At 44.1% G+C, this 68,343-nt stretch overlaps 4 protein-coding genes across 5 annotated transcripts in view; 2 read left to right on the top strand and 2 right to left on the bottom strand.

Moving 5' to 3' along the window:
• socs5b (suppressor of cytokine signaling 5b) overlaps nucleotides 1-3,084 on the bottom strand; it is a 14,478-nt gene extending 11,394 nt beyond the window's left edge. Inside the window, exon 1 of the mRNA XM_037465435.2 lies at nucleotides 2,721-3,084. The gene's annotated coding sequence lies outside the window, so the exon portion shown is untranslated. The remainder of the gene's footprint in view (nucleotides 1-2,720) is intronic.
• Nucleotides 3,085-13,235: 10,151 nt separating this feature from the next.
• rhoq (ras homolog family member Q) lies at nucleotides 13,236-26,156 on the bottom strand. The gene is made up of 5 exons (XM_037465950.2): nucleotides 25,639-26,156; nucleotides 25,280-25,338; nucleotides 18,004-18,168; nucleotides 16,185-16,280; nucleotides 13,236-15,209 (listed from the first exon to the last, which is right to left on the bottom strand). The coding sequence occupies exons 1-5, from the start codon at nucleotides 25,778-25,780 to the stop codon at nucleotides 15,048-15,050; spliced, it is 624 nt and encodes a 207-aa protein (XP_037321847.1). The 5' UTR covers nucleotides 25,781-26,156; the 3' UTR covers nucleotides 13,236-15,047.
• A 10,045-nt stretch (nucleotides 26,157-36,201) lies between these two features.
• tmem254 (transmembrane protein 254) lies at nucleotides 36,202-39,654 on the top strand. The gene is made up of 4 exons (XM_037466472.2): nucleotides 36,202-36,354; nucleotides 37,973-38,076; nucleotides 38,522-38,581; nucleotides 38,951-39,654. The coding sequence occupies exons 1-4, from the start codon at nucleotides 36,268-36,270 to the stop codon at nucleotides 39,069-39,071; spliced, it is 372 nt and encodes a 123-aa protein (XP_037322369.1). The 5' UTR covers nucleotides 36,202-36,267; the 3' UTR covers nucleotides 39,072-39,654.
• Nucleotides 39,655-42,141: 2,487 nt separating this feature from the next.
• sertad2b (SERTA domain containing 2b) lies at nucleotides 42,142-67,198 on the top strand. Of its 2 annotated transcripts, none has more exons than XM_037465970.2 (2): nucleotides 42,142-42,305; nucleotides 65,229-67,198. In XM_037465970.2, the coding sequence occupies exon 2, from the start codon at nucleotides 65,233-65,235 to the stop codon at nucleotides 66,454-66,456; it is 1,224 nt and encodes a 407-aa protein (XP_037321867.1). In that variant the 5' UTR covers nucleotides 42,142-42,305; nucleotides 65,229-65,232; the 3' UTR covers nucleotides 66,457-67,198. The 2 variants fall into 2 exon arrangements, with proteins under 2 accessions (XP_037321867.1, XP_037321868.1); XM_037465971.2 differs by lacking the exon at nucleotides 42,142-42,305 and adding an exon at nucleotides 57,855-58,133.
• Nucleotides 67,199-68,343: the final 1,145 nt, after the last annotated feature.

Below are 68,343 nucleotides of genomic sequence, written 5' to 3'. Positions count from 1 at the left end.
ACTGGCTCTAAATAAAGCAAATTGAATTTACACATTGGCCACTGTAGTTCTCGTACACACTTGGCACATGGCCGAAGGTTCATTTGGTTGCAATGTGAAACTTCATTGCTAGTGCTGTCCACATTTTCTAAAAATGGCATTTAAATAATTTTAAAAAACATGTTTGAACCACCTGAATATCTGTTTTTGCCAAATATTTATATGACAGTGTGTTCCAGCCAGACCAGATACGTTATTAAGAATATGTACATGCTCATTCCTTGAAATAAATTCTTAAAAGTTCAATACACTTCTTAATCATTATTGTTATATAACTATGTATAAACCATCTAGGACACATCAACAAACCTAACAATATACTGTAGTCTTACCTAAGTTATTTATGCGCCAGTTCAGTATAGTAACTCAAATGTTAATAGGTTTGATCTGTCTTTATAAAAATCCTATGGGTGGAAACTGATGGAACCTGCGATTGTGTTATTGATTGATTAAAGTCAAAGGATCAACATGGAGAAACATGCAAACAACTGTCTCTCATTCGTCAAAGTTATTCTTTGTGTATAAATCCTAAATTTGCAGATTTGGATTCTTTATTTGTTCTGCTGATGTGAAAACTTAGATGTTAAATTGTTAATGTTAATTATGTTAATTAAAACAGCCAGTTCACACACAACTGTCTTTCCTCAAAAGATAAACTAAAAGTGTGAGGCTAACATTATATCAGCTCCATCTTGAGAGGCTGGATTTTCCACCTCAATATACAAACAATGGAAGTCACAGGGGCCAAGACACACAGCTCAAAGAGTCTGGGGTGTCTCAAAATTAGTTAAATATGGCCAAGTAAGTTTTACACAACTTTATTCTTATTGCAGTTTAATAATTATGCGTAATAACAATTGAGGTTCCCTAAACACACATTAGAAAAAATGAACTTGTTCTTGTCGGACGCCCACAGGAACACATCTAGATGGCTTCACTGTCAACGAATAATAAATGAACAGGATTCAAAAGTAAAGCATAAAGAAAATATGTATGTGAATTAGTGCAAATGTGAGGAAAAATCCCCCAGCATGTTAAGTTAGCTTCTCTGCTCGCTGGTCTTTGTTAGCTTGTTACATTCTCATCAGACGTCAAAGGAACTCCTTAAAACAGATGCCAGGGGTGCAATAGCAGTGATCATATTTCTTACTACGTGCTGGGATTTTGCCTTTTTTTGGTGCAAGTTATAATGATGATTAATTCTTGTGCAGATTATTTATAAAACATTACAAACTAGAAGCTCAAATTGATGTCCGCAGCAAGCCAGAAATCATCAGGTGATATCATATTGCATACATCCACCTAGAATGAACTCTATTCAGCTAAATTAAGATGGATTATTTTAAAATGATTGTCATCCTTTATAACTCTACTACTGCTGCCCTTTTTAACAATGGCCACACAAACAATCCAGTCCACAACCAGTAACATGCGCCCTTAAACAGAACTCGGCTACTTCTGCTCTCCGGCAGCCCAACACACCCCTTCTCCTGGGATCACGCTGATCTGAGAGAGGGCTGTAGAGGAGACAAGATCAAGGGAGGACGCCTTCTCTGCTCAGACAGAACCGGAGTTAATGAGATATTTGCGGCGTTTTGGATTCTGAAAGATAGGCGGGATGGTGGGAAGCCACTCAGTTTGTGAATGACTGGTAAATTACACTGATTGCTTCCTCATTAAATATTAAAAATGTTATAAGACAAATGGATATCTGTGTTTTTTCTCCATTGCAGATGGGATTTTATGAAGAGAAAAAACTTCTCAAACAAATGCAGAACATGCACAGTAGACTAACGTCATATTCCTGCATTGTTCTACAGCAGTGCATCAACCATACACGTGTTTGTATGATGATTATTCTGCTTATTTGTTAGTAGATTGCCCTTAGTAGTTAATCTACTAACATTCAAATCAGACGGAACGTGAAGTAAAAATAACTAGAAAAACATTCCTTAACTTGCATTTCAACACACTCTTCAGAAGTGCTGTTAACTAACGTTAGATTAAATCATCCCTATAATAACGTTACCATGGTTCCATGATACTAAGATTAACGATACTACCATGACATATTATGGCCAACACCAACGGAATGGCACTACGAGACACACAACGGACGAACTACACCGTTATTATAGCAAAGTTAGTAATGTTTAATAGAAACGGTTGGAAGGCCTTTGCGTGTCCGGAGGCCGCACTTTTCCCTGATCCCGGCCAAGTTAGCGGACCTGCTAGCACGTTAACCGTCCACAGCCATACCGCTGAACGGAGCTAAAGCCGCAAAAGATAACGTTAGCAAGGCTCAAATGTGCCAAGTTGGCATGGCGCTCTCAGTCAAACGTATAGTCATAGACCTATTTAAAAAATGTCCTCGATTGGTCGGCAACAAATTTGAGCCAACGTTAAATACAAACTGCTTCGCTAACTTGCGGTTTAGCCTTAACTGTTACGAGCTGTCAAAAAATGCTAACTGTTAGCATTTCTTAGAGTGAGAGTTTCAAGCCTTTAAGTTAGCTTCGGCTAAGCAGCCAGTTAGCGCTGTTAACCTGTTAGCTTAAGAAAAAGGCGACACTAAAATATATACAATTAAATCGAACGGTGCTGTGCTGCTTCAAGAGGTTTAGCGGACAGACTTTACATGAATGACAAGTTGTGGTATGTTTCTCGAATTCATAGCTTACCCGTGTGCCTTTGGAAAGCTCTATTCAACAGAGCTCTTTGTCTGCAGAAAATGGCTATTAAGAGAAGTCAGGCATACATCCCCCTTGCGGACCACGGTTTTGGATGAAAGCAGTGAACGTACGCGGGCACTTGATGGTATCATCCCGAATATTTTACCATTTTTAAACGAGTTAGTTAAAACACTGATAAAAATATTTAAAAGGCCAAATCATTCTTCGAGCGCCTCGCAAACCCGTTCTTCACCATGGCGGGGGTCTTACGGCCTTTTCTGCCGGGGTCGCTGCCGCTTGGAGCAGCCACTATGACGGCGGAGAGGCGGACAGAGAGCCGGAGAGGCGCACCGCGTCGAGCGTGAGGGAAGGTGAGGGAAGCCGAGTGACAGCGCCTCGGTCCAATGGAGGAGAGGGAAAAGACGGCCATTTCCGTCCCGACGCGCGGATAGGGAATGCCCCGGAGCTGGCTCCGCGTGACGGGCGTCCCCGGTCGCCAATGAACGAGAGGGGCGGAGGAGGAGGGGAGGGGGGGCGTCTGTCCGCTGGCAACCACTGAGAGGCGGCCTGATGCTGGTGGTGCTACGGACAGGCCTGGTCTGACGTCATCCAGGTAACGGAACCAGCAGCAGGGCGCAGTTTTTGGAGTGAGGAGTGTTGTGGAAGATTTTCTCGTGCAATCGGGAATCAGTTGAAAAGTCTCTTGTCAATCAAAGTTGCATTTTCCGTTTATTTCTTGCAAGGAAGAAGAGGCCTGCGACAGCTACACATGGACAGGCAGTGGCAAGCTCCTTCTTAATGTTTGAGAGGAACATGGCTATATTTATACATCCACAGGGTTAACACCTTGGTTTTGTTATGCTAAAGAGTTTGAGACAGGCAAGGAGGTCTCAGACTTGAAGGGAAACTCAAGATGCTTACAACAGATGTTTGATTAGATCTAGGACAATAGCCAAAGAAGTTCACACCTTCTCCTTCCTCCACGCAGCGGTGTTATGCAAAGACAAATGGGATCAAAGAGGAGAGGTGCTTTGAGATTATTCTGTTTAGATCGTTCCCACACAGCTGGGGTCTTGGGACTTCCTCAGAATTAAAGTCACGATTGGTTTTAGACATTAATCTAATAGGACATTATGGCATCATTATATTTTGCCATTACATTCCACTCTTTTGATTACATAAAAATCACACAATACACCATAATATAATAGGCCTAATCTAACACATTGCAATCATAATTTATATACCTAGACACCCTTTGTTAACTCGTACCTGGCACAGAACAAAAACTCCCTTAAAAAAAAATTGTTTGTTTTTTTAACAAAAAAAAAGGAAGAAATCTGTCGGAGAAGTTGTCAGAAAGACTTCTTCTCCCAGGATTGAATATTTCACCACGGATGTCATGTGTACAGTATAAAATGTTACAGGATACACAATATGTTTGATTCACTTGCTATCTGCAATCACGCATACCAAAATAAAACAAACAGAAACAAAACTAAATAACACGGACACATGTGGGTCTGTTGAGAGTGAACACTGGTTGATGATGTGTTGTCTTGTGTTGTTGCTAATCACACATCTTCTTTGGGAAGTTCTGATGGGTTGGTCCTTGATGATGACACGGCGACGTCTGCGATCACTTGCTGCACCTTCGATGCTGATCACTCCGTTGGCAACACAGAACAGGTCTGTCGGTCGCTTGGTGGTATACCAGCTGTGCTGGTTGAATCTTCTGGAGGTGTTGCGGTTGGATCCGCTGGAGCTGGGACGTGTTTGCAGTGGGTGGCGTGTATCCATGTTGCCCTCTCTGCCACCTTCACAGCCGTGTGGGTGACGAGTAGTGTTTGGAATGGCCCCTGCCACCGCTTTGCTTTCCAGCTCTTCCTCCTGAAGTCCTTCACCACCACGAAGTCACCTGGTTGAAGATGGTGTAGAGGACCTGTGGCTTCTGTCGGAAGTGCAGCTACAACCTGTTTTCTCACATCAGACAAACTAGAAGACAGTTGAATGCAATAGGTTAACATGTCATTTTCGCACAGTGTAGTGGAAGGGAGTGGTGTTCCTGGAGCTTCCACACCAATGTGGAGAGGAAGTGCAAAAAGGATTTCAAATGGGCTTAATTTACTGCGTGTTTTTTAAGTCAATACGTATGCATTTATCTAACATTCCCCCTTTTGACACATGGTTTAACCCATGAGTCAATTTTGCATACTGTGGAATAGTTCTGTTATTAGAGTTTGGTGTAACACTGGTTTACCTTCCCATTTAAAAAATATCAAAAACTGACTGACTGTCCGTGTCCATGGGGACACTGAAAAAAAAAAAAAAAAACATTGGAGAGGTCAACCACGGAAAACTATCGAGCATCAGGCGGAAACTGTGCCATAATGGTGTAGGAGTATGGAACATCTGGGGCTTGTGCGTAGACGACTGCATTAACAGCTTTGAGGTCCTGCACAAATCGCCACTCAGTTGGTTTGCCTGCGTCTCTGATTTTTTCAACAGGAAAAATAGGTGTTCTTACCAGAGAGTCAACAATGACTCTGGCCTTTAAGAGTGAGTTGAACACCGGTGTAATACCGTCAATGGCCTCTTGGCGCAATGAGTAATGATGTTTGTGAGGACGGAAGTCTGATCAATGAGTGATGACCACAGGTTGGCAGTTTTTGATGAGTCCCACGTCATATTTATGCGCTGCCCACAAGGTGTCTGGAAACAGAACTGAAGGCAGGAGAAATAGAGGAGAAATCAGTCTGAAAAGCATCAGTGTGTGTGTCAGAAAATGTGTTATTTTCATCCATGACATAAACAGATCTGAGAGCAGGTATGGAGAATACAAATGTCTGTTTAAAGAAGCCTGTCGACGGAGAGCACATAACAGTTGGATCTGGTGTAGCCTCCCAATCTATTAATGCCTCACACGCTTCGACAAAGGGTCCCAAATCTCTCCAGCGGTCTGTTGACGCTTTAGACAAGGAGATGTGTGGGAAAGAAGATGTCACTTTAAAGACGTGTTGTATCTGGTTGATGATTCTGCGTCTCACCACTTGCAAACCTGTAGCAGTGGAGATGAGGCTAATGCCAAAAGAACACGTGAGGTCTCTGCCCATCTGGTTAATGGGACAGAAAGCGGACAGCAAAACAAATGTTTCACTGTAATGTCTGGTTCAGGGTCAGTAGAGTCAGTGCGTGTGGTGGTCATAGGTGTCGTAAATCTCTCCTTCATTGTTAACCCTGAAGCCCCTTGTTAGAAAAACATGTCTGTCACTCAATTTGTGATTTTAAAAATACTTTTGCATTACAGAATATATAACCCCTCAATCAACCAAAAACCAAAATTAAATCGGTTTCCCTTAAAAAAAGAAAATCGCACCATATTGGTGGGCATATCTTAAACAAATAAAAGAAAAGATCTTTTAAAACAAAAAATTATCTTTGGGTGTGTGTGTGTGAAAGCTTTTGTTGTGCTTCCAAATGCTTTATGATTGTCAATGAGAGCTTTTGTTGCTCTATTGTGTGTGTGTGTGTGTGTGTGTGTGTGTGAGCATGCAGTTAGTACGGAAAGCGTTTCTTCATTGTGTGTGTGTGTGTGTTTTACCTCCCTTATAATGTGAGGTCTCAGCATGGATGCCGTCTCCCCCTCACATGCAGCCTCCTCCTTCCCAACCTCACGTCAATCAGGTTGTGTGTTCGTCACTTCTTTCTTGTCTTGCCCCCAACCTCCTCGCTGAGAAGCTTTCTGTGGACATTCTCTGTGCCAATGTCCTTGTTCGCCACAGCAGAAACATGTATCATTGTCAGTGGGTGGATGTCGCTGAGCTCCATGCTGGTTCCAGGATGAGCGTCCTCTCGTCATGCCACGACCACGTCCTCTGATTCGACCCCGTTGGTTGGGTGGTCGGCCTTTCATAGCAAATTGAGTAAAAGTCAGCTTTGCGCATGTGCAGTAAGTTTCTTCACCTTGGCGAGTCATGAATCTTGCTCTCGCTTGGTCTTTGATGAGTTGTTTGTGTGCTGCTTTCATTGCTGCTTCATCTCTTTCTCGCTGGTGGTTGTTGTGTAACATTGGACTTGCTTGTTGTGGTTCTTTCTGCGTATCGGCATGTGGGGCAGGGTACGGTTTTGGCAAACATGTGATGAGAAGAGGGCCTCCAGCATCTGTGAGACTCGGACACATGGTAGAGAAAAAAAAACATTGGTCATCTCGTTCAGAAACCTTTAAATCTGGTTTGTCAGAAACTGTGGTCAACATAATAATTCTTCATTCATTCGTTTTCTTTGCCTACATTCACATTCATTCTTCCCAAAACATTTTGATTTATCTACATATTTCTGTCTCATAACATCCACAATGGGTCCCTCGGGAGGACTCGTTTCCTTTTTATTTTTACCTTGTGTACCACCCATTACCTTAATGTGGTATAAGTATACTTAGTCCTTAAAATATAGTCGTCACTATAAGTCCTGAATTTCTTTTACCCTGGGAAAACGCAAGCTAAACCCTAACCGAGAGTATCGATTAATAAATATAGGTCAAAGGTCGTGAATACCGGTTTTCAGACTATTTATTATCTTATAACCACTTGTTTTATTATCTGAAATATGATAGCGTTCCTTGTCTTCCTGTTCACAATTATGATTACCCCAACCATATATTGCCCTTTTGGTTCAAGGCCACAATTATACGACTTCAGAGTGTTAAATCTAAATACAATCGTTCGCAAATCGATCCTCTCTTCCTCAGTAAAAATAAATTTGGATAATGATGAATCAGAAATAAACACTTTACAATTACTTTTATGAATTCATATACATTTTTCAATACCCGGAAAAGACAACCTATGATTGTCAAGAGACCACATAAATAAACAGAATTAGTTTATTCCTTTAGTTTTACTGCTACTATTACGAAGTTCTACATTTGCGTCTTCGTAATCTGTTACCACGTTTATAGAATTAAATTTAGACTATCAACTTCTCACCCGATATGAGGAAATTACTTCTTTCAGTTGGATCGTTGTGAAGTCAATCAGGTCTCTTTCGGTCGCCGGTCCCCTCTCTCTGAGTCTGATGAGGTTTGGGGCAGAATCACTTTTTGTGGATCCTGAAGAGGCCTCTTCCCGGACGTCCTTGGAGTCCCGACGGAGCTTCAAACGATCCCACTTCTGACACCAAATTGTTGTGGAAGATTTTCTCGTGCAATCGGGAATCAGTTGAAAAGTCTCTTGTCAATCAAAGTTGCATTTTCCGTTTATTTCTTGCAAGGAAGAAGAGGCCTGCGACAGCTACACATGGACAGGCAGTGGCAAGCTCCTTCTTAATGTTTGAGAGGAACATGGCTATATTTATACATCCACAGGGTTAACACCTTGGTTTTGTTATGCTAAAGAGTTTGAGACAGGCAAGGAGGTCTCAGACTTGAAGGGAAACTCAAGATGCTTACAACAGATGTTTGATTAGATCTAGGACAATAGCCAAAGAAGTTCACACCTTCTCCTTCCTCCACGCAGCGGTGTTATGCAAAGACAAATGGGATCAAAGAGGAGAGGTGCTTTGAGATTATTCTGTTTAGATCGTTCCCACACAGCTGGGGTCTTGGGACTTCCTCAGAATTAAAGTCACGATTGGTTTTAGACATTAATCTAATAGGACATTATGGCATCATTATATTTTGCCATTACAGGAGTACGAAGAAAACACTGGTAAAATGTCCAAGCATTTTATTTAATATTAGACTCCAGGCTAGGTTTCAATCCGTAGTTTGGCTAAATGTTTTATACACCGACAATTATTTATATTTATTTACATTCCCACACAGCCAATCTGGGACCAGGTTATAATCTAGCATCAACATGACATGACAATGTGTCACACCTACTACAAAAGTAAATCTCTGAAAAAGCTGCGTTTATACTTGCTTGCACCCACACATGAGGTCATCTCCTGGAGCCGGATCATTCACGAGCACATGACACGAGGCGTAATGGGAAGTGGAAGTGGTGTGAGTAATGCAAGTAGTTAGCTGGAGCCCAGGGTGAGTTCTTGGTGGAAATCACCAGCAGTCCAAACACATTAGCTTTTACATCTCCGACCTGCGGATCCAATTTGTGCTCATGAGAGGAAATGCAGGGAAATTGCATTAGCAGCAATTGATCAAGGCCCAGGATTCATTCACACTATTTTACTCAATGTGGACCTCTCCTGCAACGGTGCCCGCTGTGTTGTTTTACCAAATTGAATAACTCAACTCAGTCCAGGATGATGACATCCACTTGGATCCCTTAGAAAGACAATGCACTGATGATAAAAATTATCCCATCAGCTCTGTTCTAACTGAGAAACATGTCTTTAACCAAAAAAACGTCCTAGGCCTTTACACCTGACTAATAAAAATAAGGATAGTTTTATATAATTGAACTTTTTGGAATATTTTTAAGTGGTGGTATTTTAAAGTAATTTCAGCAATTGCAGAGAATAATATGCGTATTATAAACTCAAATCTATTTATAAGCTACCAGTTTGACATCCAAGAAAGTGCGACAGATCATTTAAGTGCTGACAGACAATATTTGGGGCATGGGCGGTCACAGAGGACACAAATAGATCTAAATACCTATCAGTTGGGATGTTGAGTAGATGGATGGATGCAAACGCTTGGATGGATGGGTAGGATTCTTTCCACTAGGTACAGATCACGTTTAATAGTCAAACTTACTATTCATCCTTAGTACTTGTACCAAAAAGGTGTACTTATAAAGTGCATTGAATGTGTAAGAAATTATTTTTTAAAAATCAACCCTTGACTTGGATGATGGTACAGTTTGTCCAGCTTCTCTCTTTGCGGCCCACTGAGACTGCACATTTATAAAGGCAAATGAGAAAAGGAAGTTTCAAATGTAACTTTCTATCTGACCTTATTCTGAGTTATTACGAATCTTGTTCTCATTTAGTTTGCCCGCAATGTTGTTGCATTGCTTTGACATTAGAATCAGATTTAGGCCTAGAAATATAAATTCAATCAAATTCAGGGCCGAGCCCAGTCCGTGCATTTTGTTGTAAGAATCTAGATGTACTATGATTTATTTTCTTTTGGCTCGACAAGGTTGCCATCTTGTGTCAGTGGTATGGAAACAAAGTTCCATCAACATCCAAAAATCAGATGTACCAATCACTGTTAGGGTCTCAAACCCCTTAAATTCCACAATGTCCATTGCCCAGTAGGTTATGTTTTTAGTTCAATTCGTTTGTTTGACAGTAAAAAAGAAACTAGCAGCCAGATGGCCATGACTCTGTGTGAGAGGCTGCAGCATGGGCCGAGGACAAACATGTGGCAGCAAACCACACTCACTAATGGATAAGACCTTCGATTCCCCTTGAATTAGTATCAAAAGTATTATAAGAGTATTATTACAATAATTATGAAACTGTGATATAAGAGGTATTATTTTAAATTCATGCCTCATCACGATGTGTTTTAAGTAAGGGCGAATTCAAAGAATAGCTTGAGTGAAACACAGAACACGTTCGTTACACAGTTACGGCTAACAACATACAACACCCTGTTAATGTGGACTATTTCTCAACAGGCCTGATTGTACTGTAAGTGAACCCAGACGTGATGTGACTGGTAGAGACAAGCTTCCCTTTAAGGCGCGAGACAGTCAGCAGGGTGAGGGCTGATCTTGTGCCGACGAGGAAGCACTTAAATTCGATGCACTGTTTTTTCATTGCCCAAGAGCAACAACTGGAAAAAGCCCAAGACACTAATAATGCAGTTTAACCAACGTTAAACCAGGAAAACATACGCGCACCATGCTGCATGTACAGCACGTCGATGTGTATCTGCTCTACGTCAAAGACACTAAAAAGTGTTTCTGTCACGAGGTGGAAGAAGCAGGATTTCGGGCACAACAATACTTTATTTACCAAAAAAATCAAAATGCCTATGTGCAAACCGCCTATCAGGACTCGCCGACATGGAACCCACATACAACGTGACAACCTTAAATGGAGCGACAAAGAGCAAAAGACACACAGGGCTTAAATACACCGGCAAGGTGCAGGTGATTGGACACAGGTGGAAACAATCAGGGACACGGCAGACGGTCACAGGGCAGGAAGTGGAGCTAAACCAGGGACACGAGAGGCAGGAAACTACAAAATAAGACAGAAAACGACTGTGACAGATTCACGCGCTCCAGTGTAACGGGTGCCACGAAGAGGTAGAGAAACAGTGAGTGAGTGCCTATGTTATCAAAATGCAATATTTACCAATGTTATTTCACATTAGCTATTCATTTGGTCTAAATTAATGGCATTTTATGTTGTTGTGGTTAAATATACTTTTTAATGGACACTTAACCTCCAAATGATAGGAATCAGAGTTCCTCGGAAGAGCCACTGTGGGCCTCCTGGCACTGACGACGCAGACTAATTCAACACGTTGGCATAGAGATGCGTCAGCGGAGGCGACGCAGGCCGGTTTGAACAAGCAGAGGAGACAGTGAGCGATCCACGAGTCCCTGTAATTGGCCACTCCTTGAAATTGTGTCGGACTTTTAAGCCCAAATATATTTCAAAACAGGTGAGTTGGTCGGTTTTGATTCACCCTGATACGGTTGTAAACATGTTAATGTCAGATGTGATTTTTGGTTATTTCTACACATCATTTCTATTGACCAGCAGGGGGAGACGCCTCTGGTTGCAAAAAGAAGTCTGATTCTATAAAAGTGAATGAGGAAATGACCCTTCTTCCCACTTGACTTATTACCTCAGTAAACATTGTAGATTATAAAGTGTGAGTTTATAGTTTAACACCATAGAGTGCAGTAGGGAGGGCTTACTGTGATTGACAGGCTCCTGCCTCTTGCAACGGGGACTTTGTCGTCTCTTCGTCCCTCCAATGCATTCCAAACATAATAATTTCTGTTAATCGATTGCAAAAAAAAACATGGCGATGGCCTATTAAAAATGCCGAGGGCAAAATGACCAAACTCAAAACTTCAAAACAGCAGTCCTCAAACTCAAGGATAACGTCACGGCAACACTGTCCACTTGTAGTATACAGTCTATGGTTGTAATCTCCCCCTGTTTTGATAAAATCTTGATACTGTTCTCATAGTGCTTTAGATTATGTGAAGATGTACAGTAAGGACCGGCCCACATGCTGTAACTAAAGAAAAGACACTACTCTTTCATCAATGACAGCAGTTCTACACACCGACTGTCCACTCTAAATCTGCCAGTTTAGTTTTTTCCTGTCTCCTTTTGGGGGGGATGTGTTTTTCTTGTTTAATACCTTTATTAAGTTCTTTAACTATTTATTTGCTTTCTTACTGTCTTCTATACATTTTACAACAAAATAATACTTTATTTTAACATGCATCTAATTAAGTAACATTCATAAGAATCATGTTGTTATTATTTTCTCTAGTACAAAGTCATAAAACAAAAGCAATGTTAAAGTGACCTCTTTAGAAGAAGAAAAAAGCACAATATGTAACTGCCGTGCTAAAAGTAGCCAGCAAGTGGCGCTCCTTCTCCAGAGAGCAACACAGCTCCTCCTCAACAGAAGTTGAGGAAATGTCACTAAGTTCAAGGGGTTGACAAGGAACCTTCATAAACAGAGCATACGTTGATGAACACAAAACATTGGTATGTATTCATTTGCCTCATAGTTGACCTTCTTATCAAGTCAACCCACTGATACCATGATGAGCATGAATGTACTTAGTTCCAGGAATAAACAATGCAGAAGTTAATTTCACAAAAGTTAAACCCTCCAAAGCCGGTTTGTTAACACAGTAAACACATTTATTTAGAAGAGAGGAGCGTTGATGGCTGCAGCACTTAGGTCCTGTATCCTGACACAACGTGAGCAAGCGAAAACTGTCCAAGTGAGAAGTACTCTGCTGCTCACAAAGACTGTAGTAACAAGGCAGGCAGGGACAGAGAGGAGGAGCACCTTTTACATTAAAGCTTTGATCAATCAGTATAATCCGACTCACGACAGAATGAACGGTCGTCTTTAAGCAAGAGTTCATTAATGTCTTTTTAAACAAACAAAGAAAAAGCCAATAGCAAATGTGCAATGATAAGACGAGCTGGCACGAAAAGTTTGATCACAACCGTCAGTTACGATAGACAATGTAGGCTTGAAATCTTTGTAGCATACTCTTGTTTTGTTTGTTATTTGTTCTTATGGGATTTACTGGTTCTACAGTGTTGCCTAAAAGATGCAATTGGCACTTTTGTTTGTATATAAAGCCTTTCATACGTTTATGTTTTACATAGGTTGCACAATAAAAGCATAAGAAATTTCTGAAATGGACAGAAAACTGAGTCAACTTTGTACGTACAGGTGAAACTCGAAAGATTTGAATATCACGCAAAAGCTCATTACTTTCAGTAATTCAACTTAAAAGGTGAAACTAATATATTAGTATATATATATATATTATATACATATATATATATATATATATATATATATATATATATATATATATATAATACTATATAATATATATATATTATATAGCCATAATCATCAGAATTATATCAAATAAAGGTTTGAAATATCTCACTTTGCATGTAATGAGTATATATAATATATTAGTTTCACCTTTTATTCTAATTTTTCGAGTTTCACCTGTACAAAAAGCTGCTGCAGCCCTCATCTTTTATAAACTGTTTCTTTTCAGTTTTTCCCTTTAAGTGTTGATTGTTCGTGGTAAGATGCTGCTCGTCCTTGTGCCTGATGGGACAGCGTGTATCTTGTGTGCTTCAATCAGCCTTCTCTGGGAACTATATTTAAAAGCAGAGGAATGTGCTTTTCTTGTGTCGTGACATAACGTGGCGCACACTGTGCTTCATGTTCACACTACCGGGTCACAGCCGGGTTTTGATGAAAGTGTGCGCTAGATTCTTTGGGCGTTGGATGTGATTCGGTCTCATTTCTAAAATGAGATCCCTCTTCTTCTAAACCTTCTTGAAGGTGATACAAGGATAAAGTATTATTACAGGACAGCAAAAAAAAAAAGAAAAAACAACTGATAAAATAATATTTGCACAAACTAGAACTAGACCACCTCTCTAGATCTACCTCTTTAGAGATGTAGAATGATTAGATCTAGATCATATTTTGAAATGGACAAAAAAGCTCTTCAGTTCCCGATAAAGACCACAGCCCTTAACTTACAAAATGTCGTGACATGCCACACTATAAATTAGGGTTTTCATAAGGCGAAAAGAGACTCTAAAACTTCCAAAATCAAAAGATGTGTGGTTTCATTTGCAGGTCCGCAGTTAGCAAATGGCTGGACAGACTTTGGAGGCCAACAGGCTCTCTGAGGCTGAGGAAACTGTGCCGTTTGGAGCGCTTCAGGAATTAGTCCTAAAACCCCAAAATGAAAGAGTGCATTTTCAATCCTCCGGTTCCCTCGTCTCAATGTTTTTTTTAAAATGGGTTGGATGCCTGGAATAAGTGGAGAATGTTTTGTTCTGCAATCTACAAGACTTCAGTCAATATCTCACTGAATCTTATATCTTTCTTATAAAAGTTCATTGGTTACTTTTTTATTTGTTATGCCACTGCAGAATAATTTGTTTATATTCTAAAATTAGCTCTCTACTTCGATGGATTGCTTTCACAATGGACAAATCCCAAAAGTGGTGTTAATTTGCGAACAAAACAAGCCAGTGTTCTAAACATTATTTTTTCCAACACCCCCGAAATCCAAAGGAAAGTTCTTGCTGTCTTTTTAATTGCTAACAAAGACGTTTTCCTTGCAGCGCTCCGTGTCCAGAAATGTAACGTGTCTATTGTCACAGTGTCACTTAAATAAGCCTCTCATTATTTATCAACTGCAGACTTTCTCCGATCTGCTCTCATGAAGACAAATGCACAAATCAGTAATCTACCTTTCAAAACCAAAGACATAACATGAACTTAAAATATAGTATTTTTCTTAAAGCTAAAATGTCATTTTGTGTTATTTCTTTCCCATGACACCGTACAACAATTTTGTACCAGAAAACAAATGAATAAAAATGGTTATAAAAGAAGGTACTTTGGAGGCAAAAGTCTTTCAAAAGAAGAAGCTGACTTGGGTTTTGTGCTCCTTTGGTTGTAAACTGCATCATCAACCTGTGCTGGACAGAGGACGAGAGTTACGGCCTTTCAAGAGCCTCGCAGCTGAAAAGCAGCTCCTGTTAGTCCTTTTCAGGCTTTTTGTCTCACTCTGCCGTCTGTGCATTTTGCTCTTGTCGTTTTTTCGCCTCTTGCCGAGGTTTGGTTACATGCTCGGTTTCCGCATGTTCTCCTGGTACGTATCACGTGATCAGGCAGCAGTTGATGCAGCGGGGTCCCAGTCTTCTCTTTAAAGCTCCCTTCTTTTTCTTAGGGGTCAGGATTGCGATGATCGCCTCGTCGAACACCGTCTTCAGGCCCTTCTGGGTCAAAGCTGAACATTCCACGTAGCAACATGCACCGATCTGATGACAAGAAAAGGAAGGATGGACCATCAGTCCATACAATCCAGTGCAAAACTCTGGTAAACTAGCAGCAGTTATAATTAAATGTAAAGGAATCCACTCTCTCCGTAGCAGGCTACAGCTATAGCTAGCAGCTTGTTAGCTTATCTTAGCTTAGCATAAAGACTGGGTATGGAGGGAAAACAGCTAGCCTGGTTCTGTAGGTAAAAGAAGCCCTTCAACAGCATATGTGAGGCTTGTTTGTTTAATTCATGAAAAATGGTTTGCAAAAACAGTTGATCTTAAGGGGGTTCTAACAAAACTATCTGCAGCCATAAGAAAGGATTTCATTCATGCCTAAAGGCCATGGAAGACATCCACCTCATTACCTAAGTGCGATGGCAAATTGCTTCAGAGGGCTTTACAATCTGTGCACATGCAACATCCTCTGTCCAAAACAAAAGGAAGACACCTCAGGCACAGCGGCAGAGGATGGATCTCTCTATGAGGACGGATTCAGAAACCATATTTTTGAAAGATGAACCCTTGATGCTTATACGCTTAACAGGAGGCTAAAAACAGGGCCCATTCAAATTCTGAATGATTTTACATGGACTCTTGCCCTTTGTGACTAAATCATACGTTTTGTTGCCAAAAGACATTTCTGTGTCATTTCTGAAAGTTTGACCTGCATCTCTGTTCCTGGGTGACAGCAGCAATTAATCAGCGACCACATTTGGTATTTAAAAACTACAGCTTCTCCTCTCCATGTTCCCGCTCACCCAGAATGGGGTCACTTTGAGGCGAACAATGTACATTGGGTCTGATTCCAGGCATTTTACTGAGGGAATGACAGTGGGCCGAATACTCAGGAGTAGACAGGAACCCAACTGGACCTGACAGATGATTTCAACAGCACTGAAAGTAAAAACAGTAAGCTTTTGTTTTCTTTTCGCCAGCTACTTGTCTTCTTCTGTTTTGGACAAACATACAAACCTCTTTTGCTAGTTTCTGTCCTTGCTCAGTGGGAATGGGCTTCTCCTTCATGTCATTCAGTTTGGCAATGGTCTTGGGGTCATCACGAAGGTCAATCTGAAACAAACGAGGGACATTTCTTCTGAGCTAACTCACCTGCTGGTCATTAGAAAAACGGAAAGTTTCAGACTTCAGACTCTATAAACTAGAGGATACCTCGAGTTTGATATGTGGATATCAATTGCATACTTTGTAAATAGTTTTTTGTTGGCTCCTGATTTCACAACATAAAATCAGCCTTTACAGCGCTTTTCCTCTGCTAAACATAGTCATGAGAGCTGAACTGTAAACTGTGGGTTTTCTCATTAGGAAACAAAGCCATGTCGGCCCACACTTCCTGCTCTTGTGCAAAGCTATTTCACAGCTAACCACAAGGTTCCTTACTCTTCTTGTGTTCATTGCAATGCTCAGCACACATAACTCTTTCCTATCTGGGTAATAACCACATAATGATGAATGCATGCACCTGGACACTCGGAGCGACCTTCATCAACCCTTTTCTCTACTGGTGTGATTTGTGGTTGTGTGGCTGTCTGTTCATGTGTTCATATCAGACCAAAAGCAGCGGGCAAGTTATTAGTGGACCTGATGAAGGGGCCGTAAACATCAGCTGACACACGATTAATCAGACCTCGCTCATCCCCGCTGGGCCTTGGCCACACAGGTATTTGGTTACCAGGGAACACAGACCGAAAACCACCCACAAGTGAGTGCTCATTTTTGGACATGTGGTATTGAGACTGTAAGACTTAATAAAGAATTGATTTTTAAATGATTTTGTCATCTCTTAACATCTATATGTTTAGTGATGCATCTATTTAAGATCAAAATCCGAGCTTATGAAATTGCTGTTTTAAACATTTCTGATAAAATGAATCCCTTTGAGGCAAAGTATTCTCCTGCATGAAACCACTTAACTCCTTAACCCTGTATGAGACAGCTCAGCCCGAGGACACCAGCCACGTCTCTGCTGGCTGCTCCAAATATTCTGATTGAATGAATGAACTCTTATTCAACACAACACTACTACGTTGTCACTGCTAACCTTTTCTAATATTGAAAAGCAAGATGGCAGTCAAGTAATCCACTTCATCCCTGCCTTCAGATAGGGTGGTTGGTGGTGCCCATCTTTTTGTTCTCTCTTAAAAGGATCCAATCTTGCTGGATCCAGTTCCTGCTAGCTTTGTTTTTAAATGCTTAAATGCATTTTGTGAAAACAGTGGAAGAGGGCAATTACATTTTGCGCAACAGTAAAAACCCAAAGACATTCAAAACAATCATAACAATATACGACAAAGAAAAATAAATAATCCTCCCATTTTAAGCTAGTAACAGCAGTAGTATTTAGCTATTAGCTTGGCATTTTTCCTTAAAAATGACTGAAACAATTAGAACATTCGACTCTTTGCAGAATACACGGTCAGAACTGAAGAACCTTCTGTTGTGCGTGTTGGTGCTACTCCATGTGCATCATGCAAACTTCCTTTAGGGTTTGGAAACATACCCAAAGGGTCTCTGGATTTAACTAATTGCTCTGAGGCCTTTTTGAGTTGATGGCTGATGGTGAGCTTGTGTGATCCTCAACAGTAACCACAGCAAAAAGCCAAATGAGTCACAGCTTTTCTATTTCAATCCGGCCTAAAACCTGACACTTTATGTCTTATCGCGTTGATACAGGGCAGGTGCCATGTGACGGATGGTGATATTGTATCCAGGCACCACATGTAAGGAGTCATCTGAAGCTGGCATGAAGGAATGGTTAACGGTATTACTAACTCACCTGGGTGCCAATGAGCAAGTAAGGGACACTGGGTGCATACTCCTGCAACTCAGGCTCCCATTCCTCACGTACGTTCTGGAAGCTGGCCTGGTTTACCACTGAGAAGCAGATGAGGAAGACATCGGTCATCGGGTAGGACAGCGGCCTCAGGCGGTCGTAGTCCTCCTGGAGGAGGACGCGACAGAAATACTTAGCATCTGGCCTCAGGGGAGGTTGGAAAGGTGAGCAGACGTGATTCATTTCCATTTTATCAACACCTGAGAAATTACCGCGCGCGAATTAAAGTGCGTGAAAAAAAAAAGAGCTCCGAAGACAGACAGTCTTTTTCTCCCGTGCTCAGCTATCTCCTCGGCAATTTAAAGGAGCGATGTGGAATGACAGGAAGGACACGCCTGAAGGAACGTGCTTCGTAATTGAGCAATGAAGAGAAAAGATTGTGAAGAGGATGATCTTCACGCCAGAGCGGACGGAAATGTTAACAGATATGATAGATAGTTACTTTATTCATCCCGAGGGAAAAATATCCTGCTGCAGCAGCATTAATAAATAACGGTGAAGGAATAATAAGAATTATAAAAATGCACAATATATAAAAAAATACAGTAAAATTAAATGAACTCACTAAACATTAAGATATCTTGTTTAGCACAAGGCCCCCAAAACCCGACACACTGCCCTCTACCAAACTCATGCGGCTGATTCCCAGGCTGCACTTTGTCCCTCGGATCACGAGCCCTCCTGTCCTCACTGGAGATGAAATCTCTTGGAAGAATGTCCGGGTTGCACAGACATGGGAACATTCACAGCCTCTTCGTCCGTGGAGCCGGATCTGGATTTTTGTTCTGCCTGCTAGCGCGAAGAGGAGGGCGATCAATGGGTCTCCATCGTATGAGACATGACTCAACCAGACCAAATCGGACCCAGTGAATCACTCTCACTCTCTCTTCCCTGGGAAGCTGTGTTGCCCACATCCCTGAATTCAAGGCGAATTGGATCCCACTTCGCCGAAGACGGTTGTAAAGGTGCGACAGCGTGCTGTAATTCATTCCGATGCCTTCAGGGAGTCCCGTTCTCTGCCAAATTCAGTACCACTCAAAGGTTTGGACACACCCTCTTCTTCAATTGAATTAAATTGAGTGACAGTCCAAACAGTCCAATGCGATCACACTGCTATAACCCCAGAAACAAGTCTTTCTCACTCAATGCATTGTGGGAAATGGTTATGCAGAGGAGCAGCTGAGGATTCTCCAAACAGCAGTGGGACAGCCAGCTGATGCTCTAGATGACTGTGCTTACAAAATTGCTCATCCTCTTACTTCCAAATGAGTAGAGGATGATGCCGGGATTTTAAATCATGCTTCTGATGCTCTTTGAGTGCCAGCAGGTGGGGAATTGTCAGATTGTCAGATGATGACCAGAGTGTTTTGACAGTCAGAGTCATTTGAGTTGCTTTAGTGTGAGCAACAGCCTACCCGACACTATCCAATATATGTATTCATCTTGTATCAGTTTCACTGTTTATGTGTTTCTGAGATTTGCCTGTGTGTGTACGGGGGCGGCCTGAAGTGAGGACTAAAATCCTGGAGAGCACCTTCAGAATCTGGTTAGGAAAATATTTATTTTTTGCCAACATTTCCACAATTTTCACTCTTCCTGCATCATTTTTTGGAAACAACAGAGAGGCCATCTTGTGCTGGTCGTCCCCATGTGACTATGGAATCTAGCAGACTGAGAGCCAGACAAAGTCTAACTCTTGCCCCATAAAGACCAATGTAAATCTGGTGACACAATTCTCAGAAAAGTTCTTGAAACTGCCGGAAGAGTGGTATTTCTACCCACATAGACATATAAACCTTATCTCAGCGTTTGGGAAAGTCTTGGGTAGTTTTGCGTCTAGGGGAACTTGAATTTCCCTTGTCTCTGTCCGTCTTTCTCTCTTTCTCTCTTCTACCATTATAACTGCTTCTACCATCAGTACTACCACCACTGCTTTTACTGCTATAACTTGACAGCATGATCATTTAGCATCCATATTTTTTTGACAAACTTTTGGTCAGGATATGGGAAAATGGTGCATGTATGTGCATGTAGGTGTGCGCGTGCATGTGTGTGTGTGTGTGTGTATGTGTGCCCGAACCCTTTTGAGATGGAAAACATGAAGGGGGAAACGTTATCCTTATCTTAACTCATGACGTTAGCGGCTTTTAACCCTGAACACAAACATTAGCAGTTATCTCAAAGCAGCGCGTCTACGGACGGCCTCAAAGATTTGCTACCAGGGCTGTAGACTATTTTGTGTGAAATTACATTTTAAGTTAAATAAATGCATCCGAGTTCAAGAAAGAACTTTTACTATCATGTTTTTTTGATTAAATAACTAGATAGAAAGTTACGTTGCTAATCAAGCCAGCGAAAGATACAGTACGTTGCGTTGATGCAACGAGGTATGCAGTCGGTAGAGCAAAGTCTGCTCTGTAAACTCATTTACATCAAGACAAGCCTAGATACTAATGTCAGGCTGCTTATACCCTCCTGGGGAGAATATGGAACAGCACACACTGCTTTAGCATCGATACATTATGTGCTTTTATCCGCCCTGAATATCAGACCCATGGGATCATGTCGGCTGTGTGCGTGCGTGTGTGTGTGTGTGTGTGTGTGTGTGTGTGTGTGTGTGTGTGCGTGCGTGTGTGTGTGCGTGACCTTTGCTCACACAAGTGAACCGTCCGTTCTCCACGCGAGCTGCAGACATAAAGGGACACGCAAATAAGCCACTCAGCAGTTTTCTGTGACTTGGCGCTGAGCCTCTCTGAGACCCATCGCCGCCTCTCACTCTGTTTTCTTAGTCCCCCCCCCCCCCCCTGACACACTACCAAGGGCATTGTACCCACTGGCCCCTCAAGAGGGCATTTAAGGAGACGCAGACTGGTCTGTGTACTCCTGCGTAGCTCAATCTCATGTTCGATCAGCACCCTGAAATGTTTACACACACGTGTTCGTTGGTACAGTTTAGGAGTGAATCCGTCGTCTTTTTAAGGCGGTACAAAAGGGGGCTTCGCTACCCACCGCTAACTTCCCTCCTCGCATTTCCACCAGTGGCTGCGTCTTCATTGGTGCCGTGTGACTGTTGACTCAGTGACATATGAGTGCAATGATATCTGTGCGTCATTCCCTCCGCCTCCCCCTCTCCCTCTCTCTGCCTCTCTCTGCCTCTCTCTTCCATGTCTCCTTTCCCGACGTCTATCGCCTCCTCGGGGCTCCATAAAACAGAGCCGGAGACGCCTGCTCTTCCACGGCCGCCGGGTGGGAACGCAAGTCCAGACAAAAGACGCTTCTTTTCACCGAGTTTGGCCTCTGATCTGCAAATCTGCACATTTCGCAAAACTGGATTTCACCTAAGGGATAAAAGATTAAAAAAGCTATTTATGGTCGTTATTATTTCTCTGGCCCTTTCATGGTGATTAATGATCATTAATTGTAGTTTGAGCCTTGATGCACTCTGTCTATTCATGCGTGTGTAGTGAGATCACATCCTGCCGTGCTCCTTTCAAAGATCCGACAGTTTAATGTTGCCTTTAATGGCAGTTGATGGTACTGGCATACTGGCTGTGTAAAGCACGACATACATTAAGAATCTGTGATGGATCATTTGAGGGAACCCTATTCATGTATATGCTTTTAGCGATGTTGCATTCAATACTACTAAATATACTACTTTGGGTAGCAAATATGATTAGTGCAGTGGTTTCCAAAGCCCAGGGGGGGGGTTGCGTTGGGCGACAGGGGGGTCGCAGGCTTCATCACCAACCCTAAAGTCTTACAGTGTCCCTGTATCCTTAAGGGGGGCCCTGACGAAAACAGTTTGGAACCACTGGATCAGTGACAGAAAACAAATACCAGTTATTTGGGAAAAAAATATCAAAAGGTGAATGCCATTGATTTTACACATGAAAGGTTAGTTTACTCACACTGAGAAATACTGTACTGCTACAACTACTATGCTCAGCATGTGGAAACAGCTGTAGAAATGTCTTATGTGACTTATGGATGTCCCTCATGATGTCATCAGAGCTTATTTTAGCTTCAGCTTAGACCACGAAATTCTAACGGCTGATAACATACTTCAGCTTTCTAATGACAAGACCAAAACCTCGTAGCATGTAAGTTTCTTGTAAAACATTAGCAGTTGGCCCTCGCTTATAGTTATAGGTTCTTGTATCTCATAGGGGTTCCTTCCAATGATGAATAATCTTGAGTGTGGCAACGTTATGGAAGTGCATTACTAAATTGCTGTTGATGGAGGCAATGACTTGCACTGATTGGAGTCAGCCAGGGTTGCTTTAGAATGAAATGAAATTTGTCCGTTAGTCAGCAAGGATCGCTGATTAGCACCATGCTAACGTGATTTCTTCCCCAATGGCAGGCGATCTACCGGCTCTGCCTTGGTGACTGACCGGTCATCATCAACCTTTAACAGAGACAACCTTGACAGACTAGTGGGTTCCCTTGCTTAGCTTGAATTAATGTTGGTATTTCACAACATTTTCTAGAACTTATTTATGAATGCAAAGAGTTTCCCTAACTTCGTAACCAGCTAAAGGAGAATATCTGAGGCATAGAGGGAGTGTGAGGTAAAGCATACAGCATACACTCCCTCTGTGTCCAAGCAGCAGAGAGGTGTCAAGTTCCCTTGCTGGGTGAAGCCATTTCCAGTCTCCCGCTTTCAACTCTCACCCCTGACCCCCCCTCGCCCCCACTGGGACGTCTAGGGGGTCACTGGGCCTCTTTGGTTTGCTGAGTCCAAATGGACTCATCGGGCTGTGTCACACAGTAAGAAGGCAGGGGGGGGGGGGGTGAAGTGGGAAAAGTGATCACAGTGTTAAAGCAGTTGAGGGGTCGGGTCGTCACGGCACCGGTGGCACGAACAGCATCACAACTCCCCCCCCCCCCCCCCTACCTAAAGCGTCTCCATTGCCACCCATTGGCACTTAGCGTCCACTTCCTGTTTCCTCCTGCTCCTCCTCGTGCAGCGGTGCTGGATTTCCTTGAGTGCAGTGAGAAGACTGAACGACTGAACGCTTTCCCCCTCCTGCTCCCCCATCATATTTGCCAAAAAACAGACGCCGCAGAACTTCCACGTGGAATAAGTCAATAGGCGGCGGCTTGAGGGAGCGACGTGGCGAGCGTGCAGACCCACAGCAGGGACGCTGCGGCCCTGACGTGTAAGGGGGGGCTCGCGTCTTTAATGCTGCCCATGCCCTTGTGGAACAGCAAAGCAGGCCCGGCATACCAATATTACGTAGGAGATCGAGTCCAATTGGACACATGTCTCCCAGGCCAGATAGAGGAGATGATGGGGGGGTCAACGGGGTTGACGTGGAACTGAGTCGTAGGGAGGAAGAAAGAAAAGGAAAAAGGAAATCGAGAGGACTGAATTAACCAATTCTGGGCAGTTCCACCCCCTGCTCCCCCATCTGCCCCCCCACGCCCCCCTCTCACTCTTTCTCTTCGTATTTTCTGTCTTCATTTCACTGTCTCCCCCCTCTCTCTTTGGGGCGCCAGGTCTTTGATCAGAGGCTGCAGCTATAAACATTACCAGCTGGCCTTATGCTCCACATAAAGAGGTCAGCGGAGTCGAAGGGGGGGGGGGGGGGGTAGAGCGGTAACTCTACTCTCGGTGGCCTGCAGCAACCAAGGCAGACATTTGGGAGGACTTCTCCATTCCAGAGACACTCTGAATCAGCTAAAAAGAAACAAAAAACCTCCGACACAAACACACTGACAACATCAAACAAGGAAGAGTAGATAACGCGGACGTGTTCCTCTTCCTTTCGAGCGGGTTGTAACACCTCCACCGGGTCCAGAAATACGACACAGCCACAGGTAGATGTCGGGTGGGAAGGAGGGGGCCGTGATTTGCTATTCATGGACTCGTGCTCGGCTGAATATTGACGTTTCTTCTTTTTTGCTCTTGTGACTCGTTCCGAATTCACACAGTTAAATGTGTCCCGCAGGAAGAGATGTGCACAGATTAAAGGGAGTCTTGTAATTATTACCAAAATGCTGAAAAGTTTCCAATTTACACTAAACTAAACTTCTGTCTACACAGAAAACTACCTGGTCAGGCTCAGGGAAATACTGCTGTGGGGTGAAAATGTTATACTGGTTACAACTTCCTCTTTTATTTATATATATATATGTATGTAACTCTCAAAACGGAATTGGTGCTTTTTGGAATAACGGGAAACCACCAAAGATGAGTTTTACTTTGTTTCTGTCGAGTTTGAATATGAAATGTTTGACAATCAGCTTTCTGACTGAGTATGGTGGCTTCGAGAATAGTATACAATGTTACATTTTTCACCTTAATAAATTATAATGATTGTCCAAATACCTTATTTTGGGCTGTATATTAACCTCAACATGAGTCACATTGCTTCGCACGGCAGAAAAATGGTAGTGTTTATATATTATGTCATGTTTTCATCACTGCCTATTGGAGCTGCAACCGATCAATACTTGTGACCACTGCAGAGTCATTTGTTGGCGTGTGTGTGTGTGTGTGTGTGTGTGTGTGTGTGTGTGTGTGTGTGTGTGTGTGTGACTGACCTTTCCCAATGCAGACAAAAGCCTGATGTTGATGGGGGTAAGTAAGGGTTTTTGTTATTCTGATGTCATCACACAAACCCAATGACTGACCGTTTTTACCCTTCTGCTGCCTGCATAATGCACCACGTCTTGTTCCGATGGCCCTCAATGAATCTGTGTCTTTTGAGTGTTAACATGACTTCCGCTGCCTTTTTGTGTTTTCATTGGCTCTTCGGCTGAGTGGGAACATGATTGTGTGAGAGAGTGTGTGTGTGTGTGTGTGTGTGTGTGTGTGTGTGGGCGGTTGGGTTTTCAATACAGTTTTAACTCTTGCCTGCTGAATGGCACATTGTGAAGAAGAAGCCATGCATTAGGGGCAGCCCTGTTTAACAAACCTGTGACATCACTACTGGACATAAGAGCCCTGTTCTCCACATAATAGATCTATTGACCCCCCCCCCCCCCCCCTCCCCGTCACTAGCCATCACTGTCCACGGCACACTCTGGCAGTAAACCCATGTGCATAAAAAAACGTCACCTGTTGCAGCTTAGTGTCTGGCCTGAATATGGGCCCTGTGGGGGCCTTTGGAGACCGAGATAGATTGAGAGGCAGTATGTGTGTGTGGCCCAGCTTGTCCTTGACATGCTTGCCACTTGGCCAGGGAGACGAAGATAAAATCAACTGTACCTGACCAGCTGTGTCGTACAGTCCCAGCAAGTACTGCTTCCCACCGACGTTGACACTGACTGCGAGGAAATGACAAAGAGCACGTTGAGAGGAGGGTGGGGTGGGGGGAAGGGGGAGGAGGGGAGAAGTGTGTGTCGGGTGGGTGGGGGGGGGGGGGCAAACAAGTGGTTTTGATTATAGCAACAGATGCAGGCCAATGCAGGTTGAGGGGGAGAAGCGTGGCAGAGGAAACGGGGAATTCACTCACTCTTATTAGATTTTATTTAGCGCAACAAACCACGGAATGGAAGCAGATCACATGACGCGATATTATTGCGAAACGTACGACTTGACGAAAGAAGAAACAACGTGTTTCCTACCTGCATAATGATCAAACACTGTGGGCACATACTCCTCTGGGAAGGCGTCGTTGGCATAGCTCATCAGGAGACACGTTTTGCCCACCGCACCGTCTCCCACCACAACGCATTTTAACATGATAGTACCGGTTCCGTTGGCCATGGTCCCGAGCTCACCGTCGGCACCCCGACGCACTGTTGTCCTGACCCCCACCTCTTCCTGCTCCTCCTGCTCCTCCTGCTGCTCCTGCTGCTGCTGCTGCTGCTGCTGGGTGGTGATCCCTGCGCGGCGGGCATCACCAGCGTCTGAGGCGGACCGCGCGGCGCACAGAGTCGGAATGAAACCGCATCTTTCACCACCACCACCAGCGGGGACAGTTGTAGCCTCCTCCCCAAAAGTGATCGTGAAGTAGGCCGCCTCTCTCCCTCTTTCTCTCACTCACTCTCTCTGTTTCTCTCCCTCTCCACCCCTCCCTCTCCCTCTCTCTCTCGCGTGCGCCCGCGCCTCCGCTCCGCCTCGCAGCCTGCGCGCACTGTGCTGCCGCCGGTGGACAAGGTGGGTGCGCTCGCTTGGAGAGGCGGAGCTTTGGTTGGAAAGCGAGGGGCTCCCGATAAAGTGCACTCTGCCTGGTGGGGAGGCGTGAGAGATGACACCATACATTCAGGAAAGCTGCTATGCAATCACTGGCCTACATTATATTAGTCTTTAGACGTATGAAAAGGGCGTTGCCTTAGAACAGGACCCTGGAGATGCTAATAAGAAGGAGCAATGATCCTAACTTTATTCATATAGCGCCTTAAATAGTGATATCAAGCAAGCGAGACGAAGTGAGCGCCACCTTGGGCACCTTCCAAAGCCTTTTAGGCTTTAGGGTACCTGTCCATAGTATCCAAGAGTTTAGTCTGGAGAATAAGTCCACTCAGGAATATCCTAACAGTAGATTTAACCTCACCCTAAACCCACTATGAGTAACTTTAAACTCTATCCCCAAATAAAGACATTACTGATGCTATATTATTTTCAATTTGGTTAGACCTGCATCTGTCACATCAGACAGTAAGTACACGCCCCGCCTGCATGTGGAACTTTCAGATGTCTTAAAAAGATCTAAATTTAGGGAAGTCTCTGTGTGCTTCTCACATGACTTTGTGGTTGAAGAGGATAAATGGGTATAGAGATAGACATGCTGTGCTACTGTTTGTGTGTGTGTGTGTGTGTGTGTGTGTGTGTGTGTGTGTGTGTGCGTGTGTAATAGATGGATGGGATGTGCGAGACAGGAGTGCATGGGGAGGTGCAGATGGAAGCGCCACAGGAAGATGTGTGTGTGGGAAAGAAGGAGTGTACAGAGAGAAATTTGACCTCTGCTGGCCAATTTGCTGGGTTCAATTCACTCAAATTTCAATTTACACATCGGTACACGATATATCCTCCCCAAGAAGGAACGTTAAGGGGGAGAATAAAGGAAGCAGTGGGTTCCCTAGATGGCCAGCAGTTCAGTGGTGGGCTGTCTCCAAGAATACGCACTGTATCTCCAGAAAGCATGTTTCTCTATAAATGGAAAAGAATGTGCAAAAACACACACACACACACACACAAACACGTGTGCATGTGCTTCTTCCGTCTCAGTTAATCTCTCTGCTCTCTAGGTCAAGTGTTCCTCAAGTGAGGGCCTGGAATCCGGGGGCCGGGCGGGTGTTGCAGGACTCGTACAGACATCTGCCAGCCTGTCGTTGGGACTTTGACATTACAAAAATCCTGAAATAATTTCTACCAGCGTCTCTTGACCCTGAATCAGTCACGCTGTCCGAATCGAATATATAAATAAAATATAATAAAATACCTTGCTCACACAGGCTAAATACGGTTGAATACTATTACATTTTCTATTTTCATTCACACATTTATTTTCCTGTAAAAATCACTTCATAGAAAATCAGCAAAGCCTCAATGCTGCTTGTCTTTTTATTCCCTTTTCTTCTGTTTCTGGTGGAAACTCACCTCTGAATCCATGTATTGGTGGATATCTTGGCTGATGGTCCATAGACTGCAGTTAGTCATCCAGCTGTTTTGAAACCTCAACAAACTTAACACTGAATATGTGTGTGTTGACAAATACCTCATGAGCTAATTTATTATTATTGTATTACTCATAAGGGAATAATTCAAATTGAGAATGGGGATAGATTATATGTAAGTATAGGTCTGGAAGGGTTTTGCATACATTTTTGCTGCATATGTCCATCAATTTTGCAAAAACCTTTGTTGTCCAGTACTGACTGCTGATGATGTTATATCCCTCTGGGTACTCACAGTCCATCTATTACGTTTGTTATCATCAAACAAGTGCCCAGCCAAAAGGAATTGGGACATTTTTCAATTCATTTCCCTATCCCATTCTACTTCATTTAGGGATTTACACTGTACTTGTTGAATTACATTACGTGGTTGAATAGATACGTTGTAATATCTTTTATCTTTTTAAATCTCTCACGTGATGTATCTGTGTTTCTGTATGATGACTCTGCGATGTGACCTTACCCATCCACCTTCCTATCATGGAGTTATCCATGCAGCACTTCAATTATTATCAAGGACAGTCAGTTAAGGTGACACCTTGTGTTCATGCACTGCGTAAGCTTGTGCTATAGTTTATGGTTGTGTTATGGTGTATGCTCGTGTTATGGTGTATGGTTGTGCTATGGTGTATGGTTGTGTTATTGTGTATGCTCGTGTTATGGTGTATGGTTGTGCTATGGTTGATGGTTGTGTTATGGTGTATGGTTGTGTTATGGTTTATGGTTGTGTTATGGTGTATGGTTGTGTTATGGTGTATGGTTGTGTTATGGTGTATGGTTGTGTTATGGTTTATGGTTGTGTTATGGTGTATGGTTGTGCTATGGTTGATGGTTGTGTTATGGTGTATGGTTGTGTTATGGTTAATGGTTGTGTTATGGTGTATGGTTGTGTTATGGTGTATGGTTGTGTTATGGTGTATGGTTGTGTTATGGTGTATGGTTGTGTTATGGTTTATGGTTGTGTTATGGTGTATGGTTGTGTTATGGTGTATGGTTGTGTTATGGTTTATGGTTGTGTTATTGTGTATGCTCGTGTTATGGTGTATGGTTGTGTTATGGTGTATGCTCGTGTTATGGTGTATGCTCGTGTTATGGTGTATGGTTGTGTTATGGTGTATGGTTGTGTTATGGTGTATGGTTGTGTTATGGTGTATGGTTGTGTTATGGTGTATGGTTGTGTTATGGTGTATGCTCGTGTTATGGTGTATGGTTGTGTTATGGTGTATGGTTGTGTTATGGTTTATGGTTGTGTAATTGTGTATGCTCGTGTTATGGTTTATGGTTGTGTTATGGTTTAAGCTTGTGCTATGGTGTATGGTTGTGCTATGGTGAATGGTTGTGTTATGGTGTATGGTTGTGTTATGTTTTAGGGTTTTTCATTAGCAAGCTGCCGACCCCATTTCCCATGTGGATTATTTTCAATATCAACGCTCTATATGGGTGTGGAGAAGTTTAAAGGTTTCTGCAATATTCTGCATTCATTAACAAAATTGAGCATCAGTTCTGCCTGCTCACTGTGTATATTCTCAACGGCGACTGGGATGTTGTGAATGGACGTGAGATCGCCCGTGTTTACGTGCATCAAACAAACAGCGTCAGTGTAAACAAAAATCTTCAATGGGTTAGTGTTACATCGGTCTAATTGCACAGGACTGCAGTCTGGCCAGCAAGTGGCTTGCCGTTCTATTTTTAGGAAAGGAAAACGAATGTGAGATGTCTTCACTCCCACGTCTCCTCTCCAGTTTCCAGGCACTATCCTCTAGATCGCATAGCACGGACCTACAGTGTGAGCATGCAGGCGCACACACACACAAACACACACGCAGACTTCCTACCTGTCACTGACCAACGTCAATCATGGTGCGGACGTGCACAAACGGAGGGCATGTACGGCGGAGTGTGGCGCAGTGCGATCACAAAGCGCTCCGACAAGCAACTAAATTAGAGCGCGTGGCCCCTGCTCAGACTCCCCGGGAGGGTTGAATTACGACTGGTATTTTTAGTGAAGGCTACGGGCTTCATCCCTGGAACCCGCTGGCGGCTGAGGGCCATCACTCACAAGCCTGTCTTCCCCCAGTAATATCTGTGCTAGTCCTTAGATTCGTATTCTTCAAAACATTCATAATCCACGAATGTCCTTATCCTCAGCCGTCCGCTTCTTGTTTGTTTAGCGCCCCCGAGCCGGCAAACACCTGTCTGACACACACACCGACCTGCGTCCTCAGCGAGAACAGGAGGCCCAGCACCCACGAGCCCTCCCGTGGGCCCGGCCCGAGGTGTGTGTGTGTGTGTGTCGTATGTTTTTCCCGTGGACAGGAACTCACGCCAGACATCAACAAAAGCACATCACCCTTCCCATCCACACGATGAAAGAGGGATTGTGGGAAGCACACATCCTGTGTACTGTCTTGAGCTTTTTCCATTGCATTGATGTGACGGCCAGGTCAAAAAACACCGGGACCAAGCTTTGTTCTTGTTGTTGTTCTTGGCTGTTTTTTCTGTGTACGTACCATCAAAGCAATGAAAAAAATGTAAGTCAAATCAGGTGTCCATATAGCTGTCAATTACAGCTGTCATTAATCTGACAGTTTAAGCTGTATCTTGCATATGATGGTTTCGACGTCAGTTGAAAAAGTTGAAAAAGTTTTCTTTCCCTTACACACAGTTTAATGAATTCCATACACCTTAATTGGTTTGACTCCACTCTTATACAGTTCATTTTATTTATTCTATCTCATATTTCAGGATAACTTTCCTCAGAATATTCATAGGACTATGAAGCTAGCAGCAAAACACACTAAGCATGAACTTTTTAAGCTTATTTTTCCCCACTCTGGGACTTATAAAGGATTATCTTATCTTACATGACCTACTGCAAATTGCCAGGGTTCTCAAAGCCCATGAACCTTTGCCCTTTGATTAGATAAGTTCACATTAAGATTTAAATATGTATTTTAGATCGTTCTGTTTATTTGCAAGAAATACGAGTGATAACTTTAATTTCATTCTTTCTGTGTTTGAGAAGATGAAAAACAAAAGTGGTTGTTAAATGAGAAGAAATGAAAAAAAAACGTGAAATCCTCCTTCCCTCTCATCCTTTTCCCAACTCAAAGGCACCATCTGCTGCTCACAGTGCAAGACTATCTGCCCACTACACCAGGAATCAGGAACATTTATTGCCAAAATATGTTAGACATACAAGGAATGTGACATGGTGCTTGCTGCATAACAACGGACAGTAAGCCAATCGGTCACATCCGGATTCAGGAGGAAGTCATGTGTTAGATTTTGCCAAATCGTACTGGTTGTAAATGAACCCAAAGCTAATTCATGGATTTGACAATAACACCAAAAAAACAGTACTTCATGAATTATTATCTGATTTATTTGAATAAAAGTGCAGGAAAAACATCAATGGAAGTCATAAATATAGTCAAATTAAAGCATAAATACATCAACCAAAAGAAATTGTAGTCTTTTAGGAATAAATAAAAATCCTGTAATATTGTTAAAATGTGGCTTTCATATTAAATACTGGAGTTTTTGAACTTCTTATATGTACACATCACAGTGGAAATACACCAATACCTTTAATCAAAATAATAAACATGATTTTAAATGTCCATAGTAAATCCTAATGACACAGCCATTAAGAGAATGGCGTTTTATCCCCAGTAGCAGTGACTCCCTCTTCTCCCAGCCAGGGCTCATGCAGCTCCCCCAGAATCTCGTGCAGGGACAGCTCGGGCAAAGGGTCGTACCGGACCAGCGCCGGCGACTCGGACCCCCCGCAGACTTCCACAGGGGCCCCGCTCCACGAGTTCTCCATCCACGAGTACTGACTTTCCCCCGGCGTGGTGTTCTCCAGGCTGGCATCCCAGTATCCAGAATCTGGGGTGTCTGGAGTTGAGGAGTGGGAGGTGGAGTGGGAGGTGGAGTAGGAGGTGGCGCAGGGCATGTACACCCGCTGCTCTGCCGATCCCGGATACACGGCCCCTCCCTGAGTGGAGCTGGAGCCGTAGCTCCTCATCTCCAGGGGGGAGAGGCCCCACTGGGGCGGGACGGGGGAGCTTTGGCTGACCGGCTGGGACCAGAAGCCCCTCATGGAGGCGCCGGGTCCGCACCCGAGCGGCCCGCCCTGCTTCGGCCCGTACACGGAGGCGTAGTGCCCGTGCTCCTCCGCGGCGGAGTAGGCCGGGGGGCGCTGTCCGTAGTAGCAGGCCATCTTCACTTCTTCCTCCTTCACCTGGCTCTGATAGGCCGGCGGGGGGCCCAGAGGCGGCAGATGGACGGAGCCGGCCTGCCGGTCCCCTCTGGCGGCAGCGTGTGGTGGAGGCAGGGCGTCACGTGCTGGGCTGTCAGACTGCCACAGAGCTTTCTTGGCTCCTTTGCACTTCAGCGTGCGAGCTCTTCTGTTCTGAAACCACACCTGGACAAGAAAAGGAGAAAATAAACAAAAATGCTGGGGTTGGAATGGGGTCGGATAAACAAAACAATCTGCCCGGTTAATCATTTTCCGGTAAACAGGCACCGGCGAGGCGGCGGGACAGGATTAGTACAGCAGTCCGCCGTCAGAGCCTTGTTGTACAGTCTATCTGCGAGCTCAAACAAGGGCCTGATAAAAACAGCTTGTGTCATCTTTAAAGATAAGCAGTCAAGTGATAGCGATATCTAGAATCCTATGCAGGATGAATTTGAAAACAGAGGCTTTTTTATGATAAGAAAAGTGCAGCTTGTGTCGTAAGGCAGAAGGCCTCTGTGTGTGCTCGCATGCGTGCGTTTCATCTCTCAAACAACAACAGTTTCAAAGCTCCTGAACTTATCCGAAAGGACCATTTAATTGACCCTAAGCAGCTCTGTTTGACTTGCGTCATCATCCTCACTGCCCGCCATGCAAGGGCTCGGCCATTTCATACCTGGATGCGTGACTCTGGCAGGCCGGTGGTCTTGGACAGGCTCTCTCTGAGGCTGATGCCCGGGTACGGGTCGGTCTCGAAGGTGACGCGCAGGAGCTCCACGTGGTCCTTGGAGAAGCTGGTTCTCTTCCTGCGGCTGGTGCTGCGATTGGAGCCGCCGCAGGCCGCGGGCCTGGCATCATCTGGGGGGGGGGGGGGGAGAAGAAGGGGAGAAGGGTTCAACGTCGGACAGTATCCATTGATGTTTTTTCTCTTACATTATATTACATTACATGTCATTTAGCTGACGCTTTTGTCCAAAGCGACTTCCAAGAAGTGCATTTCAACCATAAGGACACAAAGCCAGAAGAACAAGAAACAAGAAAGTGCAAATGCTTTCATCTAGTTGTCTTTTTTCCTTTGCCCTCTTGTTGTGCTCTGAACCAAGGGGCTGTTAGTAGTAGTTTCCCAAGAGGCGTCTTTCTTAAGCTGTAATTCGAAATGAATGCCTTCATGAAATGCATACATTCTGAATGCTGAATGTGCAGTAGTACACATAATTGACTGCCCTTATATTTCTGGTTTTAAAAGTTCCAACTCTGTGATATCTGAACCAAAATACCCAATAAAGTCTTTGAAAGCAGAAAAAAACAAGGATCTTGTTGATATCCAGACAAATATCTGTAAGAATAAACTGCTCATTGGTCTTTCAAACTGCATGCTGCATGCTGTATGCTGTATCTAAAATGGCTAAATCTCAAAGTAGTTGTAGATTTTGTAGCAGCCCTATTGAGTTCATCCAGGTTGGTGAATCGCCTTACATCACACACAGCGGGTGCCACGTGCTGCAAAACCAATTCACCTTGCACTATTAACTATTTCATCCAGGGCTTAATATCACACAAACAAAAGTGTACAGGACATGAGGCAAAACATGAAGATCACAAAGCACTTCTTACCATTGCTGGAGTCCTTCCACATGGCAGTGGCTCAATAAATGAAGCTCTGGGGACAAAATGGATTTCTTGTGGACTTCTGATCCGACAGAGATCAGTGTGACACTGTGTTCCTCCACCGAGAGACTGTGACTGTGTCTCCTGCTCGCAACAGGGTGCCTTTTATACTGATCACCTGAGACCCCCGGGAGGCCATGGCACAGCCAGATGGGAGTTGGGGTGGGGATTTGTTTTTACTTTGAGGATGGGTTCTTAACAGAAGTACTCTGGCCCTTCCGATCCGTTATCACCTCGTAGCTATCAAAGTGGCGGCAAGGTCAATGGTAAATATGACACACTGCGGAATGATCTCAGGAGAGACAAAGGGAAGTCGCTCAGTGATTGTCCGCCTCGTCGATACCACTTAACAAGGCGGACGACTCACATGTGATTGCTTGTGTTTTGGTGCTGCTCAGAGTAAGCAAGGTCCAAAGACAGACATTCTTTTCTTGGCTCTTTCTTATCCATGATTGGTCTTTCTTTCTAATATTTTTTTGTGTGACGTGGTTTTCTTGGTTTTTCAGCTTTTTTGGTTGTAAAGAATATACTGTACCGTATATATATATATATATATATATATATATATATATAGATATATTTATAGATATATGCAAACCACTACTGTATGTTTATATATAAGTTAATATATACTGTATTTTAACAGTTTTTCATATACCAGGCAGCAATGATGAAGTGAAAGTTTTTATTAAGAGACAAATCTTTCTTAATATTGGAGTAATGACCCTTTTATTCAAATCTGGCTGATGTGTGATGGTGTCCAGCACAAACACCGGCAGCTTTGCACACCGTTAACGTTAATCAACAGACAACAATCTTATATTTATCTCAAAGGCTTTGGTGAAACACAAAACAGCCTCCTGGGTCGCAGCCCATCGGCGCCTCCTGTTTGTCGTTTTCTTTTCACATGCAGAGCAGCTCTCTCCGTAAACAAAAGAGGGGTAAATAGCCACTGATGAATTGGACTGTTACACAGCAGCCTTCAGACCTCTGAATATGTGCATCAACGCAGCGGCAGGCCTGTCAAACGGTTCAACATGTCCAGGCTTTGACTTTAATATCTTATTATCTGCACGTCGAACCGGTCTTCTGTGCTCGGACAAGCTGCTGGAAATTAAGTTACGTAAATTAAATATATACACATATTAACTTGATATCTATATAGATATATCGATATATCTATATATATGCATACTCCTCCCTATCCATTTTTAACTTCTATTCTTGACCTTTGACTTCTTCCCTATTGGTTGAATTCAATGGTTTTTAAGCAGCATGTCAAAAGTGTCCAAAATGTAAATCGGCAACATTCTGAGTCTAAAGCCAAACAGTACAAAAGGACAAAGTTCAGATGCCGATTTACCATAGTTTTGGGTGTATTAGAAAACAATGCCGCTTGAAGTCTACCCGGGTCATCTGACGCAGCAAAACAAGCTAAGGCCGTCTCTTTTTCATCTTTATCTGGGAAACTCGAAGAATCAATGTCTCCATGTGTAGAGACGGCTCCTGAAAGTCCCAACAACACTCCCTGTGCTTTGTCCAAATCCAATCATTATAACACACAGCACTAAGCTGCCAAACCCACTCATTTGAAGGGGTGATTGACATGAATACTGGATAGCCATATTTAAAAACGTTTATTATCTACAATTAGTAGAATTAGTCTAATAAAAATGGGAAAGAGTGTGATCAATAAATCAATATATTTCAGCAGATTAAAGCCTTGCTCTAACCCAGTTTACATACAATGACGATTGATTAAAGTTAACTAAGCACTGGTGCAGCAGATAGGCTAATCAGCTAATGCAAAATCACTACAGGGAGCTTTGTTTAGGTGGGTGATCTGCATATTTTGAGAAAAAAAAAGATAATTTGATCATCTTAACCCTTAATGGTAATTGAAAATAACATGATCCTCCAAATAGGAAAACTGTCAAGCTACAGGAACATGTCATAGAGGAGGGCATGCAGCTTCTGAATTACAGTTTGGAAGCGGTGTTGTAGTTTGATCAGGATGCATTCACTTTTATATAATAATTTGCTACTTTAGATGTGGATAAAATTACAAGGTGAGAAAGTATTTACTTTATTTTAAATGATACAGATAATTATTCTGCCAAAATATACAGATGGCATTTGGTGGGATTTTAATAAAAGATAATAAGAGTTGTATTTTATGTGTGCATGAATAAGTGTGTTTGACTTATTGACATAATAAGATTATTATCTGCCCGTCTTATTCTTGAGTTTATCAGGTTTTTTGGGAGTTGTGAAAAAGGTCTATCTATATATGACAGCTATTGTCTACTGTTTCATCATTATATTTCAAATAAATAAATAAATCATCGGATACTGTCCCAATATAGTTTCTGATCTGTCAATGAATATATTTCCAGGGTAGAGATGAAGTGGACTATTAATGCAACTCCTCACATATATATATATATTTATTTATATATTTACAAAACTCACAAGTTTTCCGGTCACTGGAATATTCGACCGGAAGATCGTGACAGTATTAATGAATACATCCCCCCTACCCCTCCCTCAGGAATATGAAAAAACCGATCCCCGGTCAGCCCATCCTCCCGTGGTCCCTCCTCGCCGCTGTTTCCACACGGTCGTATTTGATAGCGGGACCAGCGCAGCACGGCGGAGCAGCAGCCATGGCTAAAAGTGATGGATGCGATTACTTTAAAAGAACCAGCACGTTTTGGATCGTCTTCGTGACACTGGGGATGGGATATTACACTGTAAGTTCATTACGTAATGAGTCATAATCTAAATAAGATTAAATAAGTGTAAATCACCCGTGTACGGTTAACACCGCCGTGTTGTGTTGCCTAAAATGTCCTCCGGGTCGTGTGCTTTTTTTCAAAAAATAAAAACGCTTCTGTTGGAGAATTGGTGTTAAAATGATCGTGTTTGTTAACAGTTGTCATTTTTTGAAACTGTTGTATTACCAAAGTGTCGTTCGTGGTCATTGTTACGTCACGCTTTGGTCGCTATCTAGCGTTCGTCTAATCGGGACTCTTTTGGACTTTTTGTCCAAAGTCCATCGGACCCGCTGGGTGTCCATTGCGAGAGTCTGTTCCCTCCAGCCGATGTTCGCCCCTTCAAACACCGACAACACCGTGCCAAACTCCACTCTACACTTGATAACGGTGTAGTTATTATAGTTGTATAGTTGTATAACTCGCAAACTCATTGCTCCCCAAATGCACCACAACATTAAAGCTCATAGCAGGTGGCCTGTAGATGTTTAGGTTTTGTTTGGTTTGCTTAAATATATATATATATATATTTTTCTTGTATTGTGTGGATATGCAATTTGGCAAACAAATTACGCAATTAAATGTGGCTTAGAACTTCAAGTTTAATAAGGAATAAATGGGTATGATGGGGAAACATTCATGTTGACTTCTATCGGGTGCTTTACTCTTTGAAATATCTTTAAGTTCAGCATACTGTTAGAATCACTGATACTAATCCACTGTAAAAACTGTTTTGGAATAACTGCTTTTGAAATGGATACATTATAAAAATAAAGGACTATCCAAAGGAAATTAATTTGGTAAAAGGTCTTTGCTCATTAATCTTATTAGTTTATTTACTTGTGATTTAGAATCTGTAGTGTTGTTAGCTGTCAGTATTTATTATAAGATTTGAGTCTGACCCCAACATGGAAGATATGGAGTGCGTTTGGGAGCAACAACTCCTCTACTCATTCGCTTTCACATGACGGCACACCAACAAAAACCCTCCAGCGTTTAAAACCGATTCTCCTCCGGAACTCCGTCGAGTTAAATCCCCGTGGCCTCCAACAAGGCCGCTCTGTGTGGCTACTACAGCTTTTAAAGTCACGACTGCTGCTAGGAGCCAGTCAAACTGTACGAGCGCGAAGCCCAATGGCATACCGCTTATTATTATCACTACGTATTTATACATTCTGTTCTGTTAGAGCCGGTATAACACTAATCAAATGATGTTTACCCGGATGTATGGGAACATCCACCTTTCTATACTTTGTGGGACTCCCGGCGGTCAGACATGTTATGCTTTTTCACCAATTATCTAAGGTCCTAAAATGAAACATACATCATCCGCTTGTGTGTTTCAATCAATCGGATCACTTTCTGTGCTTTTTACCAAATTTCATGGATCTACAAGTCAAGTCTCTGAATATATTGAACCCTGAAAATGTGGGGAAAAAAACTATGAAATTGTCAAATAGTCCCCTCTTGCTGAACTTATCTTGCGGCGTTAAAAAGCGCACACACACACACACACACACAAAGCTCAGGTTTGTCTCAAAGTTTCTGCATAGGTTGCATGGGTTAACTCGGCACTACTCTTGGCTGTGTGTTGCAGTGCATCGTGTTCGCGCCGGAAACGATCCCATTCAAGCAGCTCGGCCCCTTCGGCAGCTTCTGCAGACACTTGGTGGATAACTACGCTGGCATTATGTACAAAGGGTAAGTGAACACCCTTCCTTGACAGCAGTCACCCCCTCGGATAGAAGCGTTGTGATGCTGCCTAATTAGAAAGAAAGGCGACCAGTGGATTGTCTTAGCTCACGATCAGACGACGTGCAAAGTACCCTCCGTGGGCTGCAAACCAATCAGCTGCAGCCATTCGCACTTCCACTGGCGTGAAGTTTTGCTAATTAAGCCTTTAAGCTGTAGCGCCAGCAGAGCGTGACGACGCCAATCAAAGGACAAATGTTGTTGCTGTTGTTTGAGTCATGTGACCCGCAGGTCGTTGGGTGTTCTGGTGAGTGGTTGATCTGTTGTGGAGGTTGTCACGTGACTCCAGCACTGATGGACTGTGGGGTGTCCCTCGGCTTTGTGGCTGGATTTCAACTTTAAAAAAACTGAAAAACCTTATTACAATTGTGACATGAAGGTGTGTCTGTTACAGATGGTGGGCCTCCTGGGCCATCCATGTCACTGAGGCCTACATTGCATTAAGGGTGTGCAGGTAAGGAAGACAGTAGATGAGGATGTAACCGCATTTCTGACAAAACCTTCTACTTAGAAAGTTTCATATACCCCCAAAGCCCCAAACAACCTAAAAGCTTTAAACATCTGAATAAATAAGCCTCCAACGCTTCCATTTGTCATCCATTTTTGTTTTTTTACAACAAATCTCAAATGTAATTGTCTCATTTTGATCACGCAGAAATGACCAACACGCCTTACATTGAATCCCAATGGCGTATTGGTGCACTTGTTCATAGAAGCAGAGGTTCAAGGCGCAAACGATACCAGGCGAGCCGCCGCGTTAGGATTTTGGACACAAAGCAGCGGCTGCTGGCTCGACCCTGGTTCATTGTTGTCTTCTCTGCAGCAACAAAGGCATCAGCGACGCGGCTACTCGCTGCCTGTGGGTTGTCCAGACCTTTCTGTTCGGCTTCGCCTCCCTCGGCCTGCTCATCAAGTACGACCCCAAGCGCCCCAAACAGCACTGATTCCAGCGGCAGGGGCCCACAGAACAACGCGGCGTCAACTGCGATGAGGAAGAAGGTCACTTCCCTGGGCCTCCTCTTCTTCCTCCAACGTCTTTCCTCATTGATCTGACATCCTGCGGTGGAAGAAAATTGAGCCCTTTCACTGTCATGCTATCTCTTCAGATACAAAGGTGTCCAATAATTATTCCTAAAATGGAAATTAATCTCCATTTCATTCCATCGGTTTTATATTAACAGACTGTAGAGGTTTTTTATTGATAATAATATTAACAGATGAATTTGGCCTGTGCTGAATATTTAGTGCAATACAAGGGGATCTTTAATAAGAATACTTTTGTACTCTTTCTTTACGTTTACATTGAGCCTGAGAGACAGCAGGATATTCTCTCAGCTGCTGTGATGAAGAAACCTTTTGGCTGCCGATGGGACGTTGACGTCAACCTCAAAAGTTCTCCGGGTTAAAATGTAAAGAGAGCTGCTGTACGCGGTTCATGTTCCCATCCGCCTTTCATATGCTGCAGTGCCTTGAGTTCAACTTTTTAAGTTAACACAGCGAAAATAAAGAGTGACTTAACAAACTTAATGGAATGTGTTGCATCATTTCTATTCCTCCTGAAAAGCTTCATTCTACATTTCATTGTGGTTTACTGAATTATTTGATCAAAATAATCAAATGCACAGCAGGGCTTGTCACTTGTTCAGTCATGTCACGGAAGCTTCGCAGGTATAATGTTTTTTTCCCTTTTTAGTGTAGCATGTTAATAGATGGATGAAAAAGTTTGGAGACCAACAAAGTGACCACAATGAATTCTGAGGGGAGCTTTGCATATGTTTGTTTCCTATTTTCATAGCAATTCATCCTGTGCTTGTTGTCATTTTGCAATCAAACCCACAATCAACAGACTCCTGTTGGTCCCAGGAGAAGGACAGGGGAAGTCTTCAGGACTCATCCTCTGGGGGACATCTGGTGTTTCTTGCAGCACTACAAGTACGGCATCTCCAACCTCCTGCTCCACCTGAAGCTTCTGTTTACACCGTCAAATACTGTCTGCACCTCCCTCTTTCATTGAACTTAACCTACGTACTTTTAAACTTGAAAATGTGTGTGTCTACACATACAAAATAGAGAAAATGTATGCTTCAATTCTGCCAATTAAGAACTTTAAACACTGAACTCATCAACACAAAGTGGTTCAGAAAGGTTACACACAGTCTTGTTCTCACCCACTTATGAGAACTTAGTTATAATAGAGGGTTGTCCTGTTTCTTTTTATAAATGTATCTCAGATGAGTCAAAGAAATGTCACAGTTGAGTACGATTACTTAATATATTAATCCATCCTGCTTTTTTACACATTTAATTCCAAAGAAATAGGTTTTAAACATACATTAATAACCCTAATTAAAGTAAATCCTAAAAATGTGCTTCTGATCCTATGCCCAGATGTTCAAAAAATTGGTTTGATCCAATCTCCTGAAAATAACTTCATTGCTTCCTAAAAGTATCGCTGTGGATGTTGACAAACTCAAACACACGTTAATCCACAATTCGTTCCACAGCATAATCAACAAAGCCCGGTCGCAATAAGTGTGGCAACTAATTGACACAACGTGTACTGAGAGTGGCAGCAGTCTGTCACTTGACAATCTAGAGCTGGCTAACAAGTCCTCTGTGATCCGGATTGGCAGTATGAAAAATGAATATTTGCTTCGTGTGGCAAATGCCCATTTTTTAAAGATTAAATATTTTGAGCTTGATTTTGAAGTAATCACAAAGCAGTTATGCTGAAGTGAAAAGAAAATGCCAGGCACTTAGCAGTCAGTCACTGAACCTTGCGCACACATGAACTGATTTGTTTTTTGTTTATAACCCTCAAGAGACCAATTAGAAGGAAGTTGTGATGCAGTTCTCCATTACTGCCAGTAGAGGTCAACGCGGACCAAGGGTTCCCCAATATCTTAATCTGCTCTTATTGTGTATAGGGTCGAACATATTTGCTCTGCGCGCATTTGTAAATCATCTTTTTGCATGTGTGTGTCTATTTGTGTGTATTTGAAATTAATGAGACTGATCTGACCCCAGAGTTGTGTCGCTCAGACGCAGTGTGTGTCAGGGGGTCTGAGAGTGTGCGTGTACCTGTGTGCGCGTGTTTTGCTTCTGTGCGTGTCTGTGTCTGTGTGTGTGGCGCGTGCTGTTGAGTGAGGAGCGGAACAAAACATTCATATCAGCATGCAAGCCCCTGAACACTGAATTGATGATGACGTATGCCATGTGATTCTATTACCACCCCCTACACCGAAGATGCGTGCACGCTATTGAACTGTGCATTCATACACAGTAGAAACATGCATACACTTTCATATTTCGACGTGTGTGCATGTCTACGTCACGGGTGACCGTACAGTAACACACACGCACACGCCCACCTGCCTTTAAATGGCTACTGGGGGACGGTTTCCGTACATGGACCGGGAGTTGGCGTCCCTTTAAACCGCGCACAGCTGTGCCGGGCTGCCTGACTGGTCGCCTCCGCGGGGTGGGCGGGACGCGCCGCTCTGACTCACGTCTGCGTCACCGCACGACATGTCAGTCAAAAACTGCCTGCTGCTGCGTTCGCGTACTGTGCGAATAAACGGCTACTTTATGTGCGTGTTAAACAATTTGGTCCCACACGGGGCAAGATAACACAACACACACACACACACGCCTGTGAATGCCGACATATAATGCTAGACGTTTGGCTAGTTTAATATGTACATGTCTGTAAATGTCAATGTGCCGTTTGTAAAAGTGAAATTGCCTCCCTCGTTGCGTTCAATTGGCATTCGAAGTTGTTCTATTATAGCAACATGCTAACCCTAAATATTGTTAAACCCATCTAAAGTAGTTAGAAGCTGAGGTAAACGCCCTTTGACGCTTGTATCCAGCATCTCCATACCAGAGTAAGGTGAACGGGTGAGACGGACGCCTACGGACAGAGCAGCGTGGTCACGTTTACTATCTGCTCGCGGTACGTCAACGCGGCACCGGGCGGGCTGCTCTTTAACGACTTCGCTTTGGCCCCGAGCTGTGACGTTGGACGGAGCGACTGCGTGGACCCTCGGTTTCTTTCAGGCTAAAAAATAATAATTGAAAATTGACAGCTCAACTGTAGTTTAAGTGATAGATCGGCAATTTCTTTCAAATCAAATAGTTCTACTGCTGCACCGTGCTGGACGGATCTGCCATACAGGGTGAGTGTCTCACAAGTGCGCGTTGAACTGTGCTCTGTGGTGCTCTTGGTGTGGTAGTTTCTTCACCACGTTCTTCTCCGTCTGTACGCGGACATTTCCGTTTAATATTTAAGAAACTGAAACATTTAAAGAAAGCAGTTGTTCACGCGGTAGCCAAACGGCGCGCTGGACGGGTCCCGCTGTCTTCTCGGAGTAGTCCACGCTTTTTACGACGTGGAATTTCCGTTACGCGTCAGTGTGTGTCGCGCTTTCACCGTGCGCCGCCAGATTAAATATGAACTTCTCTGTGAGTGAGTTGCGGAGTAGGAACTATTAACATAAGATCTAAAATGTAGGAGATTGTGCACCTTTTTACCGACAACAGAGGGACAGCTGAACGAACCGGGTCACCTGTGCGTGTTTGGATCAGCTGGCCAATGTTTACTCTCTCTGCGAGGAAACCAGCGCGCGTTCGCGGTTTGGTGTGCTGCTGCGTTATATAACCGAGTTTGTCATTAAGCTCCCCTTACACACACACACACACACACACACACACACACACACACACACACACACACACACACACACACACACACACACACACACACACAACTGATCTGTTGATGCCAGCGCAGCATTCCAAACCCTGTGCGCGTGTCTGGGTCAAATTGGGGCTCGGAGGAGAAACATATTTGTTAGACAAGAGTATGTCTCACAAACACAAAGTGTATTGTTATGATTATTAATTATTAGGCTTGCGTTGGTCAGCACTGTCGCCCTAAAGCAGAAAGGTCGTGGGTTCGACCCCGCCCAGCGTCTGGGGTCCTTCATGGGTGGAGTTTGGATGTTCTCCCCGTGTCCGCGTGGGTTCTCTTCCGGTACCTCGGCTTCCTTCCACAGTCCAACGGCGTACAGGTTGGATCAATCAGTGACTCTAAAGTTGCCTGTAGGTGTATGAATGGCTGAATGAACGGTTGATTGACAGGCGATCAGCCCAAGTGTACCCTGTCTCTCGTAAAGTACAATTGGCACAGTACCGTCACCTACTGCAGTACACTATTCTTTTTACGTTACTTTTAGTTTTATGCTAATTTTAACTTTTAAATTTTAAAGCAACTATACACATTTGTGGACCAGAAGGCTTTATTTGCTTTTTGCCTCGAAGAAATCTAGCTCCACCTCGAGACCAGCTGCTACAATAAAATATGCTCGAGTGCATCATCATTAACAACATGTAACAATTTCATTACCCCGAGTCCCTTTTCCTGCTCACTGAATACTTTCACTCTAGAAACTTAGAACATGTTGTTTTACTTGTCAGAGTATTTTCACATTGTGCTACTGATGCTCTTACTCAGATACACCTGCTTACCGCTGCACTCATGAGGACTTGAAGGAGTACTGTGGGGTCACTTTAGGATTGTCCCTAACCTTTTTTTGCATATATTTCCATAGCATCCATACAACAGATCTCTGTGGGTACTGTATCAGTCAGCCTGAGTTGGACTGCCATCAAATGGCCACCGGGGTGCCGGAGTTTAGTCAACAGGATTACACATAAGCAAGCGGCCTTCTAATTTGGCAGCTAATCCAGATTAAGGTGTCGCGGTTCGTCTGGGTTCCCAGACGCCGCGTTTGGCAAAAGGAATCATCCGCCGTTCACAGTCTCGCGTCTGGACACGGCTGGGTGATGCATTCAAGGCCCCGAGCTAAAGTCAGCTCACTACAGTACATCAACTTCATAAACAAAGTAATCCATGACATTTTCTGAACTCGCTGTAGAAACCAGTTCTTCTCTTCTAAAAGAACGGATGGATTTGGCCGTTTCCACATAGCAGTGTTGCAGCTTTTATCAAATCTCAGTTTGGATTCCAAATCCACGAGCGCTTCTCCCGCTGCGCTGAAGGTTTGGCTCAATAAAAGGCTTTAATAAACGCCCGCCTGTCTCACAACGGGCAGCTGTGTGGCTGCAGACTGCAAAATGTCCTGGAACCGGACGCTGAACTCAAAGTGTCTCCCCCACTTTAAAGTGGCTATGTTTGGACTTCAAACAATACCCGCTGCACTGTGAACACTCAAATATCATCACTTGTGGTGAAACATTTGTTAACTTCACCAATTTAAGGGAAAACTATAGGGTTTGAAACCACTAGCTGCTTGTTAGCCCTTCTGTTTTCTCTTTCCCAATGCCTCCTATAAATGCATTTTGCATCAAGTATGGAGAATCTGACCAAGAGACTGAAAGAGACAGACAGACAGACACAGAGAGAGAGAGAGAGAGAGAGAGAGAGAGAGGGCGCTCTGTGAACTATAAATAGATAGTGGGAGAGCAGTGGTGGTGATAGCATCATCACCACCAACACACTCTAATCCCTCTCCCCTGCACAAGCTCCAGCACTGAGCACGTCTAAGCAGGGTTATCTGGTGAACTGGAGCCCATGACCCTCTTCTCCGTGTGTACTGTATTAAGCTTGTTAATGTGCACCCACGGGGTCAAAGGCACATTTGTTGTGTATGCAGAGGGGACTTGCCAGTCCATCAGACAGCAGCCGGAGGTGTAGACCACGTTTCCCTGCGACGTTGTGGGCCTTAACTGCCGTTTGTTGAATGTCATGCCAGATGCTCGCTGTGGCTCCCGTCAGCTATCACTTTGCATTAAGAAAATATTGTTATCACTTCCAGCCTCCAGACATATTGCCGCGGGCTCAGAAAACATGTGTGTTGCCAATAATCTCTGTTTATTGCCATCGATTGTATATAATAAGGGAAACTTACTCATTGGTTTGTGGGCTGCCGTTTAGGAGCCGCAAGTTCAGCGATTTCTCTGTGGACGTCTTGGATTTTGGCTGTCGCCATGTTTGGAATGTGGATGAGTTGCGTAGAAACGCCACATACGGCTCTGGTAGCGACCTGTCAATCACAGTTGGCCCGCCCTAAAGCATAGCGTTCTTTATGTACAATTTGCCCTAAAATGGATTTAGGACTTTTGAGCATCTTACTTAACTATATTCCCATTCACTTCCCTCCAACGTTTAGACGTGTGATCTAGAGCTTGACAGGCCGAGTTGCTATGGTTACGGTTGCTAAGCTAGAATTGTATAACCCCGTGTTTATGGGTAAGCGTTGAGGGAACACTCGTATTTTCTTTGGAATAACCTTAAAGCTTGTTCCAGGTCTGCATCCTGTCCACAAACAACGGGATGTTAGTTGATCAGCAGGTACATAACGGACCAAATTAACCCAAAACACCTCATGTCAACGATACATATGTGATGCTTGTTTGTCATTTTTCAACTGATGAAATCATAAGTGATAAGTGTGTGAGAGGCTGTCGTGAGAACAAAGTTTAAAATTCATATTTTGTAGAATTCGCAGGAGCTTTTGCACCTCATACAGCAGTGCTTATTTAATAAGACGTGTGTGTGTGTGTGTGTGTGTGTGTGTGTGTGTGTGTGTGTGTGTGTGTGTGTGTGTGTGTGTGTGTGTGTGTGTGTGTGTGTGTGTGTGTGTGTGTGTGTGTGTGTGTGTGTGTGTGTGTGTGTGTGTGTGTGTGTGGCAGCTTTATGTTCTCAGTGCCTTTACTTCTAGTAAAGTATTCACCATCACGCCGCCCCTTCAGGCACTGACCTCCTTTTCATTACCCACAAAAAATGGCACCTTTTCTTCTTTCCTTCTCTTACTCTCTGGTGTGTGTGTGTGTGTGTGTGTGTGTGTGTGTGTGTGTGTGTGTGTGTGTGTGTGTGTGTGTGTGTGTGTGTGTGTGTGTGTGTGTGTGTGTGTGTGTGTGTGTGTGTGTGTGTGTGTGTGTGTGTGTGTGTGTGTGTCACCTTATCCAACTTTGCTTAACAGATCCACTGTGAGGCATCATAAAACCCAGAAGGGAACACCAGTATGTTTAAACTAGAAACTTTATGTTTAGTGATTTCAGTGTTTTTTTTGTGTTATCCTAAATGCATTGTTAAATAATTAATTTTAAGGATCCGTACAAAAAAATAAACGTATTTGCTTTTTCCTGGATTTTCACATGACCTTCATCAGTAGATTAAGTTTGTTCAGATGTTCATTTTCAACAGAATATTGATTTTAATTATGAACAAGCTGTAACACAGTTGATTCAGCCTATAGTCTAACAGCGAGTTTTATTTTTATTAGCATATATTTTCCCAACAAGCATTTCTTCATTGTTGGAGGTGCTGTAAAATGATGTTATAGGAGGGAACCTTTTCCTTCAGGGCTTACAATATAATCATGATTCATTACAATATTAGACATGTTGTTTAACGTTGTACTTGTAGTATCATGTAGTATCTAATGCCTCTTAATGAGAGCCCCAAAAAGTCTTAATAATGGATAAGGCTGCATTCCAATAAATTGAAAGAAAGCTAGAATTGCACATTAAATATCTGGTCTACGGGTATCTAAGCGTTCTGATCTGAACGTGTTCTTTTTGCGGTGGTTGTTAAAAAGCACTTCATACATAAATTAAGCCACATGCACACACACACACGCAGAATTGTTGGGTTGTTTAGGTGTTATCATATTACTCCCTCAGCACAGTGACTCAATGCTCTACTACCTGTAGGAATACCCCCCCTCCCACACAGTCAGCGGGCCATGCCGTTCTTGTCCAGCCTGGGCAAATCTCCACTAAGGGAGTGGGGAGTGACCAGGCGCACCCTGATATTGAGATATCTGGCTTGAAGCCTGATGATTATTGCTTAGCTATTATATACTTTGTTCCACAGTGATGCGTTAGCTTGGCAGCTACTCAAGTGGCTCATATTTGTGTCGATGATACAGAGAAACATGTGTGGAGATTGGATTGGTGTTTGGGTCTCTGCTGAGTGCTGATGTCGGTAACTCGGTTATTAAGCGTGTTGCCCATAACGGGTCACGCGTGCACATGATCCCTTTAGAGCTCTGTTGGAAAGGTACGTTACATTGCTCTCTAATGTTCAACGATAGGAAAGATTTGGTAGGAAAAGTGTTTTACATACATTGTGTGTGTGTGTTTTTAAATAAGGCCATTCCTCATGGCTGGCTTGTTCTGTAGTGGATTTTCTGCTCAATAATGAATGCGGAGGACACCAAACACACCACGCTGCCATATAAGGAGTGTGTATGTGTGTGTGTGTGTGTGTGAGTGTGTGTTCGCGTTCGCGATCACATTGTATTTCACAGCCGGACCTCTCTGCGATGTGGTTTTAGACGAGGGACGGGGACCCCTCTGTTTTGGACTCTCCTGGTTTAGCCGCGACCAGAACCAAACTGGACCACTCTGGACCAGGCCGACCGTACTGTCATGTTTAGACAGGATGGGACCAGATGAATCTAGATTGACTTCAGTTAGGATCAAATTTCCCAGATTTTTCCATCCTTTGTTGTTGTCTTCCCAGACCCTGCACAAGCATTTTCCGCCTCATTTTGTTCCCAGAAAATCTCCCTTTTTCCCTCTCACTATGTGTTTGAGCAGTTTTAGGCTGAAAGAGTTGGGAATTATTGCGTTATTTTCTTACAGGTTGGGTTTGGCTCACAATCAATGGGCTGAAGGAGCAAGTTAACCTAAATATTGAGTAGTCTGGCTCATTTTATTTGTTGCCCTCCAGTCATTGCCCTGCTCCGACCGCTTCCCTCTGCATCTCTACAATGAGACATTTTAGATCCTCACTCAACCGCTTGTGTCTTGGACATTACAGCTGTAAATTAAATCCATGTATGACAGAAAATGTAGCATGTATTGGCTTATGTCATGCTTCCTGGAGGAGGTGCAGATTCACACGTAAGCATCACAGAGATGTTATGATCCGTGGTAGACTCGTTGTTTGTGATTGCACTGGGGAATGATGATGATGATGATGATGATGACGATGGTGGATGAACAGTCTTGCTAATATGGACAGGACATTTCTCGTAACTTCATTCACTGCTTAAATCCCATTTAAGCACTTACTACCACGTGACCAACAGTCCACCTATTATCTCCATTTCAACCAAGCAAACTCTGAGAAGGACCACAAGTGGACCTTAGGCTGAGATATTTCCTCCTTACTGCTTCCAGGTGAAGAACGGACATTTATGTTTGTTAGAAAGCTACAGTTGGGAGGCACATCTTACCCTTGATTCAGATGCAGATCAAACCGACTGCGCTCAGGTTTCATCTGTGATGTCACCATCATGTTTTCTCCATCTGTGTGATTGCAAAAATACTCTAAAGGGACTGGATAGAAAAATATGTGGACATCTGTCAAGTCAATCCCCGTTTTGATGAACTTTGATCTCCTCCCAATATCAATACTCTGAATCACATTCACAGAGAAAACAAGTGGCCCGAGATGTAAACATCTGGGGATACGTATTCATTACCTAGAAGTTAACATAGTCATCGTAACGTCACCCATTTGGGGATCATTTGAAACTTTGAGTTTTCTCGCCGTCTTGGCCTTGGCTGTCACCATGTTGTTATTTCTGCAGGCAAGGAACAGCAGTAAACATGTTTGGGCGTTGAGGAGTGATGTAGAGACACCGTACGCAGCTTTCGGTTGTGATCACTGGAAGCCCGGCTTAGTGCACACTCTGCTTTTATGGTCTCATTTCCTTCTAGATGGACAGTAAAAGTGATGAAGGAAACGTATTCCACCACAAACGATCTGATCGGGCGACCTGAATCTGGTGAGTTTGGCTGGCAGGCTAAAGCGTTATTGAGACATTGGCGTTATTTTGCTTGCAAGCGCCTCATACATACCACCAACCCACTTGGGGCCCCCAAAGGCTCCTATTCCAGCCGAATTGCGTTTATTTGCTAAAGAGTTCTGACCACTGAGGGCTGTCAAAAGTGTTCCTCAAAACTTTGAAAAAACACGACAGAGGAAGCAAGTTACAGAAGTCACTTGACCACAGCACAGTGATGTATACCATTGTATATTATGATTTAAGTTTCTCAGACAACCATGCGTGTTTCCTAAGCTGAGGTTTGCCACAGGCTACTGTGGCTAATTTCAAATATCAATGGCACCTCTGTCTGTGAGCCCAGTTTTAATGTATTTGAATGTGCCCGCACTCGCATAAAACGATGCACTCACACACGCTATTTGTCCACTTCCTTTCTGCACCAGCACACCCCAAAATATACATATATTCTATAGTTTGTGTGTAGAGCAGTGTGGACAAAGGACTGGGTGTCTGGAGAGAGGGTGCTAGCGAGGGGAGAAGGCGGCGATGGGTGGGGGTCTGGAGGAGACGGCTGGCTGACGGAGTATCTGGGGGCAAAGGTGGGGGTGCGTGTGGGTGTGTCTGTGTGCGTGTGTCTGTGTGCGTGTGCACTCATCTGCATATCAGTCTGCATGTGTCTAAGAGCATGCATCTGCACTGTGTGTGTGTGTGTGTGCGCGTGCGTGCGTTCCTTTGTTTTGCTCTGGGTTGCCGGGTGATGGACCAGCTGGGAGGGCTGAAGCCATTCACTTCCCTTCTGCTCCCCTGAATGCAGCCAGCAGAGAAGGAGGGAGGGAACAAGGAGACTCGTTCGAAGTAAGACTCGAAAGCGAGGCAGAGCTGTTTAAACCTCTGGAGGGGCAGAGACAAAGTGACGGGGAAGGCAGAAGGGGGAAGAAGTTTTGAACGCGGCTCAGAGCGAGTGAAGAGACTCGTGTAGGAAAGTGTGTGTGTGTGGGGTGATGGGGGTGTGTGTGGGGGGGTGGGGGGGGGGACGAGTGTCGGACTGAATTGTGATAGAGCAGCGGAGCTGACTCAGCCAGTCTGGTCTGGCGTAGGAGGGTACCAGCAGGGGGAGAAGTAATAGGTTACCCAGCATGCAATCTGATTACTATAATCTGCTATTCGTCATACATACATCTTCATATATCATCATAGAAAAAACTAAACCAGTCATTTAGAGACGTTTAGTTCAGTACGTAGAACCTTCGTCAGGTTTGTTCATAAGACAATATCAGAGTCTTAATTAGGTTGGTTGGTGCAACGTGGACACCAGGTCACACTGCAGAATCACTGCATCAGATCGGGGAATACTATTGATAACCTCATCATTGAGAAGGGTATGTTAGAAAGGTTGGAATAAATTAAGGGTTGGGTTAGATTTAAATAGCGACGATAAAATAAAAAAGGATGTACAAAATTGTAATCCAGAAAACACAGGCTGGATTTGCACTTCAAACAAGGCCAATTTGAGATCAGGATATCAGCTCCATCCTCCGCCCTCGTACAGTCTTGTACGTGCAGCTTCGGGTCGGGTCGACATGTTGTTAAACCTGCAAATACTGACTATTGTATTTTGTATTTGTGTAATGTATTTTAATATAGTAAACAAAAAACAAAAAAATATTTGTTTTCCTCGCTCATGGTGGGGGCCACGCCCCATTGCCCTCTATGGACCAGCCGCCACTGTCTTACATGGTGACGTCTTAAATAAGGGATAGTGTCACATATGAGTTCTTATTGAAATGAAGGACAATCCCTTATGCTTATATTGTCTGTCTCACCATCCATTTGTCGGGAGCCAGATATCTCCGGAAAGCCTCAAAGAAAATGTCTTTAAATTTGATGTTTGCTTGGTCTCAAGGATGAACTGATTACAACTTGACAAAGGTCACCATGACAAATGTTTAATAAAATACAATTATAAAGAGAAGGCATGGGCGTGATCTTAAGGCGGAAATTCAAGTTTGAATCTATTAGACAGCTTTCTTTGCTTTTGCTTTTAGCACATTTTTTTTAATTTTTTAACTATAAAAAAAGCAACCCCAAGGGGAGAGAAGGCTTAGTGAAAAAACGGAAGCTGCTAGAGGTGTAAAAAGCAGGTAGAAGAAAGATGGATAACCAGATGAACTGCAGTTGCTGGCCCCTGGTCTCTGAAGCTGCGGCTGCTTCCTTGTGCCCCGACTTCTCTCAAAGATTAATGACCTTCCTGTTTTCTCAGCTCTGGTATCTCCCTCCACAGTTTTCACCAGCAGTTTGACTTGATCTACACTTGTATTGCAGAATGTATTGTTCGTGGCAAGACCACGGCAGAATCTATGTGGGGATAAATACAAACACACACACACACACAAGAACAATTTTATTTGTGAGAAGTGAGCAATCGGATTGTACGTCTAGTCGGTGGGATGGTTTGTGGGGAGCTACGTCGTGGCACCTTGCACGACGAACCACTTCAGGAAAGAGAGGAGGGGGGAAACAAAGGGGTTGGAAGGGTGGTGTTTGGAATGCGTGAACCTGGAGGAGTGGGTTAGGGAGGTATTTACAGGGATACCGGGGGAGGTGTGTTGGAGGCGTGGTCCTGCTCCCCAAGTGACGCTAAATAGCTTCATCGCTCTCCACCGCCATGACTATCACCTTCATGGACAATGACACCGCCACAGTCAATTCCAGTGTTACCACCACCTCTACTTCCACCACGTTAACAGGAAACTCTGCCTCCACTCCAGCTACTTGTGACCCAAACATCTGGTAAAAGAAAGTGAATTCTCTGTGTTTTTGGCGCTTCTTTACTCCAGTGGACAGAGGTATCAGTGTCCCGGCTACTATTGGTGACTTGTCCTCCTGGAATGTGTCACGCTCACCAGTTTGATGTGGATGGTTCGCACACACACACACACACACACACACACACACACACACACACACACACACACACACACACACATTAAGGGGTAAAACTTTTCAACAAGCCTCGAGCCAAATCCCATGAGAACAGTACCGCAGTGTCTGTTAAAGGGGGTTATTACAGTTGCCCATAATGTCTTCGTGACAGGCTTGACTGATTTGCAACTTTGCAAATTGTGTAACTTTTTTTTTACAGCGGCTGCTTTCATATCAAACCATCTGATGTGATTTGGAAACATTTCCCATTGCTTTTTTTTACGCTTTGACGTGCCACTGAAATCGGTGAATAGAGAGAAGTTACGAAACAAGGAAAACGGCTAAATCGACACACTCAAACGGAGACATGCGAGAGACCAACAACTTCTTTCCTGAAAGTCACCTGACACTGGCGGCGTCACACGGCCTTGAGTAAACACACCACCCTCCTGCTCTCTCTCTCTCTCTCTCTCTCTCTCCCTCTTTCCTCTCTTCCTCCCTAACTTTCTCTCTCTGTTTGTCCGCGTCTTTCTGTCTGGGTTGCCCCCTGTTCTTAGTCCATTCACAAGCCCTCTTCTTGCAACAGTGAAATGTTTTGTTATTCTTTAGGTTAGGCAATTGTAGGAGGAAAAAAATGTTTTTTTCTGTAAGGATTCTGCTTGAGTCTTCGTTTTTTTGACAAAACCCCAAAACCAAACCAACAATGTGCAATTCTACCTCCCTAAACTCCGACTGAATCTCAGCCACAGGAACAATTGGAAACAAGGAGACACACACACACAAATATTTTTTATTAATACGTCAAAATATTTCCCCAATTTTTACCTAAAAGAAATGTTATTAAATTTTTTTTAAACATTTTTAATTTCTCTGAAACTTATTTTCAGGTGTGGATTAAAACATCTTAACCGTCCGAGCAAAGAGCAGAAAACCTAGAAGTATTAGAAGGGACATCGAACTGCTTTCCACGGTCATTTAGCAAACAAAAATGGCAATTGTCGTTAGTTGGTATAGTGACACTAATAAGTGTGGGTTTAAAAGGGGAGACGGATGGTTGGCTAGTTAGTTTAGCTGGGGAGCTTGACTTAGGAAGCGCCATGGAGTGAGGACAAGGGACAGCCGGCCACCAGCCCGCTATTTGGGTTATTTTCTGTAACTAGCTGTCCTATACTGTTACCAAATTGTGTGGACAAAGGATTAAGTTTATTATTTTGGTTTAGTTTACACAGAAGTTAACCAGCTGCAGTAGTCAGTAGGAATGCACCAGTGATGATCCTGCTACGTTCATTTGAATGAAATGTCCTAGTCTATTTCTGCAGGGTTTCTGAAACATTACTCTGGAACCAGCAAAATCTCCACGACCTTTTAAGGACACAGGATAAGATGAAAAAAATCAAACCTGCATTCACAGCAACCCTCGGTGTGTTGCTTTGATGACGCTGCATGCCAAATGGGGAAGCTGTTAAAAGATGAGATATGCTGACCTGTCCAATCACAGCCGAGCAACACCTCGACACCATCTTTTACCAAGCATCTACTGTTGCAGGTAAAGGTTTGCTATTATTAAAGCTAGTGCGGCATTGTTATATATTAATAACCAATGTTGCCATAACCCTGTGAAGCAGTGGTGGTTAAAAAGAAGTTTCTGAGACCAGTCATCTCGTGATTAACCAACTCATGTTCTGGAAGTGGGGTGACTGGGTGAGTGGGGGCACGGTTGTCCTCCAATCAGAGGGTTGGTGGTTTGATCCCAGCACTAACCTGCATGTCAGTGTGTCCTTCGGCAAGACACTTAACCCCAGTATTGCTCCTGTAGCTGTAACTACAGTGTGTGAATGTTAGTTCCTGATGGGCAGGTGCGGCTGTGTATGGTAGGTCCTGTCATCAGTGTGTGAATGGGTGAATGATGTCATGTAGTATTAAAGCGCTTTGACTAGTCAGAAGACTAGAAAAGCTCTGTAAAAGTCCATTTCAATCGTTTACTTGAAATACCAACATATTTGACCCATTTTCTATGAATTGCAAACTTTTATCCCAAAGATAATTGGAATGACCAATAAGGACGTCAGTCACTCGAGTAGAAGGAAGAGCGCAACAAGGAAAAGAATCTCTTTTAAAGACCTCAAGTTGTGTAGTTTGCTTAACTTGGATTGTAGTGTCAACTTGGCCGATCCTGTTCCGTTGGTTTAAAAGAAACCCGGTTAGTACAAAGGTTGTTTGGGCCAAAACACCAAGGCAGACCAAACAAGGGTTAACTACATTTTGGAGGCATATGCGACTAGCACGGCAGGAGCTGACTTTCTTTGCTCACTTCCCCTTTTGAAATACACAAGTCGATGTGCGTAACAAGTTTGAAGTATCAATGTAATGACATTAAAGGAAAATAGTTGTGTGGGGGAGAGATTCCAGATTCCACTTTGTTTTGTGTTCATATATCAAATCAAAGTAGTATTGTAAAACGTTTGAGCCCTAATCATGGATATACCATGCCGTGTCGAGGATAGACCGCTGCCTGTGTATAGAGAATAAAAAGAGATCGGTAGAGGGACAAAGAGAGAGAGCGAAGCAGGGGAGGAGGAGACAAAGAGAGGCGTAGAGAGAATGAGAAAGATAGCAGATGGGTGTTTTTTGGAGCCCTTTGCCTCCCTCCCTGTCTCCGCCTCTCCCTCTGTGTAACCACACCCATGTCTAATAGTATTTATAATATCCTCCGGTCCTGTTCACACACCCTCTCCCAATCGCCATGCACCCATTGATGTTTCCACCATGTTTTGCCATTTTCTTCTGACCAAATGTCAAAAGTTTGACCCCATTGCATATAGTAATAAAAATATTTAATTTGCACATCTATGTATAATCAAAGGTAAAATCTGTGCAATTACCCTTTGCCAGGTTTTAATTTCCAAATATGATGCAAGAAAAAAAAAACCTAACATTGTCTTTCATTGGGTTCATGCATTCAAAAATGGACATTAAAAAATACCATATAGTCAATGGCGTAAAAGACTTAAGGATAAATATAACCTAGGGACATAGTCATAACATAGTCTTCGTAATGTAACATTGTGACACAGCAGGCTTAAAGACGGCGTTTACTTTTTGTTTTACACACGACTCAGTCCTGTGTTCATTATGCCCCGTTAACCTAAACTTTCTATATTGGTCGATCCATATTGACTACGACATCATGTTTTCCCACAATGCTCAATTTAACCAAACGTAAACCCATGCATTGTATGTATTGTTTGCAAGAATGTACAATGTCTGTTTATGTCAATCCCAGTTCCCATACAACTGAACTACACTCTGAGTTGCATTGCGAAGGAAACCTATTTTTTCCAACCGTCGTAGTTTGAAATGCTTTCACAGAAAAGTAAGGTTTAGCAAGAAACATAGGCTTTTTCTTGAAATTACTACATAATTGACAATAACAGGCTAACACACAGAAGATTCATGTAAATGAATCTGATGTAAAAAAACATAGACCATGGATTGATGAATCCAGCTGTGTGTGTGTGTGTCATAGTTTGAATGTATAGAGCCCGATGATGTAAAAGCAAATGCATTTGTGCTGTCACGCTGAGTGTAAATGGAGCACGCCTTTTGGGGGACTAATTCTGGCGACAGCCGTCATCTTGCACATTACCACCGAGAGGTGCAACACGGCGATGGGGGGGCCTGGCTGTAGCAGTGAGTGGAACCAGTGGACCTTGAGCCAGGTTCACACTGATAGTGACACGTTACATAACGCGGAGCATGACCTGTGCTCTGCTATATTATTGTCATGATGCAGAATGCATTCTGGTCATTTTTGTGCAATGCTTAAACCGTTAAACCTTTTGCATTGGGCTTTTAGGCAAATTGAAATGCAGAAAAAGAGATAAGAAATGAGGATTGAGCAACCACAGAACGGCAGAGGAGACATGCAACGTGCAGCTTTTTCCCAGAGAAGGAAATAAAAGAAGAGCGATGGGAGAAATAAATAAAGATAGATGGAGAGAGGGAGGGAGATGTGGTGGGTGCAGCTCTCCAGTTGGTGTTGCTATGGCCCTGCCCTCCCTGCTCACTGAGCCATTTCCTGTTTTTGACCTGAAATCTTTATTTAGAGCCATCCCTCCTCGCTGCTCAGCATTCATGAGTCAACTCGGCAGCCCAGAGAGATGAACGCAGGACCTAAATCAGATCTCCATTCACCAAAGAAGCGCTGCGTGCGCGCCCGCACTGAGCTAACCCGCCCGTTAGCCGGGCTCCAGCTGAGGTCTCATTCAGGCTTTTTTGCGTGATGCAGACATATTGAGCAGGATATTTCAGTTTTATTAATAATACAGCAGTCTCCACACGCGATTCATCCTGCACGAATTGAGCGGAGTCGGTTTATCCTTTCATTAAAAGCCATCTTGTACATGTCCTGCAGCCATGCACCGATTGATGGTTTTTGTGTGTCAGCCAATGATAAATGACAGCCTTTTAAAATGCAGATTTTTTTTTTCAGGTGTATCTACTTCAAAGAGATAGTAGGTATTCGCTCAAAGACACAGATTTCACTCGTTGAATATATCCGGTCTTTCCAGAATAATCTTCCGTCTTTGTAGGGAACAATTTTGGTTAGGTTCAGGCAACAAAGCCATTTGGTTAGGTTGATGTTAGGTTAGGATTTAACTGCTAAGCCCGGTTTAGGCAACAAAATCGCTTAGTTAGGTTTCCGTTGAAGAAAAATAAATTGTCATTTAGGTTCAAATAAGGTTCAAATACACAATGAAGTGCCGTAACTACGCAGACCATGTGACCAATAAATCAATGTTGTCGTCTTGTTTTCGTGCGGGGGAGAGTGTGTGTACTACCCAAAAAACTGGAAAAACTGATTCTGTGTTAACAGTTGATCAAAGCATGTCCTGAGAACAGTTTCTCCCATCTGGGAAAATATGGGACTCGTATTGTGATTGTGACCGTATCAGTGCACAACTAGGTTGTGTGTGCAGGAGGGGCATCGGGTACACAAACGGTCCAGGGTGCCCATTTTCTGGCCTGCTCCACTGCGTTTCTTTTTTGTCCGTCTGGAGCAGACTGATGGGTTTTGTTCAGAGTTACCGGTCATCTCCCTGCCATCTGCTGCTGGGGCAGGACAGCCATCGCTCACAGACCAAACGGCACCGTTGGTCCAGTGCTCATCTCTGTGACGATTTGTCTTTTCTTGTGTGAATAAAATAATAAAATAATTGATACAAGTTGTCAGTCCGAAGTGCAAAACCCTGGCAGGTACTAAAAATCTCTGAATACTAGATTCATGAAGTAACAATCTAAAAATGTAAAACATAGTAGTATTAACCAAATGGTAGGGCATGTTTCGAGAGTTTCAGAAGTTTTAAGGAGTAAATAGATATTTTTCACAGAGAGGGAGAGAGAGAAATAGAGCTACGACCTAGCAGAACAGACTGCGCACGCGCGAAACTGGTTGCGTGTGTCTGTGTCTTGTGAGTGCGTGCGTGGGTATTTGTGTGTGCGTGCACGTGTGGGCGGAGCAAAGTGGGCGACGCCACTTCTCCGGGCAGCTGCTCGGTTTCAGCTTCTCCTGCTGCCTTCACGTGCCCCTCGTTAACCTGCCCACTCTGACAAAATGGATTCTGTTCGGACCGTAATAATGCCGTTGTGAAATTAAGAGTGACCTCCCGAGTTGGGTTGAGGTTTCAATCAAAACACGTTGTCAACTCTAGTCCAAATACTAAATGTTGTCCGTATGTATCTGAATTCGACAACAATTTAGGAAGGCATCTGCACCAGTGATTGTATCATTTTAAAGTGCATCACTTTAATGTACAGTAACATGATGGGAAATTCATCTAACTGACCTCTAACTGCGACTTCACTTTGCCTCCGGTCATTTAAATGTCTACATTCACCACACATTAACCTGTCATGTATACTTATTGCGTTTACGGTAATACGAGAGTCCTATTTCATATCGGCCGAAACCGCCGTGTGATCATCTGGGGCGTCGTGCTCCTCATGATGAAGTAACACCTCGTTCACGCTTCAAATTGACACCTTTCGCGGCACAGGTGAAGTGCACCTCGCGAGTGTGTCCGACGGCTCCTGAAGGCAGCACGCGTCCCCGTGAGCGGAGGCCGTTGTTCCTCCTCCTATCAGCGCCATTGTGCGACCGAGTCTCCGGGAGAGAGGACGGCTCGTGCCTCGGTTGCCGACGGGACCGTTTAAATACCCTCCATGTTTCTCTTTCAAACTCCGGCGGACCTGGACGCGGTAAGACTCCCGTTTCTTTCCCTCCGTAGAGCGACACCGGACGCGGGGCGACGCGTTCCTCGTGAGTGAAGGACCGCGGTGAAGGTGTATCAGTCAGCGATGTGGGCAGCGGCGCGGTCCGGCTGCGAAAAAAAAGTTTTCGTTTTTAAAAGGATAATAACGGGGGCTACTAGTGTCCCCCCCGCTGTAACTCCCAGAGAGCCTCTCGTCTCTGTCTGTCGAACCCGTCCACAGAGCCGAGACAGCGGCCGTTACAGTTTATCACTAGGAAAAAGAAGTCTGATAAACTTTTTTTTTTTACCCTAAATACAGTGTTTCCCCTAAAACACTCACCCATTAGCACGTACGCTGGTTAAGCTAAATGTTCCACGCAACGGGGCAATTTGATTTTTTTTTTCGCGGTTACAAAATTATATAAAACTATCTACATTTGTCCCTGCATTTAAATGAGTATTTTCGACCAATTCCGACGACGTGGTGGAGTCAACGTGGGTGAATCATGTGTTGTCAACAACTGCCTTTATCGTGGATGGACTTCGTGTTTACCTCACAGGACTCACGGTGCGGTCAGTCTCCGTGTTGTGAAGCACGCGCCCGTCCACCGTGGAATGCCCTGACGTGTCTGTGGGCTCTCCAGCGTTTGGGAATGTCTCAGTCGATGCCGTTGTTGTAGTGAGTGGAAACGCGAAACGCGCGCCCACGACCCAGCCGTGACGGTGATCTGTACTGTACACGAGCAGATGATCAGAGCTGGACACAAACATTTAAATGGCACCGTTGAACACACAGTAAGAGATCATCACAATGGCTAAAAACTCCTTCAACAAAGAAAGAGGAAATAGTGGATTGCTTTACTTTTCAGACGTGCTCCCTGATTGAGATTTTTAGCACCTTTTTAATGTGCCTCCCAGCCTTCTGCCTTTATTCCTAATTCATGACATCAACAATGAGCCGGCAGGAACGACGACAAAATCCTCTTCAAAACATACTGTATCTTAACATGCATGTCTTTTTTTAAAAGGCCTAGACGAGGTGACATCTGCAGGCTTTCATTGTCAATCTCAATCCCGTTCCCTCGGCTACCAGAGGAGGGATGGATGCTCTCTATGTTGCATACCTTCAGTCGCCGAATGCATCTAACTTGTAATAGTGATCAGACCCACGGTGCAGCAGCAAAGCTTCAAGTGCAGTAATAAGGCTTGTACTGCATTCGCAGGGATTATGCTTAAGTAGTGAGCGTGCTGCCTGCAGTAAAAAAAAAAAAAAGAAGAAGAAAAATGATGACACTTGCAGTAGTGATGCCGGTGCTGCCGTAACAAGGTGGGCACCGTGATGATAGGGCCGGCGCCACTGTGAGGAGGTGCATGCTGCAGTAATAAGGCGGATACTGCAGTAATGAGATGGATGCTACTGTACACTGAGTGACCGGGAATATCGAGGCTGGAGATTTCTGAGTATCAAGCTGCCCCCACCGCCCCCTCCCCAAAGAGGCTTGGTGGAAAGAGTGGAGCGGCATGTAGACACGTCTGCTGACCTAAATCTGCTCTCTTATTCTGCCTCTTATTTATAGACCTAGGTTTGTCTGCGTGAGGGAGGGACTAATGATCAGAAATTGGAGATGCATCTATTGTGCGTTTATGTGTCATTGTGGCTTCCTGTGCAAAAGCATGCTGGGTGTAAAACGGCAGTCAGACCTTGTCCCTTTTAGGCCCAAAGAATAGGCCATGGAGGCACGGGTCTCTGTTACGTTCGACCTTTGGTGTTCAGTCGATCAACTTTGCTTGGACATTAGGTTTAACCTCGGTGAACAACAGTTAACCGTAGTGATCGTTTGTGGTTGCTGTGGGTTGTGGTGCTGTTACTTGGTGTTACTTTACACTGAGGGGTGAAAATGAATTAGTTAATATTAGCCACAATGTTCTGGCCCAAATTTTCACCACAATCGTAACTCTAAAAACTCTTTTTAAATACATTAATTACAGAAAGGAATTCAGACAAAATAAAAACAATTGGATGCCTTGATTGCTCATAAAGTGAATTAAAAGCATAAATCACAGCTTACACCGGTGTCCCTCTGTTGAAGGCGTGCTTGTGTGTTGTGCAGCAGCAGCCCGGGCTGTTTTGTAACCAGGTCTGTCGTTACGTAAGAGATCGTAGTGAATTCCCTGTTTGATACCCAGCTGACCGCTGTCATGTGAGTGCGTATGATCACTACAAGGGAAAGACGCACACAAACCTTGACTTGATTTACTTATTTTCCTAGTTAATGGCCCTCCAAAGAAAACCCAAGTGAATTCACTCACCGATTTGTCACCGATGTCCAAATAAGTCTTTTTTTTTAATTTGTATTATTTAGGGCTTTCATCTTCTGCTCACTGTATTTGACTTCTTTCTTCAGCCAATGCAAGTAAGGATTGGTGGATAACAATAACAATTATAAGCTAACAAGCAGGTACATAACTGATAATTGCATTATGAATACATTTGCAGTGACATAAAAGCTCCTTTTTGATCTTTTCTTTAGTGCGTCCCACAGAAAGAAGATAGAGAGGGACTGTATACTCACACGGAACTGGGTCGCTGTAAGGCCGACTAACAGATTTCTAGAGACACACGCACACACACCCACTCTTCTGTCCTTCTGAGTGGCAAACCTCTCAATGACCTCATTGAAGTCAGTGTCCCTTGTCCCTAACAAGAGAATGCGCACGCTTGGGGCAAAACCAGTGTTGCCTAGGCTCCGTCTATAAGGACGCTGATAGGCTGAATTGTATGTCACACATTTTTTCATTTAATCATCAATTGGCTAAAGTGCTTCTTTGACCCGCCTTCTCCGGGCAATCTTGCAATTACCCCTAGCGCAGCTAGAATGCGCATAAAGACAAGACGTGTGTATGACAGGCAGGGATGTGAAGAAGAGCAGATATTTTGAGTTGATATTATATTAAAAAAAATATTACTCTGTACATTCCATATTTCAAAACCCAAATATATATTTTTTATAATTTAATATTTTCTTTTTTTTGGCTCAAGGTCGGGCATTCCAGGTGGGGCGACCCGCCCCCCCATTGCCCTCTATTGGCCAAGCGGCACTGATCCCCCACAAATAAATGACTCAATATGTGTCAAGTTATGTGACGCATCGGTTTGGTTTTCCTCCCGTCCTCCCCGATACTTTTGAGTCCCCGGCTGCCACCGATAAGTAAAGTTTACTTTGAGTGAAAGAGAATGACGGCTGCAAAAGACTGACATTTTTTAATTTTGTGCATTTCATTGGTAAATCTAAAAAAACAATTGTGATCTAAATGTGACTTTCAAGAATTTCACTTACAGCCACACATGAAAAAATAGGTAGCAGAAGTAGTAGTATTTTTTATAGTAGTAGCTCTCGTCATGGTGTGTCTTAAGTTGTGTGTGGAAGCGTAACTGCTGATGGTCAGGTGTGTGTGTGTGTGTGAGAGAGACACACAGATGAATTAGTTTTACCGCGTTGCTTTCGTGTGCAAAGCCGGATGCATTACAGAGCGGACGCATGCGCCACACCAACATGAATCTGTGTGGTGGCACGCGGCGCTGATTCCTCCTGCAGCGATCCCGTACTGCGCGCATCCAGGGAACCTGAAATAGCCCTGACGCGGAGGGTGGGGGGGGGTGGAGGTGGACGTGCAGCTCAGGCATTGGAAACCAGCGTATCCGGTTACAGGACCTTAACATCACTGCAGAGTTCCATCCACTGCACAGCGCACACACACAGCTCCTGGAGTAATGTCCTGTGTATGATTTAGATTTATACTTTTCATTCATAAATACATATGGAAACTCTGTGCTTGTTCTTAATGGTCTCCTTTTCTTGTATTATTATTGTACAACAAAGGCTCCCTGAGGACATTGACATTTTTTCATGTAAAAAGAAGAAACACGTTACAGAGGACGACGGGAACTCTGTTCTTGCGTCGGGTTATCTGGGGATATTTGGTGCTGGGAGGACAAAGTATTTATTGTAAGAATAGCCCCTTTCCATAGATCAGAAGGACTCTGGAAGCAGCCATTCGTGCATTGGTTTTGAGCCCGAGTTCTGGTGCCTGTTGGACATTTCTGAAGGTGGTTTTAAGGAGAAGGAGAAAGCAATTGGAATGTCATGGATCAAATAATACTGGACTTTTATGAAGGTAAATGTGTTTGGTTGCCATTCTCAGGCTGTGATAGAATTTGTTTAGACTTATTTTGAACCAAATTTATTCAAATGTAGATTATATAAGTAAAATACATTTTCCTTCCTCTCCAATATAAAATCAATGACTTGACGAAATATCTTCTGTGCGCTTCCGTCCAAATATCTCTGACCTTCAAAACTGTAGGTTTGGTGATTTCTCGTCATGGCTGGTTGCTCCTCTGCTCAGACCTTGAGCTATATTTACCTCAGGGGAAGCCTTTTGGGGGAAAGAAAGTGACTTTGAGGCCGCTGTGTGTGAGGCGGTTGACGGAGGCCCCGTTAAGTTGCCGTGACCTTGAGCGGAGACTGGGGCTCCATTTTGGAGCGCGTTCCTCCTCCTGTGCTCCACTTTATCTACTCCATTTGTCTACGTCTCTCTTCTGGAGTGTTCGTATCTAGACATGGCTCACGGGGTGTAGGAGGCTTCTGGGCCTGTGAACTTTGACAAGTCAGCGGAAGGTGGGAGGGGATAAAGAGTGACTGGAGAAGAGGTGGAGGAGAAGGAAAGGCAAGAAGAGGATAATGAAGTGGAATGTAAGGGGTGGGGCACTTCTGGTATGTCAGCCCTGCAAAGAGAGAAAGAGAGAGAGAGTGTGTCTGTGTGTCTAAACACCTCGCTGTGAGTCAGACATGCGCAGCTGCTTCAGCCCTCAATCACACACCCGCAAACTGCTTTGAAACTGTTGCTCTCTCTCTCTCTCTCTCCCGCGCTCTCTCTCTCTCTCTGACTGTCTGTGTCTCCGACGCTCTCCGATTTGCCATTTCCCTCGACGCTCCACGAGCAGCTGCAACCAATGAGGGAAGTCGGAGATCTGAGTGTGCGCTTTGAAAGAAAAAGCGAGAGTTTCTTAAACACCTTTTACACTCTGTTGCTGTTATTCATGAGACACACACAACCTAAAATAAACACGGGGGACGCGAGGGTTCTGCTTCTTGTCCACGTAGGACTCAAAGTGTTTATTGTGTCCATTATATTAGGGGAGTCGTTCCCTAACGCCGCCCATGTTAATAACACTAAATGTTTCCAGCCAAGTACAAAACACCCATTTTGCCAGGTTAAAGACAACAGGACACTCGGACAGCAGACCGTCGGAACTATATTAAGGTTTCAAGTTGGGCGTAGTTGAGGGCGCGGCCGCTCTCAGTGACAGGTGGGCCCCGTCTCTGGTCGCTAGCTGCCCACCCCACCCGTTCATTTTTTTTAGTGCCTTATCTCCACTGATCCAAACATGTAACTAGTATCAAGGTATTCTCAATTTGTGCTTTAAAATATTGTTAAAGAATTTTACAGTGATCAAAGCATGTATGTGAGCATCTGGTTGTTTTTTTTTAAACCAGATTTAAGAGCGGTCAGGACAAGGACTTTGGTATGTGTAAAGGAATGCAGACGTTTTAATCTTTTTTCCTCTTATCCTTCAACACATACACCAATCGATGCTTCAGCAGTGAGCTAATAAAAAAAAAGATTCACCTTTTTGTCTCATCTCTCAACATCTGGTCTGTGACTGTTACCATGGAAATGACAAAGTGACAGAAGTTGTTGTGTACTATAGAAAGAAAAAAAGTTGTACTTTTACATCCTTTAATATCAGTTATATATCAGTTAAAGGGGAATGAGGGCAGCCAGCGGACCATTAGACGTGCATCATTCATGAGTCTGTCGGGAGTAACGAAGATCTCAAAGAACTCAGCAGCACTTTTGATAGACAGGTGGAGGGAAAGTTGCTCATTCCACTCCCACGTTTTACAGACCAGTCTCACCTAGTCCTGTACTTCCTCCTCCTCCTCCTCTTCCTTCCTGCCCCCCCCTTGTCCTCTCCCCCATCTCATTCTTTGTCATCTCTCTGGGTGAATTCCCAGCTGACTCTGTTTGTCATGGCAACCAACCAGTCGTGGTGACTGGGCCTGCAGCACACACTTCCTCTGCGTGTGCGTGTGTGTGTGTGTGTGTGTGTGTAGACGGCAACTGGCTGCATGAGCCTGTCAGCCCGGATTAGAGTCAAACCTACTGCAGCGATTCCTGTTTTTTCTCTCTTCCTGTCCTTCCCTCTCTCCGCGGTCTTCGCTGCTTTTCTCTGTTGCACCAATAAGGACACCATCAGATAGTTCGATCAGACGGAGAGATCCGCCTGGCTACTGGAACAAGAACATTATGCTAAGGGGATGCCCAGCTCCTTCAACGGCGCCCAGCTCTGATGAACAGGCGTCTCTGCCACGAATAGAAACACATTTTTGAGAGAGAGGAAAGTTACTTTTATGTAGCCACTGGATGTAATTGTACACCGAGGTCTGGAGAGTAGATAGCTGCCTCGACGCGGGTCGAACATGTGTGCCGTCTGAAAGTGGTACAAGTAACACAATGTGCTCTTCTAATGTGGGGGGAGGGGGCTTAAAATGTGACCTATGATCGGCAGGGGAATGCTGCCATTGCATAACGTGTGTGCTAGGCTACAGTGCCCAGCACACACACACACAATTTGTAGATGTTCTTCAATGCATTTTTATATCGATATTTTTATATAGATATATTTATTTAGCTTTACAAATCCCCTGTTGTAGTAAGCTCATTGCATGTAAGCAGCTTTTTGAATCACCACGTTAAGCCGAAAGGCCTCAGTCAGCAAACTTCACCGGTGAGACGTGGCATGACAATGATAATCTAATGCTGGGATCTAGTCCTGACGTACATATAAAAAACATTGACCCATGTGCTTTTTTTGCAATATGAGAATAGTATAACATTTCAACAACGTAGAAATACTAGATGTAATAGTAGTATTCTGATTTGATAGAAATTGCATAATTAAGCTAACAATAAGCAGTGATAACCCGTGCTGTTCCTTGCCTTATGTTATTGACGTCCCCATGGTTCTGTGTTCCAGATATATGTTCGGTAAAGGTGCGAAGCGGAAGCTGGACGAGGATGAAGACGGACTGGAAGGCAAAACGCTGGAGGCGCCCGTGGCGGCGGGGCTGCTGGGCGCCGTGCCGGAGGGCCTGTCTAAGGTGTCGTACACCCTGCAGCGGCAGACCATCTTCAACATCTCCCTGATGAAGCTGTACAGCCAGCGGCCGCTCGGCGAGCCGCGCCTGGAGCGCCGCGTCCTCATCAACAACATGCTGCGGCGCATCCAGGACGAGCTCAAGCAGGAGGGCTCGCTGCGGCCGCTGCTGCTGCCGCCCTCGCCGCCGCCCGACGACCCCATGGACGAGGGTTTCCGCGAGGCCCCGCCCTCTTTCGGCGCTCTGGCCGCTGCGGCGCAGCCGTCCCAGCCGTTGGCGCTGCTGGTGCCGGCGATCATCCCGCCGCCTTCCCCCCACCCTATGGCGCCCCCTGGATGCCAGGCGCCTCAGGCCTGCCCCGCCCCTCTGGAATCCTGCCTGACTCCCGCCTCTTTGCTGGAGGAGGACGGCGCGGATTCAGCCTTTTGTACTCCTTCCCCGCCCACTCCTCCTCTGTCGCCTGCCTCGGCGCTGCCCCCTCCGTTACCTTCGGCCCCCAAGGGCCCAGCGCCGGCCTCGTCCGGCGGCGATTCCTCCCCTGTTCTGAGTGACATGGAGTTAGATCCTCCCACAGCCATAACAAGGACAGCAGCAGCTAATACTACGACCGTGACTACCTCCCCGGCTCTCACCCAGCCCCCCCACCTCCAGCCCGCGGGCCCCACCCGAGACAGCAGGACCTCGGGTGCTAAACCAGAGGCAGCTGGCGTCTTGCTAGCGGAAGCTCGCTGCGGCGAGCTCCGGCCAATGGACGCTCTGCCAGCTCCCCCCGCTCCTCCCCCCGGTGGCTTAGGAGACATTTCCCCCACCTCTTCCTCGCCCTCCTCTCCCTCTGGGTTTCTCTCAGACTTGGCGCTGGACGACGTCCTGTTTGCCGACATCGACACGTCCATGTATGACTTTGACCCCTGCACGACTGCAGGGGCCGTGGGCGCGGCGGCGGGCGGGGGCCTTACCAAGCTGCCGCCCATGGTGACGACGGACGACCTCCTCAAGTCTCTGGCGTCGCCGTACAGTGGCCCCGCCCCCCAGGTCTCAGCCAATCAGCCTTTCAAAATAGATCTGACGGAACTAGACCACATCATGGAGGTGCTGGTGGGATCGTGACTGGCGGACACCAGAAACACACAAACAATTTAACCCCAGACGGACAGGCGATAAACTTGTTGTGCGTGTTTCCTGGTCGATTTTTTTTTTTCTCTATTCCTTTACTTTTTTTAAACTCTTTTCAAAGGTCCGTAATTGTAAACATCGATGGTGATGTCAATTAGTACTACTATGACAACTACTACTACACAACACTGTGCACTGTGCTCGCCTTTCCAAATATGGAAATGAAGTAACTGGGAAACGCAAAGACACAGGTTTCTATTCCTATACTTGTGAGGACCTTCTTTTGGCTCTAATGAATTGCCTCATCCTGATTTTAAACTGAGTTTTAATCTTTAACCTAAGCCTTAACCCTGTAAATAGAAAACCATGAGGACCGGCAGATTGTCCTAACTTTGGGGGTATTTTTGCAATCATTCTATTGTTGTGAGGACATTTACCCCTCACACGTATAGTAATACTGATCACACACAAAACACACTGAATTCATGGCTTTTTAGCAGATGAGTGCCTTTCAAAATGACCACTTCTTCAATTCCTGTTTTTACGGTATTTTCTTTTCACATTTATTTTCTCACGTTTTTTATTTATTGTATTGCGTTCAAACTATTATTAAGTAAGGTCATTTCTGATGAACAGAACACCTTTTATTTAATCTTTATCCTATTACAGATGCTATGTTTTTATGTGTAAAGCGAGCATCAAACAAGGTATTTAACGAGAAATATGCCGCATTACATTTTAGCTTTGCTTTCTAACTACTTTTGGGGAACGGCTCCGCCATGATGTGTTCACGTTGTTCAGCGTGTACACGTCTATGAATTCATTTTTAAATTTTTTTTAATCTTTGCTGTTTGGCCCAAACTACGCACTGGTTGGCACGCGTCAGTAACAGTAGAAATTCAAATGAGCCACGCCCACGGGAGCTTGTTGTGTTTACATTGGAAGCAGCGGTTTGACCGCCACCAACAACTCTTCATGCTCAAGTTGAACAACTCCAGCACGTCACTTCTCACAATCACACAAGGAAAACAACATTTGTCTTTGGGTTTTGGCTTCGACAGAATTGGCAGACAAATGACTGCTCTGCATACAGTACTACACAAAACATACTCACACACACACACACAGTGTGTTTACTCGTGTTAGCGATATGATGTCAGGGCCCCCCTCCCCCACCGTGAGATTGGCATCTGTAGTGGATGTAATCTTGCTCCTGGACACTTGTTGGGTGTTATGTTATCCTTATAACCCCGACGATGCAGAAGACCCACCGTTGTTTCATAACGACAAACCGATCTATCGCACACTATCGTGTTTTGTTTTTGCCAGCAGACCACACACACACAGTTTTAAAGACAATAGAACTACTCATTCTCATTAATCCTTCCTTTTATATGGTATGTATTGAAGTGAGAAATAATCCTGTTTACACAAATGTCCCTTTACCTTTTTAAAAGCACGTTGCTGTTCTGTTTGGTAATTTGTTATAAAAACGGCGCCATTCGACTTTTAACTGTGCCGTGCCGCGTCATAAAGGGGATCCGACCTGCCGGCGCAGAGGTGGAAGGATCCACAGCTCATCGTTTGTAGTATTGTCACATAATGTAGTCACAACTTGCACACAGTCCCTTTCTGGCCATTGGCTGACCTCCCGTCTTCTCCACGCATGCGGAGGCCGCACTGGTTACGGGACCGACGTCTTCGGGGTGCAGAGACATGGTGTGTGTTTGGGGGCGATGCACCTGAAATGCTTTAATGCTCCACGAATACGACGCAGTCGGGTTAGAACTAAAAGGCTCAAAGTTTAAAAGAACAATCCACCCTGGGGTACTTTAACGCATCACCAACCATTATTGCTCCATCTCGTACAGCAGTGTCCGT

Source organism: Pungitius pungitius, chromosome 13 (assembly GCF_949316345.1).
Source record: "Pungitius pungitius chromosome 13, fPunPun2.1, whole genome shotgun sequence".
Taxonomy (NCBI): Eukaryota; Metazoa; Chordata; class Actinopteri; order Perciformes; family Gasterosteidae; genus Pungitius; species Pungitius pungitius.
This window is presented reverse-complemented; position numbering and strand designations above follow the sequence as displayed.

Bases quoted from the DNA above. Each gene is read 5' to 3' on its own strand.
- rhoq (XM_037465950.2), bottom strand. From the start codon at position 25,780: ATGGCCAACGGAACCGGTACTATCATGTTAAAATGCGTTGTGGTGGGA. The intron at 18,169-25,279 runs GTACAGTTGATT...GTCCTCCTCCAG, and splicing joins TGTACGACACAGCTGGTCAG to GAGGACTACGACCGCCTGAG. The intron at 16,281-18,003 runs GTGAGTTAGTAA...CGTTTGTTTCAG, and splicing joins ACTTGCTCATTGGCACCCAG to ATTGACCTTCGTGATGACCC.
- tmem254 (XM_037466472.2), top strand. From the start codon at position 36,268: ATGGCTAAAAGTGATGGATGCGATTACTTTAAAAGAACCAGCACGTTT. The intron at 38,077-38,521 runs GTAAGTGAACAC...TGTCTGTTACAG, and splicing joins GCTGGCATTATGTACAAAGG to ATGGTGGGCCTCCTGGGCCA. The intron at 38,582-38,950 runs GTAAGGAAGACA...TCTTCTCTGCAG, and splicing joins ATTGCATTAAGGGTGTGCAG to CAACAAAGGCATCAGCGACG.
- sertad2b (XM_037465970.2), top strand. From the start codon at position 65,233: ATGTTCGGTAAAGGTGCGAAGCGGAAGCTGGACGAGGATGAAGACGGA.